Raw genomic sequence first — 72,089 nt, forward strand, 5'->3', positions numbered from 1 at the left:
ATAGAATGGCACTTAATTGTAGTAAACAATAGTTTATTGACGTTAACCTAATGCTGCATTCCAGACAGACAACTTGGATATAATAACTATAATACAATACAATATTATATTATAGTGTATAATATTATACTTTACATAATAAATATACTTTAAATATTTATATATTATGTTAGGTAGAAAAATTTTAGCCTGAATGCACTGTAAGTCGCTTTGGATAAAAGCGTCTGCTAAATGCATACTTTTATTAAAATGTATTTATTTATATACAGTAGGATATTGAGAAAGAGAGAGAGAGAGAGAGAGACATTATTTACTGGTTCAATACTTAGCTGGTTTTCTTGCACTTCAGCAAGTCATTGACATATTTTTCCCCCAGTCTTTGAAACATTTCCTACATTAGCTACTTCTTTTATCCTTTGTTTTCAGTCATTTAATTTGAATGTGTATTTCTATTCTTTCTGCCCTTTTTAATTATTTAATTTATCAATTAATAAAAAAAATAAAGAAAATGAGTCATAAAGTGTACAATAAAGCACAATCAAATCCTTATATTATAATCACATTTCACTTGAATCAAGTTAAAGGTGTAATCTGCCGATTGTCCTGCAGGTGATCACATAAATCTGTTTTACGATGCACTTAGGGCTTTGATTACTCCAGAGCACTCATAGATCTCTGATGATTTTCAAGTGCCACTTAAGTTATGATGCTTTTTGGAAACAAACCGTAATATTAAGATTAGTCGTACAATCGTTTTTAGTTCTTAGGCTAATGGAACTTTTGGGAAACTGATTGTTTTCTTTATTTTACAAAAGCATAAGGTTTAGTTGATATTGTGAGTGCACACAAATACAAGTAGATCATTTGCAGTTCCGAATGATGCATAGGCTTCTCTTATATTTATGAGCAAATATGACTTCGTAATTTTTTTATTTTTTCTGTTGTTAAAAAATAAATGCAAGCTGACGCCTCCATGTCCTGCAAAGCACTCACTCTCCGCACAAACAATTGGATATGTGCCTAACATCATTCATTTATCTAGGTTAAATGTTTAAATTAATGCTGTGGAATGCATGAACTGTGTATTATGTCTGTTTATTTTAGGCAAGTCATGTTGGTTTGAGAAGAATACAATTTATCAAACATAATGCTCAACTCACTGTCGGTCGTTTGCTCGTTCCTTCAATAAACAAAAACTTAAAACACAAAATGTTCCAAATATATTTCTAACTGAGCTTAATAAAGAAACAAAAATAAATATTATATTAGATTAAATTAGATTAAACTTATTTTCATTGCACATGTAAGGTACAAGGCAAAGAAATGCAGTTAGCATCTAACCAGAAGTGCAATAAACAGAATATACAGTGTCTACAATATGTTACAAATGTACAATAAATATACAAATAAGGTAGTATTATGGAGATAATTTACAGATTTTAAATACTATCAGCAGGGCAGAGTTCAGCAAGGAGACAGCTGTAGTGAAAAAGCTGTTCCTTAATCTGTTGGTCCTTGTCTGGAGGCTCCTGAAGCGCCTCCCGGAGAGCAGGAGCTTAAACAGTCTGTGGTCAGGGTGAAAGGAGTCCTTGACAATGCTGCGAGCTTGACGTAGACAATGTTTTCTCTGGATGTCCTCAATAGCAGGAAATGTTGTCCCTGTGATGCATTGGGTTTTCATCACCCTCTGCAGTGCCTTGTGGTCAGCCACTGAGCAGTTCCCATACCAGACTGTGATGCAATTGGTCAGGAGGCCCTCGATCTCACACCGGTAGAAGTTCACCTGGATGGCTGAAGACAGTTTGTTCTTCATCAGTGTCCTGAGGAAGAAGAGGCGCTGGTGAGCCTTCTTGACCAGGCTGGAGGTGTTTGTGGTCCTTCCGTGCTTCCATTCTTCTTCCTGAAGTCCACAATAAGCTCCTTTGTCTTGCTGGTGTTGAGGAGCAGGTTGTTGTCAGCACAGCATGTGGCCAGGTGCTGTACCTCCTCCCTGTAGGCGTCTAATCATTGTCACTGATGAGGCCAATCACCGTGGTGTCATCTGCAAACGTGATGATGGAGTTGGATCCATGCACAGGTTGCAGTCGTGGGTGTAAATGGAGTAGAGGAATGGGCTCAGCACACAGCCCTGTGGTACTCCAGTGTTAAGTGTGATCATAAGATATTGAACATGGGCCCGGCTCATGCAGGGCTCTATTGGTTACCTTGTTTTAATTAGAAGATCCCCCCTGCTCGGCAAGCTTCTAAACTGCCCGGGCCCATATGTACCTGCATATCCTGCACACTCAGACTATGCCACTGGGGAGACAGATGTGTACTTTAGGTACTGTTATCATGATCATTACCACCTTAAAGCCTTCCTTGGGGAATATTAGGAAAAAAAACTAATTATTATGAATGTACTTATTCACAAGTACGCTTATCCACGCGTACGTTATCCACACGTACATTATCCAGACGCAAAGTAAAAAAAATGCACAAATTACACCTCATATAAATCACACCTCATAAGTGCATGTTACAACGTCACATTAATGAGCTCATCTGAACGCCATATGGTGGCATCTGGCATAACTTGTCGCCTAAAAGTGCTTATTTGAAATATTTATACGGTGGTGAAAATCATGGAATTCTGACCCATTTGGCTTTCCATAGAATACACCCTGAGCAGCTCTGACATCACTGTAGTTCAGTGAGAAACTCAGAGAAAGTGAAACTTACTTGATCAACAACATGGACGCCAGAAACCATCAAACTCTTTAAACAACTGAATATTGAGTCGTTCAGAGACCCTTGTGAACACATCTGATACTCACAGGTAAGTGATAGAAATATAAGAGAGATTGTCCTGAACAGGTTTCTAATGACAGTGGTCTGGTTTAGTAGGGCTTATGTCAGACTGGAATGAGTTGAACATAAGCAGGTTTAAATTGTATCAAATACTCATATACTTTAGTTGTTTACTGCACTGAAATGATTTCAGAATTGTATTAACAGTATGTCATTAGATTGAACAAAGTATGGTATTTCTGTCATTTTGTCACGCGACATAAAGACAAACAGATAAAACAGGAAGTAAATTACCTGCAGACAAACTGAACACAACCTGCTTCACTGCAGCTGAAAATCACTTTTACATTACACAATAACTTATGATCATTTAATATATTTTGTGGAAAGATTAATCTAATTTTGGATAAGGAGATATATATGTTTGTTGGAAAATATAAAGCATGTACTTTGTACTTTCTTTAAACAGCAGGTCATAGTTCAGATTGCTCAGTAAGTTTACGAGTGTCACGGGGGACTGGCACGAGGTGTCTGAGGTGGGTCTCGAACCCGGGTCTCCCAGTCAGGGTAAGTTAGTTCTCTACCTCTGGTCTACTGGAAAAACAGTTGCTTAGAAGACCCATGTGCAGAAGGAAGGGCAAACTCAGAGGCTCAGGTAACCTAAAGGCAGGCAGTCTTTACTTGATCTCAGTAGTTAAATATAAACAGAATATCAGTTACAGCTTTACAGCACAAAACAGAAGGTAATCCAATAAGCAACTGGAAAATGAAACTTAACAGGTCTACAACACAGGTAATACATACTGGGTAGGCTCAAGACTGAACACAGCACAATGAAACTGCCAAACTTAAATAGGTCAAAGAACAGGTGGAACACATTAACTTAATGAGCAGTCTTAATTAAAGAGTTCACGGCCGTTAGTGCCACCTAGTGGCCTGGAAAGTTCTCTCATTAAGGTGCAGGGGGGTGCCCACCAATGGTTGGGAGAGTAATTACACATGGTAGCAGACAGCGCTCCCTAGTGGCTTGGAGAGTCATTACAAGAGGAGTCTTACAGGAGCCCCTCTCTCAGGAACGGCTCCTGACGTTCCGTTGGCTTTGGTTGGAGTCATGGTGGTGGAACTCTCTGATCAGGTTTGGATCTAGGATGTCTTTAGCTGGCACCCAGGACCGCTCTTCTGGGCCATAACCCTCCCAGTCCACTAGGTATTGCACTTCCACGGACTCGACGTGAATCTAGCAGTCGACGGACCGTATACACTGGCTGCCCACCCACGACTTGGGGTAATGGAGGGGGCTTCTTGGCTGTGGACAGAGGAGAACAGACAACCGGTTTCAAACGTGAAATGTGAAAAGTGGGGTGGATGCGCATAGACCTTGGTAAGAGTAGCTGGTAGGACACAGGGTTGATCTTCCTAAGGATCTTAAAAGGACCAATGAATCGGGGTGCCAGTTTCCGAGACTCTAGATGAAGTGGAAGATCCTTAGTTGACAACCACACCCTCTGACCTTGACGTAGTGATGGCCCAATTCTACGGTGCTTGTTGGCCTGTTTCTGCTGCTGTTGTGATGCTCTCAGTAAGGCTGTACGTGCTTTCCGCCAGGCCTGACGACACCGCTTGACTAGTTGAGTTGCAGCAGGTACCTGGACCTCCAGTTCCTGCTCAGAAAACAAAACTGGGGGAAACCCAAATTGACATTCGAATGGAGTCATGCCCAAGGATGAATGGTGTAGGGTGTTATGAGCAAATTCGGCCCAGATCAGATGGGAGCTCCAGGTGCTTTGATTATTGGACACCAGGCACCTGAGGGTCTTCTCAATCTCTTGGTTGACCCGTTCTGTCTGACCATTAGACTGAGGGTGGAATCCAGAAGACAGACTGATGGATGCTCCAATCAGACGGCCAAAAGCTTTCCAAAATCGAGAAGTAAATTGTGACCCCCGATCAGAGACCATGTCTTGAGGAAACCCGTGGATCCTGAAGACGTGCTGCATCATGAGGTCTGCGGTCTGACAAGCTGTGGGGATCTTAGGCAGAGGTATCAGATGACATGCTTTTGAGAATCTGTCTACTACCACCAAGATGACTGTGTTACCTCGTGATTTAGGAAGTCCAGTAACAAAGTCCAGGGAGATATGGGACCATGGACGTCTTGGGATGGGTAAAGGATGGAGTAGCCCTTGAGGGTGGGTTTTAGATTCTTTATTCTGGGCACATACAGAACAGCCAGACACAAATTTTCGGACATCCACCTGCATACTGGGCCACCAAAACCGTGTCTGGATGCGCTTCAAAGTTCTTGCAACTCCAGGGTGACCCGAAAGAAGAGATGCATGTCCCCACTGCAACACATCAGAGCGTACAAAATTAGGAACAAAAAGGCGGCCTGGGGGGCCATTACCTGGGTCAGGCTGTTGTCGTTGAGCCTTCCTTACTGCCACTTCTATTCCCCACTGAACCCCTGCCACCACCTTGGAGCTGGGAATGATGGGCTCAGGTCTGTCCTCCACATCTGGCATGTCAAACTGTCTCGAAAGGGCATCAGGTTTTGAGTTCTTTGAGCCAGGTCGATAAGAGAGGATGAACTCAAAGCGGTTAAAAAAGAGAGCCCATCGGGCCTGGCGTGGATTCAGCCTCTTAGCCTCCCGGATGTATGTGAGGTTCCGGTGATCTGTCCAAATAACAAATGGGTGTTTGGCCCCCTCTAGCCAGTGTCTCCATTCCTGCAGTGCCAGCTTCACCGCCAGCAACTCTCGGTTACCTATATCATAGTTCTTTTCTGCTTGGGTGAGTCGACGTGAAAAAAAGGCACAAGGATGAAGCTTATTGTCCCTCTTGGCCTTTTGAGACAAAACAGCTCCCACGCCGACATCTGATGCATCCACTTCTACTACAAAAGGCAAATCTGGATCAGGGAGGGTCAGGATGGGTGCAGAGGTGAAGCGGTGCTTGAGAAGCTCAAATGCCTGATTAGCCCCTTCAGTCCACTGAAATGGCTTTGAGGTCTTTTTGGTAAGGGCTGTAAGGGGTTCTGCAATAGAGCTGAAATTTCTTATAAACCTCCTATAAAAATTTGCAAAACCAAGGAAGCGCTGTACCTGTTTGACAGAGCAAGGCTGAGGCCAGTTCAGAACTGCTAGGCTCTTGCTAGGATCCATCTGAATGCTGCCGTTGGAGACAATGAACCCCAGGAAGGAGACAGTTGATACATGGAACTCACTTTTCTCAATCTTCACAAAGAGCTTGTTTCTTAATAGTTGAAACAAAACCTGCCGGACATGCTGGACATGATCTTGGTAACAGCGGGAGAAGATTAAGATGTCATCCAGATAAACAAATGCAAATTTGTTTAGCATCTCTCGTAGAACATCATTAATGAATGCCTGGAAGATGGCTGGGGCATTGACTAGACCAAAGGGCATTACCTGATACTCATAATGGCCAGTTGGGGTGTTGAACGCCGTCTTCCACTCATCCCCGGCACGGATCCTGACCAGGTGGTAGGCATTCCTAAGATCCAGTTTGGTGAATATTGTGGCACCTTGTAGAAGTTCAAAGGCGGAGGTCATCAATGGCAGTGGGTAACGATTCTTTACAGTGATACGATTTAAACCCCCGGTAGTCAATACATGGACGGAGACTGCCATCCTTTTTTCCCACAAAGAAAAACCCAGCACCTGCCGGTGAGGTTGAAGGGCGGATGAATCCACTGTCAACAGCCTTGTTGATATATTCCTCCATAGCAGCTCTTTCTGGGGCAGACAGAGAGAATAGCCTCCCTCGAGGTGGACAAGTGCCAGGGAGCAGTTCAAGTAATTACTCTCGTCCCAGGCCCCCTCTTCTTGGGCGAGAGCTGCCTTTTCCCGCCAGTTCAGGACAATTGGACCGGAAGTGACCGGACTCACCACAGTACAGGCAACACTTATCTCTCATTCGTCTCTCCCTCTCAGCCTGTGATAACCGGGTTCTTCCCAGTTGCATTGGCTACTCAGGACACCCAATCAGTGAGGAAGGTTCCACAAAACCGGAGGGGGTGTGGATCGCGGGTAGTCGAGTCTCATGACAACGTTCACTTTGACGATCTCGAATGCGGTTGTCCAGTCTGATGGCAACATCAATTAGAGACTCCAAATCAGGGGCTGGGTCTCTGTAGGCCAGCTCATCCTTTAACTCACGTGATAGAGCACGATGGAATGCAGCTTTCAGGGCCCGCTGATCCCACTCACTTTCGGCAGCCAGGGTGCGGAACTCGATAGCAAACTCTGCAACACTGCGGGTTCCTTGTGCAAGTTGAAGTCGATGATCAACCTCTGCTCCACTAACAGGGTGGTGGAAGACCTTCCTCATCTCAGCTATGAAGAGATCACTGTTGGACGTGAGAGGAGACCTCCTCTCCCAGAGAGCTGTAGCCCAATCCAGTGCCTTTCCCACAAGAAGGGTTGTCATATAAGCCACTCTGCTGCTCTCTGTAGGGAAACTGTTAGGCTGCAGTTGGAAAGCAAGGGTACACTGGGTAATGAATCCTCGACACCTCTCTGGGTTCCCATCATACCTCTCAGGGGCTGGAAGTCTAGGCTCAAGCAGGGGACCAGGTGGTGGAGCAGTACCTTGGGACAGGACTGGCAGAACTGGAGTAATTTGAGGTATGGACTGGTTTTGTTGGTCTGTAGAGGCTTGAGATACAGATTGAAGTCTCAGACTTTGCAGAATCTCAGTCAGGATTTGTTCATGCTTATGAATGGCCGCAGCTTGACTAGAGAGCTCAGATAGTATCCGTTCCACATTGGAGGGAGGAGTCGGTTCCTCTGCTGGGTCTACTTCCATGGTTCAGTCTTGCTGTCACGGGGGACTGGCACGAGGTGTCTGAGGTGGGTCTCGAACCCGTGTCTCCCAGTCAGGGTAAGTTAGTTCTCTACCTCTGGTCTACTGTGAAAAACAGTTGCTTAGAAGACCCATGTGCAGAAGGAAGGGCAAACTCAGAGGCTCAGGTAACCCAAAGGCAGGCAGTCTTTACTTGATCTCAGTAGTTAAATATAAACAGAATATCAGTTACAGCTTTACAGCACAAAACAGAAGGTAATCCAATAAGCAACTGGAAAATGAAACTTAACAGGTCTACAACACAGGTAATACATACTGGGTAGGCTCAAGACTGAACACAGCACAATGAAACTGCCAAACTTAAATAGGTCAAAGAACAGGTGGAACACATTAACTTAATGAGCAGTCTTAATTAAAGAGTTCACGGCCGTTAGTGCCACCTAGTGGCCTGGAAAGTTCTAACATTAAGGTGCAGGGGGGTGCCCACCAATGGTTGGGAGAGTAATTACACATGGTAGCAGACAGCGCTCCCTAGTGGCTTGGAGAGTCATTACAAGAGGAGTCTTACAACGAGTCTCTCACTTTGTTTCAAACGAATGATTGTGTTTCCATCACTATCAGTTCTCACATTTTAACCAGTTAAACTATCATTTTTCTTTAAAAGGCTTTAAGAGGGAAAGAACAATGGCAGAATCTTCACTAACAGCAAGAAAAACCAGGAGATGGAGTATTGACAATTTACCTCCATGTAAGTCAATAACCCAGAAAAACACTTTGACTTTGACTTTTCTTTTATAATATTGAATATGTACAGTTCAGGAATGTAAAGTAGATCAAATAATTTCATCTTAACAAGAATTATTAATTATTTATTTGGGTAAGTGGTTATGTAATGAGCTTCACATTTAGGTTCTGATCAGCTTGTCTGGGTTCATTTTACAATAATATCCAGCTGAGTACATGATCTCTTTATATTTGAGTTTCTTCAGCACTCTTTGTCTCTAAACACTCTTTACATTCAACCAGCTTCATGAGGTGCATCATGGGATTGTTCATAAACAGTATTGAAGGAGTTCACACTAATCCTAAATAATGTCTCTTTCCAGCAATGTCATCCTCCATGAGTTCACTGTCTGAGGAGATTCAGTGCTCTGTATGTCTGGATGTGTTCACTGATCCAGTCTCGACTCCATGTGGACACAACTTCTGCAAGATCTGTCTGAATAAGTGCTGGGACAACAGCCAGACCTGCAGCTGTCCATACTGTAAAGAAACATTCAAGCAAAGACCTGATCTCAAGATTAATACCACACTCCGAGAGCTCGTAGATCACTGTAAGAAGAAAAGTCCTGAGAAAACAACTGAAGTTCTGTGTGACATCTGTGAGGAAAGAAAGCTGAAAGCGCTGAAGTCGTGTCTGGTGTGTCAGAGCTCTTACTGTGAAACTCACCTGGAGCCTCATTTGAGAGTGACACGTTTGAAGAAACACAAACTGATGGATCCTGTGAGTAATCTGGAGGACTATATATGTCAGAAACACGAGAGACCTCTGGATCTGTTCTGTAGAGATGATCAGACATGTGTGTGTTCAATCTGCTCTGTGAAAGACCACAAGAACCACAACACTGTTCCTATAGAAGAGGAGAGTCAAGAGAAGAAGGTAGACGTTATTATTCTTTTAAAGGACTGATATCATGAGGAATCAGATTTTATTTCATATTGTGAGTTTAATCTGTGTTATGATAAATGTGTCTGTGTTGTTCTCTCTATAGACTGAACTGATGAAGACACAGAAAGACGTGCAGCTGATGATCCAGAACAGAATCAAGAAGATTCAAGACATCAAACACTCAGCAGAAGTCAGAAAAGTGAGTTTAAAATAATTTGAACTTCAATGAACTTCAGTGTTTAGAAACATTGAGAAGACATAACAATAACAAAATAAACAAACAATCAAAGGAATGACAGATGACTATCAGACTAAAATATACAGCAACAGCCAATAAAACAAGAACTAAAATGTCCAGGGCTTGTTCTGCTCTCGTCCAGGGTGCAGAGTGAAGTTTAATTCTTCATTTGAGGGATTCTGAAAACACATGTAGCCTATGTATGTGAACAAAAATGTATGAGCAATAGTTACACAGATTCTTCTGTTAGCAAACACTGCTAATAATGTGTTGCCTGTCCTGGTTGAGCAGAGAAACACAGAGAAGGAGAAAGCAGTCCGTGTGGAGCTCTTCACTGATCTCATCCGCTCCATTGAGAGACATCAGACTGAACTGCTGGAGATGATGGAGGAGCAGCAGAAAGCAGCAGAGAAACAGGAGCAAGAGCTGATTGAAGAGCTGGAGCAGGAGATCACTGAGCTAAAGATGAGAAACACTGAGCTGGAGCAGCTCTCACACACTGAAGATCACCTCCACCTCCTACAGGTCAGTCAACATCATCTCTCTGATCAATCATAATGCAGGATATGACATGCTGAAGGATTTCTCCTCTCTCCTGCTGTAGATTCACTCATCCCTGTGCAGCTCTACAAACACCAGGAACTGGTCTGAGATCAGTATGAAGACTCATGAGAGTCTGGAGACTCTGAGGAGAGATCTGACTCAACTGAAGGACACTATAGATGAGAAACTCACACTAACTGGTACATCAATACACACTGATCAGATAGAAACATGATAGTGTACTCTGTTCTTTAAATATAAGCTTCAGATCTGATTGTTTTCTTGTCATTAGTCTCTACAGAGCTGAAGTGGATGCAGCAGTATGCAGGTACAGTGTGCTGTCTGCACTACACTAGTTTACATTCATACACTCACTGCTTCATTACTGCACTACAATCTGATTAAACACTGGGTTAACTAAAAACATCAGCATCACAGAATATCTGTATTCTCTGTTTTCTCAGTGGATGTGACTCTGGATCCTGATACAGCTCAACCTGAACTCATTCTGTCTGATGATGGAAAACAAGTGAGACATGGAGACATTAGACAGAAACTCCCAGACAAACCAGAGAGATTTGATCCATGTCCCTGTGTCTTGGGAAAGGAGGGATTCTCCTCAGGGAGATTTTATTTTGAGGTGCAGGTGAAGGGAAAGACTGAATGGGTTTTAGGAGTGGTCAGAGAATCCATTAACAGGAAGGGACCGATCACACCAAGACCCAGTGATGGATACTGGACTGTGGCTCTGTGGAATGGAGATGAATATGAAGCCTGTGCTGGTCCTTCTGTCTCTCTGTCTCTGAGAGTGAAGCCGCAGCGGGTCGGTGTGTTTGTGGATTATGAGGAGGGTCTGGTCTCCTTTTATGATGTGGAGTCCAGCTCTCATATCTACTCTTTCACTGCTCAGTCTTTCACTGAAAAACTCTATCCATTTTTTGGACCATCCTTAAACTATGGAGGTAAAAACTCAAGCCCACTGATCATCACACCTGTCAGTTATAATAAATGAATTTACACAGTTATCAAATGAAAGATTAAAATAATGAATTTATAATAAAAAATCTGGAAACATTATGTGCTGCTATTTTTTTTATCATTTGCTTTAGTTTTTTTTAATCCAAAAGATTGTATCACATATTTTTAATGTAAATATATAATGCTTGTTCAGTTAATTATTATTTGTTCAACTTTTCATAAATATTCCTGAAATTTTTCTCCCTGACAAAGTGAAATTGCCAAAACAACTAAACTCTGATAATGTCTGTAGAACTGAGATGGCTGTGATCTTTCTGTTATAAGGAGTGAGACAGCAGAACACAATACACAATAAATATCGCATAACATCACAAACGAAGGTCATAAAACATTTATTTCATAATATTATACACAATATTTTCATATTATTCTATAGCTTTTGTTTACCACATGTAAATCTGAAAATAATTAGGACAAATCCATTGTCAATGTTTACCACATGTTTTACACTAATTTGGGCTTCTTTTTTTGTTAAGTCGTGTTAAAAAAGTCATTGGTTATGGTTTTGGGATTATTTAAAAAAAACATGGAAAACCTGAGAATCAACTTCGTTTTTATTTACATTTCTGGTCACTGTTTTTGGAGGTATTTAGAGGACACAAATGTCAGTGTCAAAAAAAAACTTTCATTAAAAATTGGAAGTTTTGAAGCACAGAAATAAGTTCGGCCTCATTTAAAGGACAAACTTTGGCAGTTCATTGTTGAGCTGAAAAAAAAAAAAAGTTAAAGTGAAACAGAAATGTTATAGAGTTTTTAGTTCATGACAACATTTTTATACTAGAAAATATTTTATAAAACATGTTAAACTTATCTTAAACTGATATCTTCAAAAGCTTTTAGGATTTGTTTAGGTGCAGTACCTAATATTTTCCATCAGATGTCAGCAAAGCTCAAGACTATTTTTTGTCATATTAATGAATTGATTAATGGTTGTGGAGTAATTAAATGCACAATGTCTATTACAATAACACACACAGTGTATGTAATGTGTGTGTGTACACTCAGACTTCCCTCATTTATCATATAAAGTCCTAAAACTATTCACCTTCAAATGATTTAACATTTCAATAAAACTATTTTTAGTTATTGCGGTATTTAAGTTATACAACAAAATATATGTAAAATCCAACAAAGGCAGATAAAAGCACAATCTGGAGAAAAAAGAATAACTTTTACAATAACCCTTTTTTATAATTTGAGTTCCTCCAGGAACCTCTGGAGCTCTTTGAGTTCTCGTGTAATGAAGGAGTGACTCCAGAAGCTCAGAACTGGAAACAAAGTGCTTCAAACATCCAAAGAGTTCTTACATGAACTGCAAAGACTAGAATGGTTCCTCCAGGAACAATATGATGAGAAAAAGAGCTTCGAGGCACTTAAAATAAATGATGAAGTTCCTCCAGCACTCAAAAGGATTTCTGAGGCACCTTCAGTTTTTAGAGTATTGTTCTTTTCATCTTTTCAGCGAACTATGGTCATTTCCAAGTTAATGATCATTTTTACGTAATAAAAAATCATTAGATTATTAAGTAAAGATCATTTTCCATGAAGATATTTAGTAAATTTCCTACTGTAAATATAACAAAGCTTATTTTTTGATTAGTAATATGCATCGCTAAGAATTCATTTGGACAACTTTAGAGATGATTTTCTCAATATTTAGATTTTTTGCTCCCTTGGATTCCAGATTTTCAAAGAGTTGTATCTCAACCTAATATTGTCATATCATAACAAACCACACATCAATGGAAATATGATTTATTCAGCTTTGAGATGATGTAAAGATCTCAATTTGGACTGGTTTTGTGCTCCAGGGTCACTTTTTTTTCAGTCTGAAAAATAGTCCAACAGTGAACTGACTGATGGAATTAAAGTACAGAATCATATTTCACTTCACTGTTCATAATAAAGGCAATCAAAGTTATTTTAACTAAACATTGCAGAAATAGTAGGCTACTTGTTTGCACAGTGTGTTTCTGACTCTTAACCAATCATCTTCCTTTGCAGGTTTGGTCATATCTTCCTTTCTATAACCTTCAATGCATCAGAACAAGGCACACTGACATGTTTCTAGCACTGACTAACAATAATGGAGATTAAAAAGTGTTCCTGATTTCTTTTTTTCTTTTTTCTTTTTTGCATGTTTGCCACACTTTAATGTTTCAGATCATCAAACAAATTTAAATATAAGTCAAAGACAACACGAGTAAACACACCATGCAGTTTTTTAAATGAAGGTTTTTATTATTAAGCGGAATAAATCCAAAACTACATGGTCCTGTGTGAAGAAGTGTTTGCTCCTCTGTTAAAACTGTGGTTTATCACACCTGAGTTCAGTTTCTCTGGCCACACTCAGACCTGATTACTGTCACACCTGTTCACAATCAACAAATCTCTGAAATAGGACCTGCCTGACAAAGTGAAGTACACCAAAAGATGCTCAAAAGCTAGAAATCATGCCTAGAGCCAAAGATATTCTGAAACAAATGAGCAAGAAAGTAATTGAGATCTATCAGTCTGTAAAAGGATATAAAGCCATTTCTAAAGATTTGGGACTCCAGCGAACCACAGTGAGAGCAGTTATCCACAAATGGAGCTGCTCCACTGCAGCGACTTAAACTGTAATGATGCGCTTTGCTGTAATAATGCAATGCCACTCAAATAATGCAGAAACACTCAAGCAAGAAAACATGTGCAAAGAGTGCGTGTGTTTGTACTGTTGCAGAATGAGAGGAACAGTAGTAATGTACTGCTAGATTCACTTTCGCCAGAGAGTCATGTATGCTTAAGGCTGAAAATATATGATGCTTATAATGAATGACCCATAATTTGTCTTTTTTTTTTTACGATTTAGTTTTAATCCAAATGCGTGTGTTAACTGAGTGAACATCAAAGATCACACAACAGAAGTGCACGAGCGTTTGTTGGTGGCGGTAGGACAAAAGATTGGGTTTGATAACATCATCTCTGGCTCGCGAATGAACAAAGCGGTCGTAGTATTTTTGAAAGCTGAAGCGTTAGTCAATATTTTGACTGTGGATGGGTTGTAGGTGAAGGAAGCTTTTGTTCCGGTTTCACCGCTGTCTGGCCCAGCTACTAAAATAAATCACAATTTCAAATGTCCCGCCGTTTGTTTCAAACGATGTAATAATAAAATAAGTTATGCGATTTGGGAAAATTGCAAGCCCCATGAGATCGATTCCATTGGGGTGCAAAAATTCGGCGCTAAAGCATGTATTGTCTTTTCGACGTAAATTTTTATGTTCTTAAGCGCCCAAGATCGAACCTTAGAAGTTTCTTTTCGAGTCAAACACGAAGATAATTCGTACATGGTGTACGCGAGCACAGAGAGCTTGAAATGTTACGATTGTGGAGTTGTCGGACATAAACGCGACTCGTGTCCGCATAAAGTGCGCGATGAACATCTGCCTTTAACTATTGCATCTAGAGCTGAAGAATCAAATGGAGAACTTCAAGCGACTGAAAGGAATAAAGACACTGCGCAGATTGATAGAGTGACGGAGGAGGTGAAGGAACAAGATGAGGTGAGTGGATTTGTTTCTAAAACTGTGAGTGATGACCAGCCTGGATGCAGTTATACTGTTGGAAAGCCTGCTAGTGCTCGTGGTGCTACGGATAAGATGGTGAATGAATGCAGTGTAGAGGATGTGATACACAGGGGCGGACTTTACCATTAGGCAAAGGTCGGCAATTGCCTTGGGCCCCGAGCTACCTAGGGGCCCCCAAAATGCCCCATTAACTTGCTTAAAGATTTTTATTTTTTTTTTACTTCGTGCAAAATATATATTTCTAAAACTCCATTTGCGAAAAATGGCATCAAATCATTAGTGTCGCAGACAGGAGGGCCCCCCCACCTCACTACATTGGACTATTCCATTATTTCACTTACTGCGCATCTGCGAAAGTGACAAGGCTGTAATGCGCCAAAAAACTGACGAAGAAGAAGTGATTGACAGTGATAGACATTGTGTACAGAGAGAGAGTGTTGACAGTAAAAATGAAGCGAAGCTACCCAAGCGGTGCTGAAAAAAGGAAAAACAGGAGGAAAGCAAAAAGTTTTTAGCAAAATTGATGAGTAATGAGTACTAGCAGTCATTAGCCGCATTTCCACTGTCGGCCCAGTGCGAGCCAGGGCTTAAAAGAGGCCGTTTGTTTGCATGCTTTTTTATATATTCAAATTCAAAATCATCGATGTTTTAATTATAGAATTGATTTAATTTATCAGGACTCAAAATTAATCACACATAAATACACTTATTTCTATTTTATTTATTTATTTTTAACGCTTATGAAAATAGCCTGCTTATTCAGTCGAGTCTGTCTCTGTTTATTAGCCACAGTATAGCCGTCACATTTAGAATGAATGATAATATCTCTATTTTTATAAAAGCTCCCGAACAAAAAAACATTATTAGGCTATATTCTTTTATGATAGGCAACGTGAGATAAACTCGAGACGAGGCTTGTGAAAGATAATATAAGTTACTTAATACACGATTGTGATAGAGAATAAGAAGCTGACGTCTGATTTCTTCAAGCGGTCATATTTTACCATGTTTACTATGGTAACATGTTTAGCGTGCATATCTTTTTCATCGCTTATAAATATTTCTGCATTGTATGGTGATTATCCACATTGGATCAAGTTATTTCAAACACTCGCTGCTGACTGAAAGAGAGTTTTGAGCTCAACTTATTTTTTAAAAAAAAGTGTTTAATGCTGGTGTTAAAGCTGTTATCTTTCTGAAATGATCCTCGGCGCAGACTCGCTATTTTTATAAAAGCTCCCGAACAAAAATCATTATTATATTTTGATGATATGCAACGTGGAGCTAAACTCTTGAAACGAGACGACAGATAAAATGTTACTTAATAAATACACAATTGTGATAGAGAATAAGAAGCTGACGTCTGATTTCTCCAAGCGGTCATATTTAACATGTTTACTGTGTAACGTTAATGTTTAGCGTGCATAGTCTTTTACATCACTTATAAATATTTCTGCCTTGTTTAGTGATTATAATCCACATCGGATCAAGTTATTTCAAACACTTGCTGCTAACTAAGAGTGAGTTTTGAGCTCAACTTATTTTAAAACGTCTTTAATGCTGGTGTTTAAGCTGTTATCTTTCTGAAATGATCCGCGCTGACGCTCTCTAGACACGGAGAAACTCCGCCTTTGTTCCTAACCCCTCCTCTAGCCCCAGCTGGCCCGCTTTGGCCCAAGGTTTTCGTCGGGCCCAAAAACCCTGGCCGTTGGCCCCGAGGAAGCCCCGGCGAGGCACGATCAAGCCCTGGAAGTGACAGTGGAAACGCGACTGGCCCTGGCACGCACTAGCACGCCGGTCTTAGCTCGGTAGTGGAAACACGGCTATTCTGACCAATTTGTTACACTTGAACTTGAAGATGACCAAGCACTCTGGCCAAAACATCTCACTGACAAAGAACGCTGCTTAATAGTGCAGAGAGGCCCTGTTCAGAGCAAGGATAGAATTTATCCTTTTTATTTTTCTTCTTTTTTTCTTACAGATACAACTCCAGATGTCTATACATCATTGCTGTGTGAAGACTGCTGAAGAGAAGTAACAAGTAGGGCTTTTTTTTTTTAAATAAGGATTGACAAAAGGAGGGAAACAAGAGATGTAGAGGGCCCCATGTCTGTGTTTGCCTTGGGCCCCAAAATGTCTAAATCCGCCCCTGGTGATACAACACTCTCTAGTGACTCAAAATATTCAGAGGAGGATGTAGGAGATGAAATGGATGATTTATCTCAGAGTACTGAAGATAGTGAGAGAGAGGAACAGTGGTCTGAGATGGAAAGAGAAAGTGATTTGTACACTGTTGAACAAATTTATAGTTTTCTTGATGAAACAAAAGGGAAAGCAGGAGTAGAAATTGGTGACTTTTTTCCTGATCTTGAGAAAAATGAGTAATTGTACTGAGCTCTCTGAACAGAAAAGGTTTCGGATTAAGAAACACATCACATCTGCTAGACAAAAAATTTAAACGTTTGGAAAGGAGCAATTAACGAAGGGGAAAGTTAAAGACTCATGATGGGTTTTAATTTTTCTTTATTGCTTTCTTTCCTCTCTCTTTCTGATGGAGATCTTACGAGTAGGATCACTAAATGTGGGATATGAAAAAACGTGTATTTCTTTCTGAGATTATTAATTTGAACGAGTTAAATGTTATCTTCTTGCAAGAAACTCCCAGTAACTTAGACAATGAAGTTGAAGGGAGAACACTTTCTTAGTCATGGGAATAATCTAAGTACAGGGCTGGGAATTTATTTTGCTCCTTCTCTCAATTTCAATATTTTGTGGAAAAATGAATTGGGACCTGGAAGACTCTTGATTGTTAGAGCTGAAATACATAATATGAATTTTTGTCACGGTTTTACGCTGCCTGAAGGAATACGGAGTCGAGGATAAACGGAATAAGGTTTTTAATATAAACAACACAGGGGATATCCAACATGGAGCACAGAGGTAGACACACGTAAGTAGCAAGTGATGAATGAGCACAAGTGAGGACAAGTGAGCACAAGTGAGCAGACCCGACAACACAGAACTGAAGGGACACGGCTTATGAACAACAGATAATTGGGGAAACACAGGTGGATGGAATCATTAAATTAACAGGGACATGGAACACATGAGGAAGATAATGGACACACCTGGGAACTAATCAAACACGGAAAGACAGAAACTGGGTCACGGGCAAAAACACACTAAATGAGTCCAGGTGTGTGACAGTACTCCCCCCTCCCGGTAGGTGCGTCCTCGCACCGTAGAAACAACAGGGGGAGGCGTGGGTGGGAACTTGGGAGGAGGTTCCGGTGGAGGACGGACTCCCAGGAGGGGGCCAGCAGACAGGGACCACAGAAGGAGGAGCCAGGGAGGAGACGGAGGAAGGAGCCAGGGAGGAGACAGGAGCAGGAGGAGCCAGATGGTCCACCAGAGACCAGCCAGGACTGAGATCCAAGGTGGAGTCGACGGCGGGAGGAGCCATGGTGAAGGAAGGGTCGACGACACCAGGGGGCCGACAGGCGGAGACTGCACCGGTGGGTGAGGAGCCCAAGATGGAGCAGCACAGCCGCAGAGCCAGGGTGACGACGAGGATCCGGAGGGCCTAGGTGGAGCTGAAGGCTCAGGCGACCAAGGCGGAGGCAGGGTCCTGGCAGACCGATGTGGAGCCGGAGCGACCGAGGATGGAGGTGGAACCGGAGGGAAGGAGGAGCCTGACAGAGCCGGAGGGATGGAGTGACGAGGTGGAACCAGAGGAGTGGAGTCCCGAGGCGGCGGATGGTCGACGACTGACCAAGGTGGAGCCGGAGGGACGAGGGAGCCCGGTGGAGCAGGTGGGATGACAGGCCACGGTGGAGACGAGGGAGCTAAGAGCCAAGGCGGAGCCGCTGGGTCGAAGGACCGAGGAGGAGTCCAGGGCTCGGAGGCTGGAGGCGGAGACAGGGCCTTAACACGCCAAGGCGGAGCTGGAGACTGGCAGTCCAGCGGCGAACCACCGCGCCCCGATGGCGCGGACTGAGGGTGAGCTGCGGGACTGGCTGGCACCAGCAGGGATGACGAGGAACTGGCTGGTCTAGGAGGAGGAGAGAGGAGAAGGATGGGAGGAAGGACAGGAGGATCAGGACTGGACGGAACCAGCGAAAGAGGAGTAGAGGGACCAGCAGGTTTGGGAGGAGGCGGGAGAGGGAGGCTGGGAGGGAATACAGGAAACACAGAAGATTCAGAGCTGGGCGGAACCAGCGGAGACACAGAAAATTCAGAGCTGGGCGGAACCAGCGGAGACACAGAAGATTCAGAGCTGGGCGGAACCAGCGGAGACACAGAAGATTCAGAGCTGGGCGGAACCAGCGGAGACACAGAAGATTCAGAGCTGGGCGGAACCAGCGGAGACACAGAAGATTCAGAGCTGGGTGGAACCAGCGGAGACACAGAAGATTCAGAGCTGGGCGGAACCAGCGGGGAGACAGAAGATTCAGAGCTGGGCGGAACCAGCGGAGACACAGAAGATTCAGAGCTGGGCGGAACCAGCGGAGACACAGAAAATTCAGGGCTGGGCGGAACCAGCGGAGACACAGAAGATTCAGAGCTGGGCGGAACCAGCGGAGACACAGAAGATTCAGAGCTGGGTGGAACCAGCGGAGACACAGAAGATTCAGAGCTGGGCGGAACCAGCGGAGACACAGAAGATTCAGAGCTGGGCGGAACCAGCGGAGACACAGAAGATTCAGAGCTGGGCGGAACCAGCGGAGACACAGAAAATTCAGAGCTGGGCGGAACCAGCGGAGAAACAGAAAACTCAGGGCTGGGCGGAACCAGCGGAGAAACAGAAGATTCAGAGCTGGGCGGAGCCAGCGGAGATACAGGAAACTCAGGGCTGGGCGGAACCAGCGGAGAAACAGAAAACTCAGGGCTGGGCGTAACCAGCGGAGAAACAGAAAACTCAGGGCTGGGCGTAACCAGCGGAGAAACAGAAAACTCAGGGCTGGGCGGAACCAGCGGGGAAACAGGAAAATTAGGGATTACCTCCGTAGACCAGTCCATCAGATCCAGAACTTGCTCCATATGACTTTCAGAGACTGCATATAGCTCACCCTCAGTCGCAGGAGTGTGGGCAGGGCTTTCCTCCACGCCCTCGATCTCCACGAGGACTCCCACGATGCACAGTGTTGCCGGCTCACACACCTGGTCAGTCGCGCTCTCGAGATCCGGCTCCCTGTCAGTGGATGGCTCGGACTCTGCGGCTGCGGTGGGCTCTGGCTCCGTGCGGCGTGATGGTGGCTGGCTGGTCTCTGGGTCGGGAGTGGGGCTGGCGAGGTCCTCTATGGGGCAGACGGTGAGAGGTGACCCATTTCTCGCCAGAGTCCACTCCACGAATGCGGCGAAATCCTCTCGAGGACCATCTTCGGACGACAACGCTCTGCATTTGGAGTTCAGGCTGGTGTTGTAGAAGGTGCAGAGCGCGCCGTCCGGGTAGCTGGTGGCATTAGCTAATAGGAAAAACTGTCTGGTATGGTCCTCGAGAGAACGTCCTTCCTGCTTCAGCAGGAGGATGAGGAATTCGGGACGATAGAGGGGATCCATAGACACTAAGAAAAGAAAAGACTGTGAAAAAACAAAAGCAAAACGGAGGGAAGAACACGCAGTTTTCTATATTCTCTTTTGGGGTCGGGTCTTCTGTCACGGTTTTACGCTGCCTGAAGGAATACGGAGTCGAGGATAAACGGAATAAGGTTTTTAATATAAACAACACAGGGGATATCCAACATGGAGCACAGAGGTAGACACACGTAAGTAGCAAGTGATGAATGAGCACAAGTGAGCACAAGTGAGCAGACCCGACAACACAGAACTGAAGGGACACGGCTTATGAACAACAGATAATTGGGGAAACACAGGTGGATGGAATCATTAAATTAACAGGGACATGGAACACATGAGGAAGATAATGGACACACCTGGGAACTAATCAAACACGGAAAGACAGAAACTGGGTCACGGGCAAAAAACACACTAAATGAGTCCAGGTGTGTGACAATTTTACTTTTGTGAACATTTATGCTCCAAATTTAGTCATTGAGAGAATAAGGCTCTTTTCTAAGTTAGAACAGTTTTTAAAACGACAACATGATGGAGATTTTGTTGTTTTCGGTGGAGACTGGAACTGCACTTTAGATTTCGTTTTCGATAGGAATGGGGAAGAACCACATCAAATGTCAGACACTTGTCTTGCTAGATTGGTAAATAATTTTCACTTATCACATGTATGGAGAGAAAACAATCCTTTAGTTAAACAGTACTCTTGGGTGAGTTTTAGTAATGACACACTTTCTGCTCGTTTAGACAGGTTTTATCTATCTCATAATATGAGGAACAGGAGCCTGAATTCAACGATTACTCCTGTCTCTTCTTCAGAACACAAACTAATCACAGTTGAATGTAGTCTCATAACAAAAACCTATAAGAGTTCTTATTGGCATTTTAATGTTAAATTGTTGGAAGACACATTCTTTTGTGAAAATTTTCAGAATTGTTGGGAAGTTTGGAAGACCGAGAAAGGAAGATATGATAATATTATTCAGTGGTGGGAGATTGGGGAAGTGTTTATTAAGGAGTATTGCCAACAATATTCTTCTCACTCTACCCTGTTTTTGAAGAAAACATTAGAGAGTTTGGAGAAAGAACTTAAGATTATTGAAGGGAATATGATTGTAAACACTTCTCCTAAATTGAAGGATATGTGGACTGAAAAGAAAAACTGTTTGAAATCAATCCTTGATGAAAAAGTCAAAGGAGAACTTATAAAAAATAGTTTTTTAACAAAAAGAGACATAGATGCTCCTACATCCTTCTTTTTTGATTTAGAACGGAAGACTAAACATGGAAAAAAGAAGTTGTTTTTAAAAGATAAGGATGGACACCTTGTTTCAGACACGGAAAGGATGCGTAGGCACCAGGCATGCAGTGGATTTTTATACTGAATTATATTCTGCTGAGTCCTTAAAGGAACAATGTAGACATCAACTTTTACAAGATCTTCCTGAGCTATCTATAGAAAAAAAAAACAACTTTTGGAAGCACAACTTACTTTTAATGAACTGACCTCAGCAGTAATGGATCTCTCATCAGGACGGGCACCAGGGATTGATGGACTTCCTGCCGAATTTTATGAATGTTTTTGGATTATTATTGGTCCTGATTTTTTTGAAGTTGCTCAGAAATGTCTAAGTGAAGGATGTTTAACAAGAAGTTGTCAGCGTGCTATTTTAACATTGCTTCCAAAGAAGGGAGATTTGACGCTACTAAAAAATTGGAGACCTGTAGCTATCCTATGTTCAGAATATAAAATTCTCTCTAAGTGTGTTGCTAAAAGGTTAAATGATGTACTGCATGAAATGATTCACAAGGATCAGTCATATTGTGTAAGGGGCAGATCTATTGCAGATCATTTACATTTGATGCGGCATCTGTCAATCAATCAATCACCTTTATTTATATAGTGCTTTAAACAAAATACATTGCGTCAAAGCACTGAACAACATTCATTTGGAAAACAGTGTCTCAATAATGCAAAATGATAGTTAAAGGCAGTTCATCATTGAATTCAGTGATGTCATCTCTGTTCAGTTAAATAGTGTCTGTGCATTTATTTGCAATCAAGTCAACGATATCGCTGTAGATGAAGTGACCCCAACTAAGCAAGCCAGAGGCGACAGCGGCAAGGAACCGAAACTCCATCGGTGACAGAATGGAGAAAAAAACCTTGGGAGAAACCAGGCTCAGTTGGGGGGCCAGTTCTCCTCTGACCAGACGAAACCAGTAGTTCAATTCCAGGCTGCAGCAAAGTCAGATTGTGCAGAAGAATCATCTGTTTCCTGTGGTCTTGTCCTGGTGGTCCTCTGAGACAAGGTCTTTACAGGGGATCTGTATCTGGGGCTCTAGTTGTCCTGGTCTCCGCTGTCTTTCAGGGCAGTAGAGGTCCTTTCTAGGTGCTGATCCACCATCTGGTCTGGATACGTACTGGATCCGGGTGACTGCAGTGACCCTCTGATCTGGACACAGACTGGTGGCCACGGTGACCTCGGAATAAGAGAGAAACAGACAAATATTAGCGTAGATGCCATTCTTCTAATGATGTAGAAAGTACAGTGTTATGCGAAGTGTTTCCGGTTCCGGTTTACCTAATTAATGCAGCCTAAAAATCCTTTAACGGATTTTGATATTAAAAGCATATTAGTATGTTATGTGTATGCCAGGTTAAAGAGATGGGTCTTTAATCTAGATTTAAACTGCAAGAGTGTGTCTGCCTCCCGAACAATGTTAGGTAGGTTATTCCAGAGTTTAGGCGCCAAATAGGAAAAGGATCTGCCGCCCGCAGTTGATTTTGATATTCTAGGTTTTATCAAATTGCCTGAGTTTTGAGAACGTAGCGGACGTAGAGGAGTATAATGTAAAAGGAGATTATTCAAATACTGAGGTGCTAAACCATTCAGGGCTTTATAAGTAATAAGCAATATTTTAAAATCTATACGATGTTTGATAGGGAGCCAGTGCAGTGTGGACAGGACCGGGCTAATATGGTCATACTTCCTGGTTCTAGTAAGAACTCTTGCTGCTGCATTTTGGACTAGCTGTAGTTTGTTTACCAAGCGTGCAGAACAACCACCCAATAAAGCATTACAATAGTCTAACCTTGAAGTCATAAATGCATGGATTAACATTTCTGCATTTGACATTGAGAGCATAGGCCGTAATTTAGATATATTTTTGAGATGGAAAAATGCAGTTTTACAAATGCTAGAAACGTGGCTTTCTAAGGAAAGATTGTGATCAAGTAGCACACCTAGGTTCCTAACTGATGACGAAGAATTGACAGAGCAACCATCAAGTCTTAGACAGTGTTCTAGGTTATTACAAGCAGAGTTTTTAGGCCCTATGATTAACACCTCTGTTTTTTTCTGAATTTAGCAGTAAGAAATTACTTGTCATCCAATTTTTTATATCGACTATGCATTCCATTAGTTTTTCAAATTGGTGTGTTTCACCGGGCTGCGAGGAAATATAGAGCTGCGTATCATCAGCATAACAGTGAAAGCTAACACCATGTTTCCTGATGATATCTCCCAAGGGTAACATATAAAGCGTGAAGATTAGCAGCCCTAGTACTGAGCCTTGAGGTACTCCATACTGCACTTGTGATCGATATGATACATCTTCATTCACTGCTACGAACTGATGGCGGTCATATAAGTACGATTTAAACCATGCTAATGCACTTCCACTGATGCCAACAAAGTGTTCAAGTCTATGCAAAAGAATGCTGTGGTCAATTGTGTCAAACGCAGCACTAAGATCCAATAAAACTAATAGAGAGATACACCCACGATCAGATGATAAGAGCAGATCATTTGTAACTCTAAGGAGAGCAGTCTCAGTACTATGATACGGTCTAAATCCTGACTGGAAATCCTCACATATACCATTTTTCTCTAAGAAGGAATATAATTGTGAGGATACCACCTTTTCTAGTATCTTGGACAGAAAAGGGAGATTCGAGATTGGTCTATAATTAACAAGTTCTCTGGGGTCAAGTTGTGGTTTTTTTTATGAGAGGCTTAATAACAGCCAGTTTGAAGGTTTTGGGGACATATCCTAATGACAATGAGGAATTAATAATAGTCAGAAGAGGACCTATGACTTCTGGAAGCACCTCTTTTAGGAGCTTAGATGGTATAGGGTCTAACATACATCTTGTTGGTTTAGATGATTTAACAAGTTTATACAATTCTTCCTCTCCTATAGTAGAGAATGAGTGGAGCTGTTCCTCAGGGGGTCTATAGTGCACTGTCTGATGTGATACTGTAGCTGACGGCTGAATGGTTGCAATTTTATCTCTAATAGTATCGATTTTAGAAGTAAAGTAGTTCATAAAGTCATTACTGTTGTGGTGTTGGGAAATGTCAACACTTGTTGAGGCTTTATTTTTCGTTAATTTAGCCACTGTATTGAATAAATACCTGGGGTTATGTTTGTTTTCTTCTAAAAGAGAAGAAATGTAATCAGATCTAGCAGTTTTTAATGCTTTTCAATAGGATATGCTACTTTCCCGCCAAGCAATACGAAATACCTCTAGTTTTGTTTTCCTCCAGCTGCGCTCCATTTTTCGGGCTGCTCTCTTTAGGGTGCGAGTATGCTCATTATACCATGGTGTCAAACTGTTTTCCTTAACCTTCCTTAAGCGTAAAGGAGCAACTGTATTTAACGTGCTAGAAAAGAGAGAGTCAATAGTTTCTGTTACATCATCAAGTTGTTCTGAGGTTTTGGATATGCTAAGGAATTCGGATACATCAGGAAGATAACTTAAAAAGCTGTCTTTTGTGGTAGAAGTGATGGTTCTTCGATACTTGTAACAAGAAGTAGAATTTACAATTTTGGCTATATGAAGTTTACACAGAACTAAATAATGATCTGAGATATCATCACTTGGCTGAATAATTTCAACACTATCAACATCAATTCCATGTGACAGTATTAAATCTAGAGTATGATTTCGACAATGAGTAGGTCCTGAAACATGCTGTCTAACACCAATAGAGTTCAGAATGCCTATAAATGCTGATCCCAATGCATCTTTTTCATTATCGACATGGATATTAAAATCACCAACTATTAAAACTTTATCTGCAGCCAGAACTAACTCGGATGTAAAATCACCAAACTCTTTAATAAAGTCTGTATGGTGCCCTGGTGGCCTGTATACAGTAGCCAGTACAAACATAACAGGGGATTTATCATTAACATTGGTTTCTCTGGATAATGTTATATGAAGCGCCATTACTTCAAACGAGTTATACTTGAAGCCTGCCCTCTGAGAAATCCTGTAAACGTTGTCATAAATTGAAGCAACTCCTCCCCCTTTGCCTTTTAGACGCGGCTCGTGTTTATAACAGTAATCTTGGGGGGTGGACTCATTTAAAATAATGTAATCATCAGGTTTTAGCCAGGTTTCTGTCAAACAGAGCACATCTATATTATGATCAGTTATCATATTATTTACAAAAAGTGTTTTCGTAGAAATGGATCTGATATTCAATAAGCCAATCTTTATCATTTGTTTATCCATATTGCATTTGTTTTTTATTTGTTGAACCTCAATTAAATTGTTAACCTTAACTTGGTTTGGACGTTTTTTTGTATTTTCTAGTTCGGGGAACAGACACAGTCTCTATAGTGTGATATCTAGGTGAAAGAGTCTCTATGTGCTGAGAATTAACTGACCTCTGTGACGGGAGGCAGCTAGCAGACGGTCGGTTTAGCCAGTCTGTCTGCTTCCTGACCTGGGCCCCAGTTAGTCAAGTATAAACACTAAGACTATGTGCCATATTTCTAGACAGAAGAGTGGCGCCACCCCAGGAGGGATGAAGACCATCTCTTTTAAACAGGTCACGTCTGCCCCAAAAGCTCGTCCAATTGTCTATATAACCTATGTTATTCTGTGGGCACCACTTAGACATCCAGCCATTGAGTGATGACAATCTGCTATGCATCTCATCACCACGGTAAGCAGGGAGGGGACCAGAGCATATTACAGTGTCTGACATCGTGCTTGCAAGTTCACACACCTCTTTAAAGTTATTTTTAGTGATCTCCGACTGGCGAAGTCGAACATCATTAGCGCCGGCATGAATAACAATCTTACTGTATTTACGTTTAGCATTAGCCAGCACTTTTAAATTTGCCAAGATGTCAGGCGCTCTGGCTCCCGGTAAACATTTGACTATGGTGGCTGGTGTCTCTATATTCACGTTCCGTACAATAGAATCGCCAATAACTAGAGCACTTTCATCAGGTTTCTCAGTGGGTGCATCACTGAGTGGGGAGAACCTGTTTAATGTTTTGATCGGAACAGAAGAGCGGTGTTTGGACCCACGACTACGCTGCCTCACCGTCACCCAGTTGCCCTGCTGCAGGGGCTCTGCTGGAACCGGACAATGTACAGGAATCCCTGAGCTAGACGCATCCAAAGCCGTATCTAGAGCCCTAACATTCTTACTGTCCTCAATTAAAGTTTGGATGCGTGTCTCTAATTCTGAAATCTTCTCTGTCAGCCTAACTGTTTCCCTGCATTTATCACATGTGAATCTCTCATCAGCGACAGAGATAGATAAACTGTACATGTGGCAAGAAGTGCAAATAACAATTGTAGGAGAAGCCATTAGTCACCGTGCTTGATGAAATATTCTTACTGCGGTTGTTTGATGAACTTGTGGAAAACATCCACCCTCCTTATCCCGTTGTGCCACTTGTGCCGCTTTTTGACATGGGTTTAACGACTTATAAAATTATATAATACACTTTTATATTAATGTATTGATTGCAATTTGTTTATGTTTTTAATAAAAAACAAACTATCTACAATGAACAGAGAGAGAGCGAATTAGATACAAAATATGCTGGGGAGGCAACGTAAAAAAGGGCACCAAGCTTCTCGTCAGAGAACTTGAAGTTTTGCTGGACCTTGCCACCGGGTCAGATATCACACCCCTGTGGTCCACTATAACCTGCACGTTATTGCCGCGTATCCCTTTCGTGATATGTACGCCTGATCAATCACTGATGGATTGGCGATAGGGATGAGTGTGCCATCCACGAGGATGTAATCCCCGGCATGGCGCAGAAGGGACTTGGTGACAGTGTGGACGCACCTCCACACCTAGGTCTTGATTAGGCCGTATCCCTCTCCCACGACCTTGATGAATCTCTCTGTAGCAAAAAAAATAAATAAATAAAAATAAAAATAAAAGTAGCGCTGGGCTTCAGGGCTTAAAGCAGAATTCCGCCGCGTTATCCTGACAAGCGCAGGTCTGGGAAGGTCCAGCAGCTACATAATGAGTTGTCTTGGGAGGCGATTTTTTTTTTAATATAGCCACGTCAGGCAAAATGTGAAAAGGGCTTAAGTTTTGCCGAATAAAAATATTGACATGGACTCTGTCCGGCTCCGTCTTTGATTCAATACAAGGACACGTTGGATCGCTGCTATGGTCGCTTACTGGACACCACCATGCTTACCCATTTATAGATCTTAGCCATTTAGAGCCAAATTGTTTGCCAGATTTTAATTATCAAAAAATTGATTGCCAATTCGCTTTAATTACATTACGAAAAAGCCTAATTACCATATTAGTTCTGATCACACAGATCTAGTCAACTTCATAAATATGCCTGTATCCATTGCGAACATAATTTATTATGAATCTTAAAAATAACAGAAAATCATTGTTGAGCCACAACATTGACAACATACCATAGTTTGACTTGTACTGCGCTGCGCTGGTTTCTAAAGACTGCTGTACAGAGTCTTGAGCTCAAACAACCTTACGAAAGTGTGACTTACAGAAGATATACTTACGAACGTGTCGGGAATCGTGCCATAAGGTAGAGTTGGGTCCGAGTCCACCTTTGTCGAGTACGAGTCAAGACCAAGTCCACAAACATCGAGTCCAAGTCCGAGTCCGAGTCCAAAAGGGGCCGAGTTGGACTCAAGTCCGAGTTCTTAAAGGCCGAGTCCGAGTCGAGTCCGCCCGAGTCCAGAAAGTAATTAAATTAAAAAAGATTATAAATTGGTATTGTACATTTTTACATTCTATTAATATTTTAACCTTTCAACCCATTAAACCAATGGCAATATAAAAATGTAATAAAAAAAATACCACTGTTACATCTAGTCATTGCCATTTAACATTTTTATTTTATGTCAACAGAGTTTCCTATCAAAAAAGGTTTCAAAGGTTTTATTGTATTACAAGTGCATGAAAATACAAATGAACCTATTTTATTATTGTATCACACTATATTGTCCTCCAGTTAAAGATGACATTTCAGTTATTTAATGCCTCTCCCCCACATTTGACAGAGGTAAAGTGCAGCCAAAGAGGAGATCCTTAATGATGACATTATGAATTTCTTGTTGTCTTGGAGAACTTGCATCATAAAGTTGCATTGCTTGTTTGGTCAGTTCTGGTCTTGCAAATCCTGCAATGCTGAGCTGTGCAGCATCTGTTGGTTGCTGCTGATGTCTCTGGTAGTCGGTTGCATCGGTTTTCGGATCACCAGTACACTGAACCGAAAACCGTTTCTTTCGGAGGCGTCCGATTTGAGAACCGATGAACTGATGATACTGCGCATGCGTGTAATTTTTCAAGTATTTTGTTAAACATCGGAAAGTGTGATAAAACTATTAAAAAAAAATGTGTATATATATATATATATATATATATATATATATATATATATACGTTTTTTTTTTTTTTTTTTTTTTTTAAGATAGGGGCTACATGTTTCTAATCTGTATATTGTAGATTATGTATGGGCCAAAGGGGTTTTTTAGGGAAGTTGGACAATAATTAAGACTCTAAAGACTCCATGTTTAATATGGATAAGGGATGATTTATGAAATATCTGTACTGTATTTATAGTTAATGATGACAGATTCACAAACTGAGTTTGTAGTAAACAGAACATGAACACGAGTAGCCTAGAGCAGGGGTTCCCAAACTTTTTAGCCCGCGACCCCATGATAAATGCGCTGCTGCCCCGCGACCCCCCCCCCCCCAAAAAAACACCTCTTGTCGCGTGAAATGTACAGCAAATCGATTTTATGACCAGTCTCAAAGCACACGAAGTTATATTTTATTGTTCTGCGTGCAAAATCAGTGTTACAAGTCTGCATGAGCTGCTCGATATCCACCTGTTCTCTCTCGGAAAGTAACTGTGCAGCTATGTTGGGTTGAACTCGTTTATTATTCTGCCATCAGGAACCAGTCGAGTAAGTCTGAGCTGCTCACACGCGTGCTCACACCCGCACGCACGCACGCACGCACGCACACACACACACACACACACACACACACACACACACACACACACACACACACACACACACACACTCATGTTAATCCGCTAGATGTGTCACTTTATGCTTTCCATGGTGACGCGTCATTGCTTGTCACGTGACATACCGCAGCAACAACAGAGCTGAATGAATGATCTGCTTTTGTCATTTTTCCTTTTTTATTCAAAATATTAACAAATTTGTTAGATATGGCATGAAATAGCTGATATTCCGATTGTCAAATATATGCAAGTGGAAGTGTTTTGTTGTTTAAACACCTTTATAACGATCGCGTTAGTTGAGCTGTATGCGCGATGGGCGCCGCCATCTTAGTTTGTGCCGCAGACGCAGTTCAGAGAATCAGATCTGTTGGATTTACAACACGTGAATTCATCCACTTCTCCCGAAATACATAAAAGTAAGTGGCTGGTGGACTGGGAGAATAATGGAGTAAACTTTAAAGTTACTTACACAATGTGTATCTGATATGAATAAAATGTGTCTAATTATAATGAAAAAGATTATTATTGCCTCTTCCTTTGACATCAGTGTGTATTTTACAAACTCTAAATGTAATGTTTTTTCTAGTACTTATATGTCTGAAACCTAAAATAAACATTATGTGGTTGAAAACACTGAAAAGTTGTGATGACAGCTCTGAGCGCACTTGTCTCTGGCTCAGCGCCAGCCAACTTGCGAGAGCACATTTGAATTTCACGTCATGCACTGACTGGTGTGGTCGTAACAGTTACACTCCAGGGACTATCCTAGACTGACCACACCGGTGTGATCGTACGTGCGATGCGAAAGAGTTAAATTAATTGAAACAAAAATATATAAAGCCTATATCGAAATCATCTCGCGACCCCTGCGCCGGGGGTGGGTCGCGACCCCTACTTTGGGAACCACTGGCCTAGAGCAGCTGATGATACTGAACTGCGCAGCATGTGCCGGTGTCCTGACATTTTATCCTACCCTGTCAGATTTTCCTACCCGGGTTTTGAGCGATTCTCGTTCTCGAGTCAAGAACCGGTTGTATCAGTTTTCAGATCATCGGTAAACTGAACCGAAAACCGTTTCTTTCGGACGCGTCCGATTCGAGAACCGAGGAGCTGATGATACTGCGCATTCGTGATTCAGCATGAAGCCGACTGACTCACAGTGCGTCTGAACCGAACTGATTCTTTTGGTGATTGATTCTGAACTGATTTTGTGCTAATGTAATGAGTGCGGGTTAAACCGAGGGCTTGAATGAAGAGCAATCTGACGAAACCTAAGTTCATTTAATAACAAATACATCGCAATGGATTATGTATCCGGTGAACTGTTTTTTTTTCAACCGGTTTATTGAATCAAACCGTCCGAAAGAAACGGTTCGCGGAAAAGAATCGAACTTCCCATCACTAATCCACATTGATATCCAGTGAGTGGTGCGTGTGTTTCGTCTGCAAGCAGGAGACTTCTGCCTGCCGGTGTGGTGCAGTAAAATGACAGAAGGGGAGACATTCATTAATTTATCACTTCAATTTTATGCTGGTTTTATTGTTACACATGACGTGGACTCGACTGTACTCTGAATATTTTCCGAGTCCAAAATGTTCAAGTCCGGGTCAAGTCCGAGTACAAATTCACCCGAGTGCGTGACAAGTCCGAGTTCATTCAAAATTGGACTCGAGTCCGGACTCGAGTCCGAGTCCAAGTTCGAGTACCCCAACTCTACCATAAGGTTAAGAGAGAAGTTAAGGAATAGGTTAAGAACTGCTTAGCGATAAGAACGTTTTGGGGAACCGGGCCCTGACTTTTGAACGAATTGCATGAATGAACGCTAGAAGTGTCTAACTCATTAAAACAGTGAAACGCTGCCACCTACTGGCGGTTTCAATACTTCATTTCTTTCTTTTGATAATCTCTACTATGTTAGAATTTTATGAATGATGATTATACACAAATGTCATAATGTTATGAGGTGTATAATCTCTTAACATGTTTTTATAACAGATTCGAGGTAAATGTAGCAGCAGGGTAGAAAAGTCAGCAGAGAGAGAGGATGAGCAGGTGATCAGGTAAAGAAGATGCCATTAATCAATAAAATACAATAGGAAACAGTATAGAAAAACAGCAGCTTTGTAAAGTTAGGTTTTACATTCCTGCCTTTCTCCATCACAGTGAGGAACAGGGAGAAGACAACAGACAGCAGCTCTTTCAGACAAACGGGTAAGAAAACAGAGACATGTTCAAAAATGTTTGATCATCAGATTATTATACATCTTTAAAAGTATGCTGTAATTTTTATGAGTTTTGTTTAATGAGGATTACTTGGTCAATTAAAATAGAATTTTAAATAGAGAATTTTAAATAGATATTAAGAACAGATTGTATACAGCGCGGTTTAATAATATGTTCGTTTTTGGTGTTTTAGTTGTATGTCTTAGTGGTTTTGTTCTTATATCAGATGATTCAGATCCAATGTGAAAGTAGCAGCAGATGAAACCAATCAAAAGAAGGACAGGAAGAACATCTGATCAGGTAATGACACACAAACACTAATGAAAAGTTCATTCAGTCAATAAAACTGGCTAAAACTGTAATATGTGTACATCACAGTGAGGGACAGGGTGAGGACAATAGTCAAACAGCAGTTTCAGATGAGCAGGTAAGAATAAAACATTTCTGATAGGGAACAGTTTTTGATATGACAAACTAAATGTACAATTTTCTTTACTGTACACAATATACTAGGGAGCTATTTGGTGTGTAACAGTGTTGTAATGTCCGTTTCAGAATGAACCTAATGTTAGAGACAAACTGAGCACAGAAAACAGAGACAGAGAAGATTCAGAAATCATCACTTGCTTAAATCCTGCACATCCTGATCCCAAGTTTATAAAAGTACAGACGAGAGCAAACTATGTGCTACACTTTCAGCAAAAATGGTTTCAGATGTTCCCATGAATGCATTACAGTACCACATTAAAAGGGGTTTTATGCTTTTATTGTGCAAAAATCCTCTCAAAGAAGACAATGCTTGTCTCTAAGATGGACCCTGTCTTTGTGAGTACTGGTTTTAGAAACTGGAAAAAGGCAGTTGAAAAGTTTACAGCCCATGCTAAAAGCCAATCCCACTGCCATGCGACAACTGTGTATGCTCAGGAAACTGCCATTCCTTGTGTTCAGTCTGTCTTGAAAGACAAAAGAGATGAAGATGCCTTTCAAAGTCTTTTTGAGCAAGCAAATGTGATTGTGGATTCTCTAAATCTAGAGTCTATCAAAGTTCCAGAACCAAGGCGACTTCCTAAGCGTTTTAGCACAGATGCAAGCACATACAAGCCAAAAACTGCAACAGAGTATTACAGAGTTGAGTTTTATCAGGTGCTTGATGTGGTTTTCATCAGGAAGATCTGCTGACCTTACAGAAACTAGAGGACACTCTGCTCACTGGACAAACTGATTCAGTGTGTTGTGAGTATCCTGAGATCAGTTCAGTTACCAATGTTTAGGCATAACTACCAATTTGGATCCAGTTTGGAGGCAGCAAACATTCTTAAAGGTTTGTCAGTGGAAGTCCGTGGCCTTTTCAGTGAAGTGGAAACTCTGGTCAGGTTGCTTCTGGTTGTGTGTCAGGAATCAGGACAGCATTTAGTAAAATTGAAAATCAATTGGGAAATCTTTAGGATAAGCAATGCACATGGATTATATAAAACTATACTGTCAGTACATCATAGTGAAATGAAATTGTTAATGAAAAGTCTATTCAGTGACTAACATGGAGTGTCCAAATATATTCACAGTTACAATTTAAATAAAATAATAGTGATAATATATACTGATTTTAATGTGAGCACATATGAATTTACTGGTAATAGTTAATCAGCACATCTCTAAAGAAAGAAATCACTAGATTAGATCTCATTTCTGAAAACTAGATAATTGTATGATCAGCAGATGTCTATTATTTCAGAGTTCTTTTGTTTTGTTCATGTCATACAGCTGCTTATTACAAGAGCAGTTTCTTGTAGGCTACGCTACATGTTCAGATTAATAGTCTATATATTGTTAATATGTTTATACATTTGCCTATTTGAAAATGTTTTGAATCTGGTCTACCCAGACACATTTTAATGTTCAAGTGTTATGTCTATTAAAATAAGTCTGTCACTATATAGTAGTCTACTTTTCATGTGTTGATATCTACAGAACTGAAGCCTTATGATCACAGTCGTAAAAGCTAATGCTTCGAAATTATGTTTAAAGTTTTCAAGTCCATCATTATTAATTTTCATAGTCATCATAGTCAATTTTATGATAAAATACAAACAATAAACGTCTTTTTTTACACTTTAATTTGTAGTGAGATAATTTGTTCAGTAGCTGCATATGAATCAGTGATATTTTCCTCTTTAATATTTGCAGTACGAAATAAACATGAATATTTTAATGCATGTTGAAAATAAAAAGTTCGTTCAAAAAAGTTAAAAGAATTATGGATGCCACATACTTTTTTTAACACTTCACAATATAACATAATTTTATTATCGTAATTTTTACTTTATTCTTAAAACATTATGACATTAATCTTATTTATTAGGTTATTTTTCAGCGTGGCACAAAAATGCTGCTTTATATGCTATTGAATGCAAACACAGTTTAAGCATAGTGGTACAAAAACAAACAAACAATAAATAAATAAAAATTAGAGGCGGGATGTTTGTCTTCGGAGTCAATGTTGCAAAAATCTCCTCATTGTACGTGCCTTTAGAGATAAATGCATCTTTCGGATTACATAATGAAAGAGTTTTTGTTTGTTGAGTTATTTCGTTTTAAAATAGTAATTTAAAATGCAAAAAGCATTCTCTAGATATATTTATCATGTCGGTGAAGCGCTCCTGCTCAAGACCAAGAGGACAGAAAGTGCATCCTGGGCCGGGTTTCTCAATAACGATTAATCTTAGACCTTAAGAGCGTTTTCTACGAGTAATTTCACGATCGTTCGTTATTTTCACGTGCGTTTCCTAACAATGCACTTAACACAGTCGCATGTAGCTGTGCTTTAAGTGCTGCTTAGGAGTCGCTGTCTGTTTGTCAAGTGCTGAAATGTCACATTATAGAAAGACTCTTCATTGTAGTACACGATCGTTTATTGACGTTAACCTAATGCTGTGTTCCAGACAGACAACTTGGATATAATAACTATAATACAATACAATATTATATTATAGTGTATAATATTATACTTTACATAATAAATATACTTTAAATATATATTATGTTAGGTAAAAATGTTAGCCTGAATGCACTGTAAATCGCTTTGGATAAAAGCTTCTTCTAAATGCATACTTTTATTAAAATGTATTTATTTATATACAGTAGGCTATAAAGAAAGAGAGAGATGTTATTTCCAGGTCCAATAGGCTACTTAGTTGGTATTCGTGCACTTCAGCAAGTCATTGACATATTTTCCCCCCAGACTTTGAAGCATTTCCTACATTAGCTACTTCTTTTATTCTTTTTTTTCAGTCATTTAATTTAAATGTGTATTTCTGTTCTTTTTAATTATTTAACTGATCAATTAATAAAAAAATAAAGAAAACGAGTCATAAAGTTTACAATAAAGCACAATCAAATCCTTATATTATGATCACACTGCACTTGAATCAAGCTAAAGGTGTAATCTGCCGAGTGTCCTGCAGGTGATCAAATAAATCTGTCTTCTTACGATGCACTTAAGTGTTTTATGATTACTCCAGAGCACTCGTAGATCTACAATGATTTTCAAGTGCTAAGTTACGATGCTTTTGTGAAACAGACCGTAATATTAAGATCAGTCGTACGATCGTTTTTGCGAACTTCTTAGGCTTGCGAAACTTTTGGGAAATTCAGCCCTGATTGTTTTCCTTATTTTACAAAAGCATAAGGTTAAGTTAATATTGTGAGTGCACACAGATACAAGTAGACCATTTGCAGTTCCGAATGATTCATAGGCTACTCTTACATTTATGAGCAAATATGTCGGCGTATTTTTTTTATTTTTACTCTCATAAAAAAAATACAAAATAAATGCAAGCTGACGCCTCCATGAACTGCAAAGCTCTCACTCTCCTCTGTCTGTTTATTTTAGGCAAGTCGGGTTGGTTTGAGAAAAATACAATTGATCAAACATAATGCTCAACTCACTGTCTGCCGTTTGCTCGTTCCTTTAAAAAAAACTAAAACTTCAATTTACCAAACACAAAATGTTACAAACATTTTTCTAATTTAACTTAATCAACAAACAAAAATAAATACTAGATTAGATTCGATTAAACTTTATTGTCAGTGCACATAAGGTACAAGGCAAATAAATGCAGTTAGCATCTAACCAGAAGTGCAATAAACAGAATATACAGTGTCTACAATATGTTACAAATGTACAATAAATATACAAATAAGGCAGTATTATGGACATAATTTACAGATTTGACATACTATCAGCATGATATACAGATAGTTGTACTATGAGCATACTATACAGATGGATTATATAAAAGTGTATGTACACTATAGGCAGAAACTATGAATATATGAACATCATTTACTATAGTGCAGTGGACAGTAAAGTGCTTAGAAAATATTTCATTGTGCAAATAGATTACTCAGTGATCTGGATGAACAGGCGGTAGTGCAAGTAATAACAATTTTACTGTTTTTTGTTTGTTTGTTTGTTTGTTTGTAAATCAGATGTAGGGTGAGGAGTCTGTGTGTGTGTGTGTGGGGGGGGGGGGTGTTGAGGGGTGTCAGAGGGCAGAGTTCAGCAAGGAGACAGCTGTAGGGAAAAAGCTGTTCCTGTGTTAGAGCAGGAAGTGTTGTCCCTGTGATGCGTTGGGCAGTTTTCACCACCCTCTGCAGTGCCTTGCGGTCAGCCACTGAGCAGTTCCCATACCAGACTGTGATGTAACTGGTCAGGATGCTCTCGATCGCACACCAGTAGAAGTTCACCAGGATGGTTGAAGACAGCTGGTTCTTCTTCAGTGTCCTGAGGAAGAAGAGGCGCTGGTGAGCCTTCTTGACCAGACTGGAGGTGTTTGTAGTCCAGGACAGGTCCTCAGAGATGGTGGTTCCCAGGAACTTGAAGCTGGAGACACATTCAACAACCGTCCCGCTAATGTGGATGGGGTCGTGCGTACCTCCTTTCTTCTTCCTGAAGTCCATAATGAGCTCCTTTGTCTTGCTGGTGTTGAGGAGCAGGTTATTGTCAGCGCACCATGTAGGCGTCACATCGTTGTCTCTGATGAGGCTAATCACCGTGGTGTCTACTGCAAACTTGATGATGGAGTTGGATCCATGCACAGGCTTGCAGTCGTGGGTGTAAAGGGAGTAGAGGAATGGGCTCAGCACACAGCCCTGTGGTACTCCGGTGTTAAGTGTGATCATAAGATGTTGGACAAGGGACGGGCCCATGCAGGGGAGACAAATGTGTACTTTAGGTACTGTTATCATGATCATTACAACCTTAAAGCCTTCCTTGGGGAAGAATTGGACAATCCAAATGATTATTAATGTACCTATCATACGTACGCTTATCCATGCATACGTTATCCAGACATTTATCCACACGTATGTTATCAAGACACAAAGTTAAAAAAAATGCAAAAAGTTCACCTCTTCTGGCATAACTTACTGCCTAACAGTGCTCATTTAAATGCTGTTTAAATATTGAATGTGGAAAGCATGCGAATTCTGACCCATTTGGCTTTCCATAGAACACACCCTGAGCAGCTCTGACATCACTGTAGTTCAGTGAGAGACTCAGAGAAAGTGAAACTAACTTGATCAACAACATGGACGCCTGAAACCATCGAACTCTTTAAACAACAGAATATTGAGTCGTTCAGAGACCCTTGTGAACACATCTGATACTCACAGGTAAGTAATAGAAATATAAGAGAGATTGTCCTGAACAGTTTTCTAATGACAGTGGTCTGGTTTAGTAGGGTTTATGTCAGACTGGAATGAGTTGAACAGAAGTAGGTTTAAGCGTGTCAAATACTCAGATACTTTAGATGTTTACTGCACTGAAATGATATCAGAATTGTATTAACAGTATGTCATTAGATTAGACAAAGTTTGGTGTTTCTGTCATTTTGTCACGCGACATAAAGACAAACAGGTAAAACAGGAAGTAAATGACCAGCAGACAAACTGAACACAAACCTGTTTCACTGCAGCTGAAAATCACTTTTACATTACACAATAACTTATGATCATTTAATATATTTTGTGGAAAGATTCATCTAATTTTGGATAAGGAGATATATATGTTTGTTGGGAAATATAAAGCATGTACTTTGTACTTTCTTTAAACAGCAGGTCATAGTTCAGATTGCTCAGTAAGTTTACGAGTCTCTCACTTTGTTTCAAACAAATGATTGTGTTTCCATCACTATCAGTTCTCACATTTTAACCAGTTAAACTATCATTTTTCTTTAAAAGGCTTTAAGAGGGAAAGAACAATGGCAGAATCTTCACTAACAGCAAGAAAAACCAGGAGACGGAGTATTGAAAGTGTCCCTCCATGTAAGTCAATAACCCAGAAAAACACTTTGACTTTGACTTTTCTTTTATAATTTTGAATATGTACAGTTCAGGAATGTAAAGTAGATCAAATAATTTCATCTTAACAAGAATTATTAATTATTTATTTAGGTAAGTGGTTATGTAATGAGCTTCACATTTAATAATTTTACAATAATAACCAGCTGACTGTAAATGATCTCTTTATATTTGTCTCTAAACACTCTTTACATTCAACCAGCTTCATGAGGTGCATCATGGGATTCTTCATAAACAGTATTGAAGGAGTTCACACTAATCCTAAATAATGTCTCTTTCCAGTCATGTCATCCTCCATGAGTTCACTGTCTGAGGAGATTCAGTGCTCTGTATGTCTGGATGTGTTCACTGATCCAGTCACGACTCCATGTGGACACAACTTCTGCAAGATCTGTCTGAATAAGTGCTGGGACAACAGCCAGACCTGCAGCTGTCCAAACTGTAACGAAACATTCAAGCAAAGACCTGATCTCAAGATTAATACCACACTCCGAGAGCTCGTAGATCACTGTAAGAAGAAAAGTCCTGAGGAAACAACTGAAGTTCTGTGTGACATCTGTGAGGAAAGAAAGCTGAAAGCGCTGAAGTCGTGTCTGGTGTGTCAGAGCTCTTACTGTGAAACTCACCTGGAGCCTCATTTGAGAGTGACACGTTTGAAGAAACACAAACTGATGGATCCTGTGAGTAATCTGGAGGACTATATATGTCAGAAACACGAGAGACCTCTGGATCTGTTCTGTAGAGATGATCAGACATGTGTGTGTTCAATCTGCACTGTGAAAGACCACAAGAACCACAACACTGTTCCTATAGAAGAGGAGAGTCAAGAGAAGAAGGTAGACGTTATTATTCTTTTAAAGGACTGATATCATGAGGAATCAGATTTTATTTCATATTGTGAGTTTAATCTGTGTTATGATAAATGTGTCTGTGTTGTTCTCTCTATAGACTGAACTGATGAAGACACAGAAAGACGTGCAGCTGATGATCCAGAACAGAATCAAGAAGATTCAAGACATCAAACACTCAGCAGAAGTCAGAAAAGTGAGTTTAAAATAATAGAATAAAAGTAGATAGTTAAGTTTGTGGAAAGACTTTTAGGTTTGAAAAGGCCTAGCCAGAATGTTTAAGTAGTTTTAAGAAACTTAAAATTTGAGATCTTTCAGTTTAAAGTAGTTTGAAAGGGAAGTCGTAGCCTAATGGTTAGAGAGTCAGACTCCCAATCGAATGGTTGTGAGTTCGAGTCCCGGGCCGGCAGGAATTGTGGGTGGGGGGAGTGCATGTACAGTTCTCTCTCCACCTTCAATACCACGACTTAGGTGCCCTTGAGCAAGGCATCGAACCCTGAACTGCTCCCCGGGCGCCGCAGCACACACACTTCGGATGGGTTAAATGCAGAGCAAAAATTCTGAGTATGGGTCACCATACTTGGCTGAATGTCACAAGTTTTGAAGGCAATAAAACCTATCAAAAAAATAAATAGATAATAGACATATAAATAATGATTACTAATGAAGTTACTATCATTTCATTAACATGTTTCCAGCATTATTATCATGTCATTAGCATGATTAGCACGTTGTTAGCATGTCACTAGCATGTTTCAAGCATGATAAGAAAGTGACTAGCATGTCATTAGCAAATTTCCAGCATGATTAGCAAGCAACTAGCATGTTGTTAGCATGTCATTAGCATGATTAGCAAGTGATTAAGGTGTATGTAGCATGTTGTTAGCATGTTTAATAAGTGACTAGAATGTTATTAGCATGATTAGCAAAGTTACTAACATATTTTTAGTATGATTAGCAAGTGACTAGCTTGTCATTAGCATTATTAACAAGTGATTAGCATGTTATAAACATGTTGTTAACATGATAAGCAAGTGGCTAGCATGTTGTTAGCATGTTTAGCAAGGAACTAGCATGCTGCTAGCATGACTAGCATGTTGCTAGCATGATCAGCAAAGTGACTAGCATGTTGTTAGCATGACTAACAAGTGGCTAGCTTGTTGTTAGCATGATTAGCAAGTGACTAGCATTTCATTGGCATGATTAACAAGTGACTAGAATGCAATTAGCATGATAAGTAAGTGAATAGCATGTTGTTAGCATGATTGTCAAGTGACTAGCATGTTGTTAGCATGACTAGCAAAGTGATTAGCATAATGTTAACATGACTAACAAGTGACTAGCATGTCATTAACATGATTAACAAGTGACTAGCATGCATTCTCAGTAGAGTTTTTAAGCTTTGCTATGGCAGTAGACAGCTAAAATACACCTTAAGTTTTATTGTATAAAATTTTCACCCCCTCAATGAAAGTCTATGGGATTTTAGGTAGTTTTAATAGTCTGGTTTATGAAATCTATAAACCATCCATAAGAACAGTCTGACGCTCTGACCCGAGTTTACCGGTTTTAGCTTGAAAGCTCTAGGAGGAGATACATTTTAAAATTTAGTCTCAGAAGAAGAAGAGGATTTCAGTAAGATCAACTTACTTTTTCAATAAATAATAAATGTAAATGTTTTTATTACAACAAACTTCAATTTTGAGAAAATAAAGAGGCAAGAACTGACAGACATAACAATAACAAAATAAACAAACAATCAAACGAATGACAGATGACTATCAGACTAAAATATACAGCAACAGCCAATAAAACAAGAACTAAAATGTCCAGGGCTTGTTCTGCTCTCGTCCAGGGTGCAGAGTGAAGTTTAATTACTCATTTGAGGGATTCTGAAAACACATGTAGCCTATGTATGTGAACAAAAATGTATGAGCAATAGTTACACAGATTCTTCTGTTAGCAAGCACTGCTAATAATGTGTTGTCTGTCCTGGTTGAGCAGATAAACACAGAGAAGGAGAAAGCAGTCCGTGTGGAGCTCTTCACTGATCTCATCCGCTCCATTGAGAGACATCAGACTGAACTGCTGGAGATGATGGAGGAGCAGCAGAAAGCAGCAGAGAAACAGGAGCAAGAGCTGATTGAAGAGCTGGAGCAGGAGATCACTGAGCTAAAGATGAGAAACACTGAGCTGGAGCAGCTCTCACACACTGAAGATCACCTCCACCTCCTACAGGTCAGTCAACATGATCTCTCTGATCAATCATAATGCAGGATATGACATGCTGAAGGATTTCTCCTCTCTCCTGCTGTAGATTCACTCATCCCTGTGCAGCTCTACAAACACCAGGAACTGGTCTGAGATCAGTATGAAGACTCATGAGAGTCTGGAGACTCTGAGGAGAGCTCTGACTCAACTGAAGGACACTATAGATGAGAAACTCACACTAACTGGTACATCAATACACACTGATCAGATAGAAACATGATAGTGTACTCTGTTCTTTAAATATAAGCTTCAGATCTGATTGTTTTCTTGTCATTAGTCTCTACAGAGCTGAAGTGGATGCAGCAGTATGCAGGTACAGTGTGCTGTCTGCACTACACTAGTTTACATTCATACACTCACTGCTTCATTACTGCACTACAATCTGATTCAACACGGGGTTAACTAAAAACATCAGCATCACAGAATATCTGTATTCTCTGTTTTCTCAGTGGACGTGACTCTGGATCCTGATACAGCTCATCCTAAACTCATTCTGTCTGATGATGGAAAACAAGTGAGACATGGAGACATTGATCAGAAACTCACAGACAAACCAGAGAGATTTGATCCATGTGTAAATGTCTTGGGAAAGGAGGGATTCTCCTCAGGGAGATTTTATTTTGAGGTGCAGGTGAAGGGAAAGACTAAATGGGATTTAGGAGTGGCCAGAGAATCCATTAACAGGAAGGGACGGATCACAGTGAGACCCAGTGATGGATACTGGACTGTGATTCTGAGGAATGGAGATGAATATACAGCCGGTGCTATTCCTTCTGTCTCTCTGTCTCTGAGAGTGAAGCCGCAGCGGGTCGGTGTGTTTGTGGATTATGAGGAGGGTCTGGTCTCCTTTTATGATGTGGAGTCCAGCTCTCATATCTACTCTTTCACTGCTCAGTCTTTCACTGAAAAACTCTATCCATTATTTAGCCCAGGTCTTAATGATGGAGGTAAAAACTCAAAACCACTGATCATCACACCTGTCAGTTATAATAAATGAATTTACTCAGTTATCAAATGAAAGATTAAAATAATGAATTTATAATAAAAAATCTGGAAACATTATGTGCTGCTATTTTTTTTATCATTTGCTTTAGTTTTTTTAAATCCAAAAGTTTGTATCACATATTTTTAATGTTAATATAATGCTTGTTCAGTAAATTATTATTTGTTCAACTTTTCATAAATATTCCTGAAATTTTTCTCCCTGACAAAGTGAAATTGCCAAAACAACAAAACTCTGATAATGTCTGTAGAACTGAGATGGCTGTGATCTTTCTGTTATAAGGAGTGAGACAGCAGAACACAATACACAATAAATATCACATAACATCACACGAAGGTCATAAAACATTTATTTCATATTATTATACACAATATTTTCATATTATTCTATAGCTTTTGTTTACCACATGTAAATCTGAAAATAATTAGGACAAATCCATTGTCAATGTTTACCACGTGTTTTACACTAATTTGGGCTTCTTATTTTGTTAAGTCGTGTTAAAAAAATCATTGGTTATGGTTTTGGGATTATTTAAAAAAACATTGTTGCTTGTTAGGAAAACCTGAGAATCAACTTCGTTTTTATTTACATTTCTGGTCACTGTTTTTGGAGGTATTTAGTGGACACAAATGTCAGTCAAAAAAAACTTTCATTAAAAATTGGAATTTTTGAAGCACAGAAATAAGTTCGGCCTCATTTAAAGGACAAACTTTGGCAGTTCATTGTTGAGCTGAAAAAAAAAAGTTAAAGTGAAACAGAAATGTTATAGAGGTTTTAGTTCATGACAACATTTTTATACTAGAAAATATTTTATAAAACATGTTAAACTTATCTTAAACTGATATCTTCAAAAGCTTTTAGGATTTGTTTAGGTGCAGTACTTAACATTTTCCATTAGATGTCAGCAAAGCTCAAGACTATTTTTTGTCATATTAATGAATTGATTAATGGTTGTGGAGTAATTAAATGCACAATGTCTATTACAATAACACACACAGTGTATGTAATGTGTGTGTGTACACTCAGACTTCCCTCATTTATCATATAAAGTCCTAAAACTATTCACCTTCAAATGATTTAACATTTCAATAAAACTATTTTTAGTTATTGCGGTATTTAAGTTATACAACAAAATATATGTAAAATCCAACCAAGGCAGATAAAAGCACAATCTGGAGAAAAAAGAATAACTTTTACAATAACCCTTTTTAATAATTTGAGTTCCTCCAGGAACCTCTGGAGCACTTTGAGTTCTCGTGTAATGAAGGAGTGACTCCAGAAGCTCAGAACTGGAAACAAAGTGCTTCAAACATCCAAAGAGTTCTTACATGAACTGCAAAGACTAGAATGGTTCCTCCAGGAACAATATGATGAGAAAAAGAGCTTCGAGGCACTTAAAATAAATGATGAAGTTCCTCCAACACTCAAAAGGATTTCTGAGGCACCTTCAGTTTTTAGAGTATTGTTCTTTTCATCTTTTCAGCGAACTATGGTCATTTCCAAGTTAATGATCATTTTTACGTAATAAAAAATCATTCGATTATTAAGTAAAGATCATTTTCCATGAAGATATTTAGTAAATTTTCTACTGTAAATATAACAAAACTTATTTTTTGATTAGTAATATGCATCGCTAAGAATTCAATTGGACAACTTTAGAGATGATTTTCTCAATATTTAGATTTTTTGCTCCCTTGGATTCCAGATTTTCAAAGAGTTGTATCTCAACCTAATATTGTCATATCATAAAAAACCATACATCAATGGAAAGATGATTTATTCAGCTTTGAGATGATGTAAAGATCTCAATTTGGACTGGTTTTGTGCTCCAGGGTCACTTTTTTTTCAGTCTGAAAAATAGTCCAACAGTGAACTGACTGATGGAATTAAAGTATAGAATCATATTTCACTTCACTGTTCATAATAAAGGCAATCAAAGTTATTTTAACTAAACATTGCAGAAATAGTAGGCTACTTGTTTGCACAGTGTGTATCTGACTCTTAACCAATCATCTTCCTTTGCAGGTTTGGTCATATCTTCCTTTCTATAACCTTAGAATGCATCAGAACAAGCCACACTGACATGTTTCTAGCACTGACTAACAATAATGAAGATTAAAAAGTGTTCCTGATTTCTTTTTTTCTTTTTTCTTTTTTGCATGTTTGCCACACTTTAATGTTTCAGATCATCAAACAAATTTAAATAAAAGTCAAAGACAACACGAGTAAAAACACCATGAAGCTTTTAATTGAAGGTTTTTATTATTAAGCGGAAAAAAATCCAAAACTACATGGTCCTGTGTGAAGAAGTGTTTGCTCCTCTGTTAAAACTGTGGTTTATCACACCTGAGTTCAGTTTCTCTGGCCACACTCAGACCTGATTACTGTCACACCTGTTCACAATCAACAAATCTCTGTTTCAAGCGATGTAATAATAAAAGAAGTTTCTTTTCGAGTCAAACACGAAGATAATTTGTACATGGTGTACGCGAGCACAGAGAGCTTGAAATGTTACGATTGTGGAGTTGTCGGACATAAACGCGACTCGTGTCCGCATAAAGTGCACGATGAACATTTGCCTTTAACTATTGCATCTAGAGCTGAAGAATCAAATGGAGAACTTCAAGCGACTGAAAGGAATAAAGACACTGCGCAGATTGATAGAGTGACGGAGGAGGTGAAGGAACAAGATGAGGTGAGTGGATTTGTTTCTAAAACTGTGAGTGATGACCAGCCTGGATGCAGTTATACTGTTGGAAAGCGCTAGTGCTCGTGGTGCTACGGATAAGATGGTGAATGAATGCAGTGTAGAGGATGTGATACAACACTCTCTAGTGACTCAAAATGTTCAGAGGAGGATGTAGGAGATGAAATGGATGATTTATCTCAGAGCACTGAAGATAGTGAGAGAGAGGAACAGTGGTCTGAGATGGAAAGAGAAAGTGATTTGTACACTGTTGAACAAATTTATAGTTTTCTCGATGAAACAAAAGGGAAAGCAGGAGTAGAAATTGGTGACTTTTTTCCTGATCTTGAGAAAAATGAGTAATTGTACTGAGCTCTCTCAACAGAAAAGGTTTCGGCTTAAGAAACACATCACATCTGCTAGACAGAAAATTAAAACGTTTGGAAAGGAGCAATTAACGAAGGGGAAAGTTAAAGACTCATGATGGGTTTCACTTTTTCTTTAATTTTTCTTTATTGCTTTCTTTCCTCTCTCTTTCTGATGGAGATCTTACGAGTAGGATCACTAAATGTGGGATATGAAAAAACGTGTATTTCTTTCTGAGATTATTAATTTGAACGAGTTAAATGTTATCTTCTTGCAAGAAACTCCCAGTAACTTAGACAATGAAGTTGAAGTGAGAACACTTTCTTAGTCATGGGAATAATCTAAGTGCAGGGCTGGGAATTTATTTTGCTCCTTCTCTCAATTTCAATATTTTGGGGAAAAATGAATTGGAACCTGGAAGACTCTTGATTGTTAGAGCTGAAATACATAATATGAATTTTACTTTTGTGAACATTTATGCTTCAAATTTAGTCATTGAGAGAATAAGGCTCTTTTCTAAATTAGAAAAGTTTTTAAGACAACAACATGATGAAGATTTTGTTGTTTTCGGTGGAGACTGGAACTGCACTTTAGATTTCGTTTTCGATAGGAATGGGGAAGAACCACATCAAGTGTCAGACACTTGTCTTGCTAGATTGGTAAATAATTTTCACTTATCAGATGTATGGAGAGAAAACAATCCTTTAGTTAAACAGTACTCTTGGGTGAGTTTTAGTAATGACACACTTTCTGCTCGTTTAGACAGGTTTTATCTATCTCATAATATGAGGAACAGGAGCCTGAATTCAACGATTACTCCTGTCTCTTCTTCAGAACACAAACTAAACACAGGTGAATGTAGTCTCATAACAAAAACCTATAAGAGTTCTTATTGGCATTTTAATGTTAAATTGGTGGAAGACACATTCTTTTGTGAAAATTGTAAGAATTGTTGGGAAGTTTGGAAGACTGAGAAAGGAAGATATGATAATATTATTCAGTGGTGGGAGATTGGGGAAGTGTTTATTAAGGAGTATTGCCAACAATATTCTTCTCACTCTACCCTGTGTTTGAAGAAAACATTAGAGAGTTTGGAGAAAGAACTTAAGATTATTGAAGGGAATATGATTGTAAACGCTTCTCCTAAATTGACTGAAAAGAAAAACTGTTTGAATTCAATCCTTGATGAAAAAGTCAAAGGAGAACTTATAAAAAATAGTTTTTTAACAAAAAGAGACATAGATGCTCCTACATCCTCCTTTTTTGATTTAGAACGGAAGACTAAACATGGAAAAAAGATGTTGTTTTTAAAAGATAAGGATGGACACCTTGTTTCAGACACGGAAAGGATGCGTAGGCACTAGGCATGCAGTGGATTTTTATACTGAATTATATTCTGCTGAGTCCTTAAATGAACAATGTAGACATCAACTTTTACAAGATCTTCCTGAGCTATCTATAGAAAAAAAAAACAACTTTTGGAAGCACAACTTACTTTTAATGAACTGACCTCAGCAGTAATGGATCTCTCATCAGGACGGGCACCAGGGATTGATGGACTTCCTGCCGAATTTTATCAATGTTTTTGGACTATTATTGGTCCTGATTTTTTTGAAGTTGCTCAGAAATGTATAAGTGAAGGATGTTTAACAAGAAGTTGTCAGCGTGCTATTTTAACATTGCTTCCAAAGAAGGGAGATTTGACGCTACTAAAAAATTGGAGACCTGTAGCTATCCTATGTTCAGAATATAAAAATCTCTCTAAGTGTGTTGCTAAAAGGTTAAATGATGTACTGCATGAAATGATTCACAAGGATCAGTCATATTGTGTAAGGGGCAGATCTATTGCAGATCATTTACATTTGATGCGGCATCTGTATGACTATGCTTTTTACAACAATGTTGATGTTGGGTTTTTGTCAATGGACCAAGAAAAAGCCTTTGACAGAGTTGATCATATTTTTCTTTTTGAGACTCTGAAGGCTTTTGGATTTGGAGAAAAAATTATTTCATGTATAAAATTGCTTTATAATGAGGCAACTTGCTTGATAAAAATCGGTGGTGGTCTCAGTGTCCCCATAAAGGTTCAGAGGGGTATTAGACAAGGTTGCCCTATCTCAGGGCAGCTTTATAGCATTGCTTTTGAACCGTTACTCTGTAAATTAAGAAGAGAATTAAAGGGACTGCAAATCAGAGAAATAGATTTTTCCCAGTGTATTAAAATGTCTGCATATGCGGATGATCTTACAGTCTTAATAAGAGGCAATCAAGATGTTGATGTTGTCAAAAATCGTTTAAAAACATATGAAAAAGCGTCCTCTGCAAAAGTCAATTGGGGCAAAAGTGTGGCAGTATGGTGTGGACAATAATGGTCCCATCCTTCCTGGAGAGCTGAAATGGGGAAGAGAAGGTTTTTAATATTTAGGGGTGTTTTTAGGATCTGAAGATTATAGAAAACAGAATTGGGAGGGACTAGTGGAGAAAACATGTGCTCGGTTGTCTCGATGGAAATGGTTGCTCCTTCAGTTATCCTATAGGGGTAGAGTTTTGGTCTGTAATAATCTCATTGCTGCTACTTTATGGCATAAAATGATGATTTTAGAACCTCCAGAAGAAGAACTGATAATGGACATTCAGAAAAAACGAGTTGATTTTGTTTGGTCTGGGTATCACTGGCTAAAAGCACCAGTACTTTATCTCCCCAGGACGGAGGGAGGTCAAGGACTCATTGACATCAGATCTAGAATCAAAGCTTTCAGACTTCAGACAGCACAAAGACTCTTGTATGGTGAAGAAGTGAGCTGGCGTGTGGTAGCCCATGGCCTCCTGAGAAGAGCAGGTAAAATGGGTTCTGATCATCAACTGTTCTTAATGGACATCAATAAGCTGGATTTAACTGGTTTGTCTTCATTCTACAAGTCAATGTTGAGAAGGTGGACTCTTTTAAACGTTTGCAGAGATCTAAACGGTGAACAGAGTCAGTGGTTATTGGAAGAACCCTTGATCTTGAACCCAAAAATCAATGTGGATGTTCTAAAATCAACGTCTGTAAGGAATGCTTTACGGTCTGCAAATATTGTAAAAAATTAGAGACTTAATGTCTGATGATGGATGGATCTCGGCAGATACTCTGGCTACCAAGCTTGGAATAAGATCAGTCCGAGTTGTGCAAAGGCTATTGAACTGGATATTACAGCTGTGACTGGTTTGTGGCAAGAAAGTGAAGGTGGTATTCTATCCTTTAAGACACCTCAACTCGGACGTTTCAGAGACATTGGGAAAAAAGCTACTTATATTTGTTATGCGTAAAAGTTCTTCATTGTTGTGCACTTGAGACTGTAAAAGAGACTAAATGGACAGAATTTTTTTGGATCAGACTCTTCCCCGAAAGATAGCAGTGGCGTGTTGTACATGGTATTATAGCTACAAACAGACACGGAGCACATTTTGATCCACTAGCGGGGATAGGGTGTCCTTTCTGTGAACAGCAGGAGACAGTTTTTCATTTGTTTGCTGACTGTAGCAGGTTATTGCCTCTCTTTCAAATTCCTGGAGGTGGTGTCAGACATTAGGAGAAGTTTTCACACTTGAGTTTTATATCTATGGACCTAAATACAAACGTAGCAAGAGAGAGATTTATCATTTACTCAATTTTATTTTCGGACAAGCAAAGTTAGCTGTTTGGCTCTCTCGTGAAAGTAAAAAAGTTGGTGTGGGACAAACTGATGTGGTACTGATTTATGAGGGTTTGATGAAGTCAAGGTTAAGAATAGAATCTGAATATTATTATCGACTGAATGAGAATATTGAAGATTTTAAGTTTAAGTGGGCTATAAATAACTGTATTTGTGATGTTGACTGCAATGGCAATTTACAAATCCGTGTATAATTATATATGATGATAATGGTTGTAAAAAGGGTTATGGGTATTTGATATTTGTTTTTCTTTGTTGGTTAAAAAATTGATTGAAGATTGTTTTAAAATTTGTGTAATAAAAGCTGTTCATAGGTCTCTCTCTCTCTTTCTCTCTCTCTCTCTTTCTCTCTCTCTCTCTCTCTCTCTCTCTCTCTCTCTCTCTCTCTCTCTTTCTCTCTCTCTCTCTCTCTCTCTCTCTCCCTCCCTACCGTTTTGTGCATGGTTTTATTTACTTGTTTTTGACATACCCAACCGAGCTACAATCTTTCCAGTGATTAACTGTATATTCACTCGTGCTTTATCAGCTCGCGCACCTCAGCTGTACATTGTCCGTGTACCTTCATATAATTCGTTTTTTTAATTTAATATTAAAATCTGAAAAATGAAAAACAGTAACGCCCCTCTCCGCTGATTGGTCAACCGAACATTACAACGTAATAATAGTCCTAAAAACATAATGAGAGTCCTACCTTCTACGGATTCTTAACGTGTTTATTTCTTTACATTTTCTCTTTCTCTTCACTGAACAGCCAGGCCCGGGTTTCCCAAAAGCTTCGTAAGTCTAAGAAGTTCGTAAAAACGATCGTACGACTGATCTTAATATTACGGTATTTTTCCCAAAAGCTTCTTAACTTAAGTAGCACTTGAAAATCATCGTAGATCTACGAGTGCTCTGGAGTAATCTTGAAGCCCTAAGTGCATCGAAGACAGATTTCTGTGATCACAGGACAATCTGCAGATTACACCTTTGACTTGATTCAAGTGCAATGTGATTATAATCAGGGCTTGAAAACGAAAAAAAAATTAAATTGGTTCACTCCGAGCAGAATCGATATTTTAACGTTTCTGTTCTGCGTTCCTCTGATATTATTACCGTTCCGAAACTGGTTCGGGAGGAAGAAATTCCCGGCTAATAACCTTATTTTTAAAAAACAATATTATTTGCCTAATAATAATTGAATAATAATAATAAAGTATATAGTTTTCCTTACTCAAAAAAAGCAAAAAAATAGAGATCTAACGCTTACAGTTTACAGCTTGCATCAGATTTGGTCCAAATGTAAGCTAGGCCTAGCTACTTAAAAAAAAAAAAAATCTATCAACACTTTCTATCAAGTATTTTAAGACATTCAGCATCAAATGTTTCCATGTTCCCGATGTATCTGGATGCTAAAATGTTATTTAATATAAAGAATATAGAATAATAGTAAATAATAAGTAACGCTGTATATGCGTCTGACAGTTGGACTCCAAATTTCATTCAATAATTATTTTGAGGTTAATAGCAAATGAAAACTGTTCAGCTTCTGGGAAATTTGTGAAGCTTCGCTAGGCTAATTTTAGTTATTTTAGAAAAGAACAAGAATTACAAATATAAGAAGCTATAGCAATATTAACGACAAACCAAAACTGATTAATTTAGACTAAAACGAAACTGAAACCAACGTTGGGTTTCTCATTCGACACCAAATCAAAGTTTCCGTATTCCCGATGTATTTGAATAACAAATGATTATTTAAAAAAAAAAAATAGCCTAATGTTTGTAAACCTTTTGTGTCTGCATTAGGCCTATGTCTATTTTCTCTAAAAAACTTATATAGGGACTACTACAAATTTCTCTTTCTCTCTAGGCTATATATATATATATATATATATATATATATATATATATATATATAAACCACGCAGGAAAACCTTTTAAAATATTTTATACATATTTTAAATACAGAAAATAGTAAGAAATATATATATATATATATATATATATATATATATATATATATATATATATATATATATATATATATATATATATATATATATATATATATATATATATATATATATATATTAGTGCTGTCAAAATTAGCGCGTTAACGCATTCGATTAATTTGAAATATTTAACGCGTTAAAAAAAAAAACGCAATTAACGGGGTTGCAGTTTTTTTTTATTTCCAGTTGTGGCCTATGTGTGTTCAACGTGCAAAGAAATATGAATAAGACCAAGGAAGGACTTTTAGACGGAAAGTTTCAGTATAAAACTCTGCCGGATTACTCTTCAGTCTGCCACAAGAAACAGCAACATTAAAATCATGAACTCAAATGTCATTGTTTAAAAAAAAAAAAAAAAAAACAATGACTGTAACAGTGCGTAAATCAGACCTTTCTGTAATGCTAACGTTAATAAGCTTAAACGAAAATAACAAAATAATTGTGTAGCGGAGTATTTTTTGTACACAGTGCCGCAAACTGTCAATCACTCCTGTACGCGTGCATCACTGTCCTCCTCAGCTGCAGCAACTTGCGCTCTCTCTCTTCATCAAGCTTAAAACAAAAAGGGGACAAAAAGATCATATTGTCTTTGTGCATAGGCTATAGATTAATTAGATAAATGAATATCTAAATTTGTGCCTTGCCGTCTACGGTATTTTTTTAGAACTTAGAAAAAAGATGCTGCAGCCAATGAACAGCCAGCGGGGGCTGCAGGACGACTCAACCTCCGCAGACAGTTTTTAATGTTTATCAGACAATAAATACTCAAGATTTTGCTTTAGTATAACTCACAACGAGTTTCACACACCTTCTCCGGGCACGTTGAGTTGTTGACACTTAACAGTGGGAAAAGCGACACATGCGCTATTCACTTGTATAACTTAAGGGTGAATGGGTAATGTAGTTTCTGCTCTGGGTGGGATGAATTAGGAAGCTTGCATTGTGAAGGGCGCTCTGAAAATCGGCAGTGCAGGTAAAAGATTAAAACCTCTATTAAAACAGATGTCCAAATGAGCGTACCGGTACGGCTACAAACACGTTCTGGGCGCATGGAGAGGTGGCGGTACGCTCAAGAGCTATATTTGGAAGTGGCGGTACTGAGTACGGGTGCATACCGGCCCACTTAAAGCACTGGCAATGACTATACTTTGGAATTTTTTTGCAGTCCACTTAGAATTCAACATGGAAATCATTTTTGTTTTTGGCATTGATTGTTTTGAAATTCAAATGGTACTTACATGCCTGTGTTTTTATTTCTGTAATAAATATGGCTTTCAAGCCAACAGTTAATTTGGAGGATATTGATGGTTTATTGCAGGTATGTTGTTTACATGAGAAAATCTGTGTTACAAGTTAAACAAAAATTCCAATAAACAATCATATTTTGAATTTAAATAGTTTCTTTGTCTTGAGTTTACATTAATTATTTACATTTTACATTTACATATCCAAAAAGTTTCAGTCTTTTAATCGCGATTAATCGTAAATAATAAATATAATAAATATGCACCTGTATATCCTGCACACCCAGACTATGCCACTGAGGAGACAGATGTGTACTTTAGATACTGTTATCATGATCATTACCACCTTAAAGCTTTCCTTGCAGAAGAATAGCATAATCCTAATGATTATTAATGTACTTATTCATACGTACGCTTATCCATGCATACGTTATCCAGCCATTTATCCACATGTATGTTATCCAGACACAAAGTAAAAAAATGCAAAAAGTTCACCTCTTCTGGCATAACTTATTGCCTAACAGTGCTTATTTAAATGCTGTTTAAATATTGAATGTGGAAAGCATGCGAATTCTGACCCATTTGGCTTTCCATAGAACACACCCTGAGCAGCTCTGACATCACTGTAGTTCAGTGAGAGACTCCGAGAAAGTGAAACTAACTTGATCAACAACATGGACGCCTGAAACCATCGAACTCTTTAAACAACTGAATATTGAGTCTTTCAGAGACCCTTGTGAACACATCTGATACTCACAGGTAAGTGATAGAAATATAAGAGAGATTGTCCTGAACAGGTTTCTAATGGCAGTGGTCTGGTTTAGTAGGGTTTATGTCAGACTGGAATGAGTTGAACAGAAGCAGGGTTAAGCGTGTCAAATACTCAGATACTTTAGATGTTTACTGCGCTGAAATGATATCAGAATTATATTAACAGTATGTCATTAGATTGAACAAAGTTTGGTGTTTCTGTCGTTTTGTCACGCGACATAAAGACAAACAGGTAAAACAGGAAGTAAATGACCTGCAGACAAACTGAACACAAACCTGCTTCACTGCAGCTGAAAATCACTTTTACATTACACAATAACTTATGATCATTTAATATATTTTGTGGAAAGATTCATCTAATTTTGGATAAGGAGATATATATGTTTGTTGGAAAATATAAAGCTTGTACTTTGTACTTTCTTTAAACAGCAGGTCATAGTTCAGATTGCTCAGTAAGTTTACGAGTCTCTCACTTTGTTTCAAACGAATGATTGTGTTTCCATCACTATCAGTTCTCACATTTTAACCAGTTAAACTATCATTTTACTTTAAAAGGCTTTAAGAGGAAAAGAACAATGGCAGAATCTTCACTAACAGCAAGAAAAACCAGGAGACGGAGTAAAGACCAGGATCCTCCATGTAAGTCAAAAACCCAGAAAAACACTTTGACTTTTCTTTTATAATATTGAATATGTACAGTTCAGGAATGTAAAGCAGATCAAATAATTTCAGCTTAACAAGAATAAATCTTGTACATATATTTATTTATTTAGGTAAGTGGTTATGTAATGAGCTTCACATTTAGGTTCTGATCAGCTTGTCTGGGTTCATTTTACAATAATAACCAGCTGACTGTACATGATCTCTTTATATTTGAGTTTCTTCAGCACTCTTTGTCTCTAAACACTCTTTACATTCAACCAGCTTCATGAGGTGCATCATGGGATTCTTCATAAACAGTATTGAAGGAGTTCACACTAATCCTAAATAATGTCTCTTTCCAGTCATGTCATCCTCCATGAGTTCACTGTCTGAGGAGATTCAGTGCTCTGTATGTCTGGATGTGTTCACTGATCCAGTCTCGACTCCATGTGGACACAACTTCTGCAAGATCTGTCTGAATAAGTGCTGGGACAACAGCCAGACCTGCAGCTGTCCAAACTGTAACGAAACATTCAAGCAAAGACCTGATCTCAAGATTAATACCACACTCCGAGAGCTCGTAGATCACTGTAAGAAGAAAAGTCCTGAGAAAACAACTGAAGTTCTGTGTGACTTCTGTGAGGAAAGAAAGCTGAAAGCGCTGAAGTCGTGTCTGGTGTGTCAGAGCTCTTACTGTGAAACTCACCTGGAGCCTCATTTGAGAGTGACACGTTTGAAGAAACACAAACTGATGGATCCTGTGAGTAATCTGGAGGACTATATATGTCAGAAACACGAGAGACCTCTGGATCTGTTCTGTAGAGATGATCAGACATGTGTGTGTTCATTCTGCACCGAGACAGACCACAAGAACCACAACACTGTTCCTATAGAAGAGGAGAGTCAAGAGAAGAAGGTAGACGTTATTATTCTTTTAAAGGACTGATATCATGAGGAATCAGATTTTATTTCATATTGTGTGTTTAATCTGTGTTATGATAAATGTGTCTGTTGTTCTCTCTATAGACTGAACTGATGAAGACACAGAAAGACGTGCAGCTGATGATCCAGAACAGAATCAAGAAGATTCAAGACATCAAACACTCAGCAGAAGTCAGAAAAGTGAGTTTAAAATAATAGGATAAAATAAACTTAAATATTTTATATTGCAACAAAGTTCAATGTTTATAGACATTGAGAAGATATAACAATAACAAAAAAAAGAAACAATCAAACGAATGACAGATGACTATCAGACTAAAATATACAGCAACAGCCAATAAAACAAGAAGTAAAATGTCCAGGGCTTGTTCTGCTCTCGTCCAGGGTGCAGAGTGAAGTTTAATTCTTCATTTGAGGGATTCTGAAAACACATGTAGCCTATGTATGTGAACAAAAATGTGTGAGCAATAGTTACACAGATTCTTCTGTTAGCAAACACTGCTAATAATGTGTTGCCTGTCCTGGTTGAGCAGATAAACACAGAGAGGGAGAAAGCAGTCCGTGTGGAGCTCTTCACTGATCTCATCCGCTCCATTGAGAGACATCAGACTGAACTGCTGGAGATGATGGAGGAGCAGCAGAAAGCAGCAGAGAAACAGGAGCAAGAGCTGATTGAAGAGCTGGAGCAGGAGATCACTGAGCTAAAGATGAGAAACACTGAGCTGGAGCAGCTCTCACACACTGAAGATCACCTCCACCTCCTACAGGTCAGTCAACATGATCTCTCTGATCAATCATAATGCAGGATATGACATGCTGAAGGATTTCTCCTCTCTCCTGCTGTAGATTCACTCATCCCTGTGCAGCTCTAGAAACACCAGGAACTGGCCTGAGATCAGTATGAAGACTCATGAGAGTCTGGAGACTCTGAGGAGAGCTCTGACTCAACTGAAGGACACTATAGATGAGAAACTCACACTAACTGGTACATCAATACACACTGATCAGATAGAAACATGATAGTGTACTCTGTTCTTTAAATATAAGATTCAGATCTGATTGTTTTCTTGTCATTAGTCTCTACAGAGCTGAAGTGGATGCAGCAGTATGCAGGTACAGTGTGCTGTCTGCACTACACTAGTTTACATTCATACACTCACTGCTTCATTACTGCACTACAATCTGATTCAACACTGGGTTAACTAAAATCATCAGCATCACAGAATATCTGTATTCTCTGTTTTCTCAGTGGATGTGACTCTGGATCCTGATACAGCTCATCCTGATCTCATTCTGTCTGATGATGGAAAACAAGTGAGACATGGAGACATTAGACAGAAACTCCCAGACAAACCAGAGAGATTTGATAGATATCTAAATGTCTTGGGAAAGGAGGGATTCTCCTCAGGGAGATTTTATTTTGAGGTGCAGGTGAAGGGAAAGACTGAATGGACTTTAGGAGTGGTCAGAGAATCCATTAACAGGAAGGGACCGATCAAACTGAGACCCAGAGATGAATACTGGACTGTGATTCTGAGGAATGGAGATGAATATAAAGCCTGTGAGGATCGTCTCGTCTCTCTGTCTCTGAGAGTGAAGCCGCAGCGGGTCGGTGTGTTTGTGGATTATGACGAGGGTCTGGTCTCCTTTTATGATGTGGAGTCCAGCTCTCATATCTACTCTTTCACTGCTCAGTCTTTCACTGAAAAACTCTATCCATATTTTGGACCATCCTTAAACTATGGAGGTAAAAACTCAAGTCCACTGATCATCACACCTGTCAGTTATAATAAATGAATTTACTCAATTATCAAATGCAAGATTAGAATAATTAATTGTATAATTAAAAATCTGGAAACATTATGTGCTGCTATTTTTTATAATTTTCTTTTTTTTTATCATGACAAAGGTCTTAAAACATTGTGACAGTGACGGTGTGTGTTATCTCAGTGAGGGTTGTGTGTAGTGTTTGGCCGCACTGAGTCTGTTTTGAGCCGTGTGTTAAGAGTTGTGTTGACTGGAATGAGTTTTGCAGCTGATGTGAACTGTTCAGCTCAGGTGACTGTTGCTAGTGCAGACTGTAGTTAGAGTTTTGCACATGTAGCTCCAGTTGTGCTCACTGTCGTTTAGCAATCGAAAAAACTGTAATGGTTGTGGAGTAATTAAATGCACAATGTCTATTACAATAACACACACAGTGTATGTACTGTGTGTGTGTGTGTGTGTGTGTATGTGTGTGTGTGTGTGTGTGTGTGTGTGTGTGTATGTGTGTGTGTGTAAACACATCTCAAACATTTTTGTTAAATCATTTTTATTTTGCTTTTTTAACACTTTATTTAAATGTACTTTTTATGATTTTTTTTCTTTTTCCAGATTTTTTCATTCGTTCTTTTCCTCGTGTGTAAGAAGCACATTAGTCTTATTTGAACAGCAGATGATTTATTTTTGTGGAAGGTGATGAACATCATCCTCATCACAAATCAACAAATGAGAACCACATGATCAGTGTATTTACAGTGTTATTCATCATAAATATAAAGATATTGTGTCATTTCAACCTTAGTGGACCACTTACAACAGCTAAAGAGAAACACATGAAATAACAGAAATGCATGCCTTACACATTATTTCATAATTCTGATTGGAACTACTGGAATCACAATGTAGATGTGATCATGTTGTGAATCTAAACAGACGCTCAGCACAAGTCTGTGTTCAGAAGGTGATCTAACAAACTCTGCTGCACTTTTTAGTTTAGATCAAACTCCAGGATTTGCAAGAGTGTGTTTGCTCTGTTGTGCAGCGTGCAGTGGAACACAAATTAAAACGTAAAGTAGAAATATTGTGAAATATCTCGTGTGTCATTCTGAACACAGCCTCGTTTAGAAGCTTCATCACTCTGACCGCGGTCGCCATGACGATGAGCACTGCTCTGGACTCAGTTGCCATGGCGACTCACACTTACAGAGCATCGTGTCCATTAGTGTGTGTGTGTGTGTGTGTGTGTGTGTGTGTGTGTGTGTGTGTGTGTGTGTGTGTGTGTGTGTGTGTGTGTGTTTAAAGTGCAGAGCTGTATCGCTGTAGCATCGTTAGCGGTTGAGTCCCACGGTTGCCGATGACGACCGCGGCTCGTCTCCTCCCAGATGGACCAGGAAGCTGCTGCTGCTCCAGTCGAAGCCATCCGTCGACAAACTGAACACAAACATCTGAATCAGCTCATATTACAATAATCTCTAAGACTCAGACAATAACACACATTTACTTTTTAATTATTTTTTTATATTTCTATCTCTTTGGTTAATTTTTATTTCAGTTTTGGTCATTTTATTCTATTTATTAACATTAATTTACTTTCTTAATTCGTTTTTCACATATACATCTCTTTAGTCGAGTTTTAGTTCTAATTTTTTTATTTTTGTAAATTTTAGTTTATTTATAAGTTTAATTTACTTTTCAATTTGTTATTTTATTTCTATCTTTTTCATTCATTTTATTTCAGTTTAAGTCATTTTAGTACTTGTACTTGATTTGATTTAGTTTGTGAGGCAATATTTCTATTGTAAGTTTTTCCTCTTGTACTGATGTTTTGTGTTCTCAGTGTTTGTAGTCATACACTAACACACTCACACACACGCACACACACACACACACTAGGGATGGGTATCGTTAAGGTTTTAACGGTATTACTACTCTTACCGATACTGCTTAACGGTCCGGTACTTTAACAGTATTCTTATCGGTACTTGTGTTGTGTTACTTTGTGTTGTGTTAGGCAGTCGAAAGCTTTGCATTTCTCTGTCTGCACATAATGCACTTTTGAAAGATGCTTTGACAGATTGCTTGTGTTTCCGCCCTTACATGAATTTTTTTTTGCACTTATTACGACCAGCATTATCTGCATCAACTCTAGTGAAGTATAACCACACTTTGGAACGTTTTGCTGTCTCCGCCATCGTCACTCTTTGTATTAAGCAGGAGTTTTCATACTGTAAGGGCCCGTTCACATATCGCGTCTAAAAACACGTGGGAAACGCTTTCTGATTTTTTTCCGCGAAAGCCTTCGGCACTTACGCTCCTGAGGAGTCTGCCATTGCTAAGCAACCATGACCTGCTCTCTCCATGAAGACGCGGAAATTTCAGCAATGGATAAATGGATTTGCAGCACTAAAAACTGCTTGCAGTAGCTCTGCTACTAAATTACTTTAAAAATCCACATACAGCTATCAGCTGTTCCTTCATCTTGGCTGAGCTTTCAACGTTGTTGCGGAAAAGGTGAGGAAGTTACATGACCTGCGGTGCGCTTGGGGCATTCTGAAAGTTGAGATGTTTTTAACTCGATGCTGTGCGGACGCGCCTGGAAAAAACGAGCTCGTCGCACCACGCGCATACCGCGCGCCTACATTTGAAATAACAAACTTGAGAGCGCAAAAGCGATATGTCGCGATATGTGAACCGCTCCTTATGTGTGTGTGTGCGGTGCGCTCGTTCTTGTTGTGTGTGTGTGTGTGTGTGTGTGTGTGTAACTGACAGACAGCCTCTGCGCCGCGCATGAGAGATCTCGCAGATTTCACAGACAAACGTCTTAATATGATCGCACATTAGAAATGTTTGGTGAGGTAAAATGTGCACGATAACATTATTAAGCAAAAATACATAGTACATTAATTTTTTCCCCTCCAGTACTCTCTCACACTCACACTCACACACACTCTCACACACACACACACACACACACTCACACACACACACACACACTCACTCACACTCTCTCTCACACACAAACACACACACACACACTCGCTCTCACACACACACACAGACACACACACACAGCAGCCGCGGGGTCTATCTGGTCGAGGCGGTCACCGGATGGGAAGTCCAGGCTAAATCATCGTCGCTATCGTAGCGTCTGGGATTGTCGAAGAAGTACGGCCGGTTGGAGAAGACATGGCTGGGAATCACAGAACCGCTCTAAAAAACAGCAAACACACATCTCCAGTGAGCTGAGCTGAGGAACACGTGCTCTTCATACAGTAAACCCACATCTCCAGTGAGGAACACGTGCTCTTCATACAGCAAACACACATCTCCAGTGAGGAACACAAGCTCTTCATACAGCAAACAGACATCTCCAGTGAGCCGAGCTCAGGAACACATGCTCTTCATAGAGCAAACACACATCTCCAGTGAGGAACACATGCTCTTCATTCAGCAAACACACATCTCCAGTGAGGAACACAAGCTCTTCAAACAGCAAACACACATCTCCAGTGAGCTGAGCTGAGAGACACAAGCTGTTCGTACAGTAAACACACATCTCCAGTGAGCTGAGCTGAGGAGCACGTGCTCTTCATACAGTAAACACACATCTCCAGTGAGCTGAGCTGAGGAACACAAGCTCTTCATACAGCAAACACACATCTCCAGTGAGCTGAGCTGAGGAGCACGTGCTCTTCATACAGTAAACACACATCTCCAGTGATGAACACGTGCTCTTCATACAGCAAACACACATCTCCAGAGAGGAACACGTGCTCTTCATACAGCAAACACACATCTCCAGTGAGGAACACGTGCTCTTCATACAGCAAACACACATCTCCAGTGAGGAACACGTGCTCTTCATACAGCAAACACACATCTCCAGTGAGGAACACGTGCTCTTCATACAGCAAACACACATCTCCAGTGAGGAACATGGGCTCTTCATACAGCAAACAGACATCTCCAGTGAGCCGAGCTCAGGAACACATGCTCTTCATACAGCAAACACACATCTCCAGTGAGGAACACGTGCTCTTCAAACAGCAAACACACATCTCCAGTGAGCCGAGCTGAGGAACACGTGCTCTTCATACAGTAAACACACATCTCCAGTGAGCTGAGCTGAGGAACATGTGCTCTTCATACAGCAAACACACATCTCCAGTGAGGAACACGTGCTCTTCATACAGCAAACACACATCTCCAGTGAGGAACACAAGCTCTTCAAACAGCAAACACACATCTCCAGTGAGCCGAGCTGAGGAACACATGCTCTTCATACAGTAAACACACATCTCCAGTGAGCTGAGCTGAGGAACAGGTGCTCTTCATACAGCAAACACACATCTCCAGTGAGGAACACATGCTCTTCATACAGTAAACACACATCTCCAGTGAGCTGAGCTGAGGAACACGTGCTCTTCATACAGCAAACACACATCTCCAGTGAGGAACACGTGCTCTTCATACAGTAAACACACATCTCCAGTGAGCTGAGCTGAGGAACACGTGCTCTTCATACAGCAAACACACATCTCCAGTGAGGAACACGTGCTCTTCATACAGTAAACACACATCTCCAGTGAGGAACATGTGCTCTTCATACAGCAAACACATGTGACTGTATTACAGTCAACTCATCCTAATAAGGCCCGTACTCCAGGCTTTCAACCAAATGAAAAGGACGAGCAGAGACAAAAATCACAGATAACAAAATTTATTAATCAATTAAATTACTACAACCACATTAACTCGACAGTAATAATTAAATGGAAACAGGTCAACGAAATGGGCTTTGTTGTGGTTGGCTTACATGGGCCGCCCACCATACACTGACCAACACAAAAAAAATTCTAAAAATACAAGAAAAGAGGAAAATAAAAAAAATAAACTAATCAAGTTAGTTTATTTTCTCTGATTGCAATAACCAATTTACTGCTCAAATAATAAACAAACACTTCAAACCAAATAAAGAACACAATTATGTAAATCCACCCAACACAAACCAAATAATCCAAAATAAGACAAATTAAATAAATAAAAAAAACAATCACCCACAATAACTACACTACATTCTTGAGCAGTTCTAATGTAAAGCAGATCAAAGAAATAATACAACTCGAATAACAAAATAATCAAAATACTAAATCAATTCAAAAACAACCTAAATGACAATAGCTAATAATTACAACAAAACCGAAAATAAAATAAAGAAACAAACAAACACACAATTTCAGTTAAACTCACACACACACACACAACAACTACAATCAGCAAAAAAATAAAAATCAAAAGGATTGCGTCACCGTTAATCTGCTCCGTAAGTGAGCGATGTCAATATGCAGGAAGCAACCCAAATACAATAACCCCAGATTACTAAATAACTAAAGTTAAACCATACATAAAATTGCGCCAGCGAGGTGGCGAACACCATGCAATCCCGAAATCAAGTTACGGGTTTAGAGCGGCTTCACCATGGGGATCGTACAGGCATTAACAATGTTCAATGAACTTGCGGGCGCTCGATACAACCACGAGCGTGCACTGCAAACCCGCTTCTCAAACGGGAACGATGATTTAACCGCAGCAAAGCAGCAACTGGCACTCTGAAAAAAACATTAGACATAAATTCGTTTGCTTTTCTTCTTCCTCCCCACTCCTCTCCTATTTATAATCACACCAGAAGGGTAGGGAAAAATAAAATTACCTTTTGCGTGTATAACACTCACATACTCACAGCGGATGCCTGGATATACCCAACTAATCTAAAATAACACCAAACAAACACATTAAACACCTGTGAATTAAATAAACTTCCCCACAAACACCCGTATTCTAAATTTATAATTCCCTCCCGTCAATACCCTCCAATTTAACCAAACCTACCTTTACCAAGGAGTGAAGGAGATACAAGTCCTACAGCAACAGGTCGCATCAGTACAATGGCACAAAGAAAGCGAACTCACCTGAGCCTATATAGCTACGTGATTACCTGACGTAATCAACCACGCACCTGATGCAATCTGTCTGCTCTTTTAAAGGGCTACGCCAGCTATTATTAAAGGGGCAATCCCACTACACACACATCTCCAGTGAGCTGAGCTGAGGAACATGTGCTCTTCATACAGCAAACACACATCTCCAGTGAGGAACACGTGCTCTTCATACAGTAAACACACATCTCCAGTGAGGAACACGTGCTCTTCATACAGTAAACACACATCTCCAGTGAGGAACATGTGCTCTTCATACAGCAAACACACATCTCCAGTGAGCTGAGCTGAGGAACACGTGCTCTTCATACAGCAAACACACATCTCCAGTGAGGAACACGTGCTCTTCAAACAGTAAACACACATCTCCAGTGAGGAACATGTGCTCTTCATACAGCAAACACACATCTCCAGTGCGCTGAGCTGAGGAACACGTGCTCTTCATACAGCAAACACACATCTCCAGTGAGGAACACGTGCTCTTCAAACAGTAAACACACATCTCCAGTGAGGAACATGTGCTCTTCATACAGCAAACACACATCTCCAGTGAGCTGAGCTGAGGAACACGTGCTCTTCATACAGCAAACACACATCTCCAGTGAGCTGAGCTGAGGAACACATGCTCTTCATACAGTAAACACACATCTCCAGTGAGGAACACGTGCTCTTCATACAGTAAACACACATCTCCAGTGAGCTGAGCTGAGGAACACGTGCTCTTCATACAGTAAACACACATCTCCTGTGAGCTGAGCTGAGGAACACGTGCTCTTCATACAGCAAACACACATCTCCAGTGAGGAACACGTGCTCTTCATACAGCAAACACACATCTCCAGTGAGGAACACATGCTCTTCATACAGCAAACACACATCTCCAGTGAGGAACACGTGCTCTTCATACAGTAAACACACATCTCCAGTGAGGAACATGTGCTCTTCATACAGCAAACACACATCTCCAGTGAGCTGAGCTGAGGAACACGTGCTCTTCATACAGTAAACACACATCTCCAGTGAGGAACACGTGCTCTTCATACAGTAAACACACATCTCCAGTGAGCTGAGCTGAGGAACACGTGCTCTTCATACAGTAAACACACATCTCCAGTGAGCTGAGCTGAGGAACACGTGCTCTTCATACAGTGAACACACATCTCCAGTGAGGAACATGTGCTCTTCATACAGCAAACACACATCTCCAGTGCGCTGAGCTGAGGAACACGTGCTCTTCATACAGCAAACACACATCTCCAGTGAGCTGAGCTGAGGAACATGTGCTCTTCATACAGCAAACACACCTCTCCAGTGAGCTGAGCTGAGGAACACGTGCTCTTCATACAGTAAACACACATCTCCAGTGAGCTGAGCTGAGGAACACGTGCTCTTCATACAGCAAACACACATCTCCAGTGAGGAACACGTGCTCTTCATACAGCAAACACACATCTCCAGTGAGGAACACGTGCTCTTCATACAGCAAACACACATCTCCAGTGCGCTGAGCTGAGGAACACGTGCTCTTCATACAGCAAACACACATCTCCAGTGAGCTGAGCTGAGGAACATGTGCTCTTCATACAGTAAACACACATCTCCAGTGAGCTGAGCTGAGGAACACGTGCTCTTCATACAGCAAACACACCTCTCCAGTGAGCTGAGCTGAGGAACACGTGCTCTTCATACAGCAAACACACATCTCCAGTGAGCTGAGCTGAGGAACACGTGCTCTTCATACAGTAAACACACATCTCCAGTGAGGAACACGTGCTCTTCATACAGCAAACACACCTCTCCAGTGAGCTGAGCTGAGGAACACGTGCTCTTCATACAGTAAACACACATCTCCAGTGAGGAACACGTGGGCTAGGGCTGTGAATCTTTGGCAAGGCAGCGATTCGATTACGATTCATAGGTTTTCGATTCGATTCAAGAAAGATTTTTGCTAATTTAGAACGATTCAATTCGATTGGATTCACAATTAAATTTGATTCGATTCGATTATAACGATTCGATTCTGCAATCTTTAAGTGTATTCACAGGATTATTTAAATAATATTTTTTTATGTGTATATAATTATTGTTCAGTAAATAACATTTTGTTCAACTTTTCATAAATATTCCTGCTATTTTTCTACCTGATAATGTGAAATTGGCATCTATGCAAAGTTGATGCAATAAAATAATATCATAGTTAACAATTACTTGTTTACATAGATAGATAGATAGATAGATAGATCTCCTGTGTATTTTATATTATTTAGTCACTTATAGGCTGTAGTTTGACAGAATTGTTCTAATTCAACATCGCGGAAGTCAATCTAACTTAAAAATTGTTTTATTGATATTGTTTATTTCTTACTTCTAAAATTAATCAGGCTCTTGATGATTTAATCTGTGTCATCTTTTGGAATATCTGAAGCATGTACAATAAATTCTTAACTGTAGCATTTGTTATAATAAGACTAGTCTCTTAATCATTACCACAGTAATATATATATATATATATATATATATATATATATATATATATATATATATATATATATATATATATGTATATATATATATATATATATATATATATATATATATATATATATATTAGCTACACATAATATACAAATAAAACAAGCACTGCTTTATTTTCAGGTAGAATAGCTGTATTTAGGAGAGCATTCAAAAAAAGTAAAGGTGGTCATGAGTAGTTTAAAAAGATTTTAATAAATGTGCTGTTCAAGACTGTTTTCTCCTCTTTTCATCAGTTTATTTGCCTTTTTAGATACTGTTCGACTTTCTCCATCACATTTTAAAGTGTCTGTCACATATTTGACCATCAGCTTCACGATAGGAATGGCTCTGGTAATCTTATCACACTTCTGGAGGGTTGAACTTGCTAGTTTTGGTTATTGGGGGTTATATCCCCGACAGGGCAGGACTTTCAGTCCCCTAAATGACTTTAACCCTGAGCACCAGTTAAAAATATTACTCTGAGGTATTTAATGGACACAATTGTCCGTGTCAAAAAGAGCTTTCATTAAAAATTTGAAGTTTTGAAGAATATAAATAAGTTTGGCCACAATTTAAGGAAGAACCTTGGCAGTTCATTGTTGAACTGAAAAAAAAAAAAAAAAAAAAACAGTTAAAGTGAAACACAAATGTTATAGAAGTTTCAGTTTATGACAACATTTTTATACTAGAAAATATTTTATAAAACACGTTAAAATTATATCTTAAACTGATATCTTCAAAATGAGCTTTCAGGATTTGTTTAGGTGCAGTACCTAACTTTGTCCATCAGATGTCAGCAAAGCTCAAGACTATTTTTTGTCATATTAGTGAATTGATTAATGGTTGTGGAGTAATTAAATGCACAATGTCTATTACAATAACACACACAGTGTATGTAATGTGTGTGTGTACACTATATATATGTATACACCCGTGCACAAACTCAGACTTACCTCATTTATCATATAAAGTCCAGCACAGCAGGATCATCATGTAACAGGTTCGGCAAGACTAGGATTTCTCAGAAGATAATAAAAGAAAATAAGAACAGAAAAACATTTCAGTTATTTCAATGTCAAATAAATAAATACTTACATCATGCTGCTCTGTGAACCCTTCGAGATTTTAAGAGAACTTGTGTAAGTTATACTGGATGCTCTGAGAGAAAATTATATATTTATAAAAAAATGGTTTAATGTAATAATAAACTTTATTTCCAGACCCAGAGGGATCCATAGTACAATACAAAAACACATACATAGAGAATAAATAAAATAATAATAATAATAATAATAAATATACAAGAAGTAAAAATAGACCCTCCACAGTGTTCAGTGTCTAACATACAGACATGCACACCAATGGTTCCACAGTCTGGATGAAAATCTTACAGAACTTCGTCTAGGGTTAGCCAACACAGCAATTAGGTCATTTTTTGACTCAGACACCCTACCCATAAATCTAAACATTAAGTTACGCAAGACTGCAGCACAGGTAGGTACCCCAGCACTAACAAACATATGGCTTGCACTGGAGTCTCTTGGGACTCTTAGCAGCAGCCTCATGCTGTCATTATAAGCCACTGTAAGCTTTCTAATGCTATCTTGCTTATAACGGCACCAAAGATAGGAAGTATACAACGGTGTACAGTATGTTCTAAAGAGTGAAATCTTCACAGGGACAGAGCACATACTAAACTTACGACACAACATGTTCGCTTGCACATACAGCTTACGACGCTGCCTATAAATATCCTTGTCACCAGACAGGTCATTTGCAATAATATGGCCAAGATATGTAATATCTGTGCATACATCAAGTACAGTACCAGATAGATAAAAATCAGGAAAATGAGAATGTTTATCATCTCTACTTCTTATAGTCATAATTTTACTCTTTTTTGGATTATACTTTATATCAAAATCTACCCCATACTGTGTGCATAGTCTCAAAAGCTGTTGTATACCAGCACTATATGGGCTAAAAATGACCAAGTCATCAGCGTACATAAGGTGATTAATTAGTGAGTCACCAACCCTACAACCTGTACCACAAGCATTTAAAATCATAGACAAATCATTCAAATACACATTAAAAAGAAAAGGAGACAGAATTCCACCCTGTCGGACCCCATTGGTCACTTTAAAGGGAGCCGTTGTTACACTCCCCCATTTAACTCTCATTGTCTGATGAGTAAGTTTTGTGTAAATTACACATGGATGTGTAACTATTTAAACAAACAAAAAAGAATAGTTCAGAAAAGTAAAAGAAGGGAGTCACAATCACTAAAAGTGACCATAAAAAAATAAATGACTAAAAATGATTGTTTGTGACCTTGTGATTGTATAATTAGCGTATTTTTTATACAATGCACAATTAAATGCAAATGTATAATTTGTGTCCTTACTTTTTTGTGTGTTCATTCATTTTATACGTTCATTTCGACTGGTGTTATTTATTTGGTGCTCATAACACTAAACATTTCTTAATGAAGAAAAAAATAAAAGTTTTCTGTGAATTCACCTAAAACACTTAACATTATTCAAAACCTATACTTTTATTTTTCTGAAAAACTAAATTTCATTATTAATTTGTAATAATTTAAGCAAAGTTTTATAGGCTACTCATAAACAAAAATAACTCAAAATAAACCATCATATATTCACTTTTGTAACACTAATCCTATTTTAAAACCCTTTCTAATATGAGATCACAAAACGTCTCAGGTTACTAACTGTATGTGAACAATCGATGGGAAAAAACAGTTATTGTGCGCGAGAAAGTTTGTATTGCTGATATAGATCTACTGACTGTATCTATCTGGCCTTTTTATTTGCCAAGAGAAGTTCAGCAACTTTTATCTCATTGGTTTACATTCACCTGAAGTCTGATGTTCAGAAGGAAGTGGACATCATCAAAGATGGACTGTTGATAACATTTACACTTTCAAGACTGCTTTGATCGCAGTGAATGGGACATTTTTTTTAATTCTTGTGTAAACCATGAGTTGTCTACCTCTTCCTCGAGGGGCAGGTCTGTTGGGATGAGTGGTGTGGAAGGTTTCCAGTAGGTAAGGGTTGGTAAGAGTATTTCCAGTAGGTAAGAGTATGTCGTTGCGTGGGACCCATGAACGCTCCTCAGGGCCATACCCTTCCTTATCCACAAGGTATTCGAGTTGCCCGCCACGACGCCGGGAATCCAGGATTCTGTGAACCTCGTAAGCAGTGCCGTCGTCCAGGATGAGTGGAAGGGGGGTCTCAGCTGCGGCTACACCAGGCTCTGTGGAGAGAGGAACAGAAGGATGGTGATGTTTCAGGAGGGAGACGTGGAAAGTGGGGTACTCAGGTGGGAGTTGAAGTTTATATGTGATGGGGTTAATCTGCTCCGTGATGGTGAACGGACCAATGAACATGGGACTCAGCTTACAGCGCGGTATACGCAGGCGAATGTCCCTAGTTGACAGCCAGACCTTCTGTCCTGGTTGATAGGTTGGGGCTTCGGAATGGTGGAGGTCTCCTCCTGACGTCAGATGCCATGTTGGGCCACCAGAAGTGCTCTTTTAGCAGCGAGAGGGTTTCATTGACCCCAAGGGTGGCCAATGTCTAGTGAGGTGTGACCAGAGTGGATGAGTGGAGTGCGCCGAGTCCTGTTGATGTATTGTAAGTCTGGAGGGCAACCCGGTGGAGCATTGGTGGGAGTCTCGGAGGAGGGAACGGTTTCTGGGGACCAGAAGATCGGACTGACAATGAGATTTTCGGGAAGTATTACGTTGGGTTCTTCGGGGCTTTCTTCGGGTGCGTAGCAACGGGACAGGGCATCTGCCTTGACGTTCCTGGGTCCGGGACGATAGGAGATCGTGAAGTTGAAACGGGTAAAGAACAGCGCCCACCGGGCTTGTCGAGGATTGAGTCTCTTGGCAATCTGAAAATACTCCAAGTTTTTATGGTTGGTAAGTACCAGAAACGGATGTCTTGCTCCCCCCAACCAATGTCTCCAATCCTCGAGCACTAGCTTGATGGCCAGAAGTTCACAGTTGCCGATGTCATAGTTGGCCTCCGCCGGGTTGAGCTTGCGGGAGATGAAGGCACATGGGTGAAGTCTGCTGGGATTCCCCTGCTGCTGGGAGAGTACCGTTCCAACTCCGGTGGTGGATGCATCGACTTCCACAGTGAAGGGCTTGTCGGGGTCAAGATGAACCAGGAGCGGAGCGGCAGTAAAAACTTATTTTAAGTTGTTGAAGGCTTCAGTAGCTGCAGGGGTCCAGGACAGAGACTTGGGCTTATTCCGGAGGAAGCTGGTAAAAGGACAGGCAACAGAACTGTAATTTTGGATGAAACAGTGATAGAAGTTGGACAAACCGAGGAAACGTTGGAGTTCTTTGATGGTTGAGGGAGTTGGCCAGTTTCTGACGGCATCCACCTTCCCCTCATCCATCCGGATGCCACTGTTGTCAATGATGTATCCAAGGACCTGCACTGAGGGCTGATGGAAGGAGCATTTTTCCATTTTCCGGTAGAGTTGGTATTCCCTCAGGCGCTTCAGAACCTCCGCAACGTGGCGACGATGTTCGGTCAAGCTCCGGGAGTAGATTAGGATGTTATCAATGTATACCAGGAGAAACTTGTGGAGGAATTCCCGGAGCACCTCATGGATGAAATCCTGGAATATGGAGGGGGCATTGACTAGGGCCATACGGCATCACCAGGTATTCATACTGCCCTGTAGGTGTGATGAAAGCTGTCTTCCACTCATCCCCCTCACATATCCGGATGAGGTTGTACGCGCTGCGGAGATCCAACTTGGTGAAAGCAGTGATACCACGGAGATGTTTCAACGCTGCTGGGACGAGAGAAGGGGATATCTGAATTTGATGGTGATGTTGTTGAGGGATCGGTAGTCGATGCATGGCCGCAAGCCTCTGTCCTTTTTCTCCACAAAGAAGAAGTTGGAAGCAGCAGGGGATGTGGATGGACGGATGTAATCTTGGGCCAGAGCCTCCTCGATGTATTCCTCCATGGCCTTCTCCTCCGGGATGGAAAGTGGATAGATCCTTCCTTTTGGCACTGGCTCACCTGGAAGCATATCAATGGCGCAGTCCCATGGCCAGTGTGGAGGCAGCTTAGAGGCTCTCTTAGGGCAGAAGATGTCGCTGAAGGGGGCGCAACATGAGGGAATATCCACTGACCGTTTCTCCATCAGGCTCTCAATGGAAGTGGTGCAGAAAGAAAGCTGTTAAAGAGGTGAAGAGGATGGGACAGGAAATCCGGATAGGCATTCCAGGAAACAGTTGTCGCCCCACTTCAGGACTTCACCAGATTTCCAGGAGATGACTGGGTTGTGCTGCTCCAACCACGGATGCCCAAGGATCACGTCAGCGGTGGACTCCTCCAGAACCAGCAGATGAATCTTCTCTTTGTGGAGTATACCGATTTGCAATGTAAGTGGGCCGACCGGACGGCGGACCTGTCTTCTGCTTAGCGTTCGTCCAGTTATGGAGTGGATTTGATAGGCAGACGGCATCGCCATTGTTGTAAGGTTAAGCTGACGGCAGAAGGCACCGGAGATGAAATTGTCTGCTGACCCAGAATTGAGGAATGCCTTAACTGGAATGGAAACTTCAGCAGCAGTAAGTGTTACAATGGTGGTGAGTGGCTTCATTTGATTTGCGGAAGGGATAATGGCACTCACCATGGGATGAGGAGGACGAATGGGGTATGTGGAGAGAATATGCCCCGGAGATCCACAGTACAAACACAGGTTCTGGGTCAGCCGCCTCTGCCGTTCAGTCATTGACAGTCGAGCCATGTCCAGTTGCATGGGTTCGGTGGCTGGTTCTGGAGTGCTGACGGACTCTGGTCGGCAGAGGGCGAAGTTGTGTGGAGGCTGGCCCTGGTTCAAGCCCGATGGTATCCTCGTATGCAGCGAGATGCAACCGCACTTGTGGATCCAAACCCTGAAGGTAGGTGGTGATGAGGGCTTGTTCGTTCCACCCACTTACGGCAGCAAGAGTCCTGAACTTCAGAGCATAATCATTAACAGACATCTTGCCTTGTTTTAAATTATATAGTTTCCCACCAATCAACGAATCCCACACAGGTTTTCCAAAGACTTCTCTGAAGTGGTCTACAAAACTGGGGTAAGACTGAATGACAGGGTTATTTTGAGTCCACATAAAATCCGCCTATTGAAGAGCTTTACCTTGCAGTTGGGAGATGAGAAACACCACTTTGGATCTTTCGGTGGGGTATAAGTGCGGCTGCATCTCCAGGACCAGCGAACATTGGAAAAGCAATCCCCTGCATTCCTCCGCCGAGCCAGAGAAGGTCGCTGGTTTGGCCATGGGACTGGTATGTACTGCCGGTGAAGAAGTGGTGAAGTTGTTACCGGAAGTGTCCGTAGGTAGTGGAGGTGATGGAGTGGCGGTGAGAGTTCACCGTAAGGCATCGACGAGGTCCTGGAAGGGGTCTGGTTGGCTCATGCTTGTGTAAGACGGTCTTGGTCCGGTCTTCTGTTACAGGACAGAAGGGTCGGAGACAAGAGATGGCAGGTAATGGTTTTATTTACACAAGCAGATTTAAGATGAATGGCTACTGGGATACTGGGAAGGCATACTGTCCTTGGAGTTGAACTGAATGGTGATCCGAAAGGCGATGGTGGAGATGGTGATGAAGACAAGGGAAACACACATTCACGGTAGAGACAGGAGGGAACTTGGAGATGTTACCTAGAGACAGGTAAGTACAATGCTAGGAGTCCTTGAAGTAAGCAGGTAGGAGAGTCCTATGTGCAAACGAGACCGGACATTGGTGAAGCGTGAGTGAGTTTTATGAGAACTATTTTTTGGATTGGTGTGAGAGTTCACATTGACAAATTAATGTCTCCAAAACTAAAGATATGATGATAAAATGATACAATTCTGTTGAAACTCCATCTAAAGTAATTATTGTGGGCAAAGAAGTTGAGAAGGTTCGTTCAAGATTCAAGATCTTTATTGTCATATGTACAACAGTACAATGAAATTCTTCCTTTGCTCACTCCTCTCGAGAATGGCAGGGTGTAATGGGAACCTATATGACTTACAAAAGCAAAACAAAGTCTATAAAAAATATAGAAAATACAATAAACGAAGTAAAAATATAAATAATAAGAGCTTAAAAAATAAAGAGATGAAAGAAAGGAAAAGAGAACCCATATGTTAATAAAAGAAAGAAAAGTCAATAAAAAAAATTCTTCACA

At 39.9% G+C, this 72,089-nt stretch overlaps 2 protein-coding genes and 1 long non-coding RNA gene across 13 annotated transcripts; all 3 read left to right on the plus strand.

The window, feature by feature from the left end:
* The first annotated feature begins 2,695 nt into the window (after nucleotides 1-2,695).
* LOC113099677 (E3 ubiquitin-protein ligase TRIM39-like) lies at nucleotides 2,696-11,133 on the plus strand. Of its 2 annotated transcripts, none has more exons than XM_026264578.1 (8): nucleotides 2,696-2,818; nucleotides 8,279-8,362; nucleotides 8,721-9,274; nucleotides 9,387-9,482; nucleotides 9,813-10,046; nucleotides 10,126-10,264; nucleotides 10,366-10,392; nucleotides 10,529-11,133. In XM_026264578.1, exons 2-8 carry the CDS (start codon nucleotides 8,299-8,301, stop codon nucleotides 11,074-11,076), a joined length of 1,662 nt encoding a protein of 553 aa, XP_026120363.1. In that variant the 5' UTR covers nucleotides 2,696-2,818; nucleotides 8,279-8,298; the 3' UTR covers nucleotides 11,077-11,133. The 2 variants fall into 2 exon arrangements, with proteins under 2 accessions (XP_026120363.1, XP_026120362.1); XM_026264577.1 differs by having other exon boundaries at nucleotides 10,357-10,392; nucleotides 10,529-11,132.
* Nucleotides 11,134-16,425: 5,292 nt separating this feature from the next.
* Nucleotides 16,426-33,161, plus strand: LOC113099679 (uncharacterized). Its single transcript, XR_003289498.1, has 6 exons — nucleotides 16,426-16,709; nucleotides 31,533-31,597; nucleotides 31,701-31,748; nucleotides 31,987-32,060; nucleotides 32,139-32,187; nucleotides 32,316-33,161. It is a non-coding gene; the product is annotated as an uncharacterized LOC113099679 (long non-coding RNA).
* Nucleotides 33,162-37,306: 4,145 nt separating this feature from the next.
* On the plus strand, nucleotides 37,307-56,712 carry LOC113099676 (E3 ubiquitin-protein ligase TRIM39-like). Of its 10 annotated transcripts, none has more exons than XM_026264572.1 (9): nucleotides 37,307-37,433; nucleotides 37,875-37,897; nucleotides 38,001-38,084; nucleotides 38,403-38,956; nucleotides 39,069-39,164; nucleotides 40,973-41,206; nucleotides 41,286-41,424; nucleotides 41,517-41,552; nucleotides 41,689-42,570. In XM_026264572.1, exons 3-9 carry the CDS (start codon nucleotides 38,021-38,023, stop codon nucleotides 42,234-42,236), a joined length of 1,671 nt encoding a protein of 556 aa, XP_026120357.1. In that variant the 5' UTR covers nucleotides 37,307-37,433; nucleotides 37,875-37,897; nucleotides 38,001-38,020; the 3' UTR covers nucleotides 42,237-42,570. The 10 variants fall into 10 exon arrangements, with proteins under 10 accessions (XP_026120357.1, XP_026120350.1, XP_026120358.1 ...); XM_026264567.1 differs by lacking the exons at nucleotides 38,403-38,956; nucleotides 39,069-39,164; nucleotides 40,973-41,206; ... (1 more) ...; nucleotides 41,517-41,552; nucleotides 41,689-42,570 and adding exons at nucleotides 54,003-54,556; nucleotides 54,667-54,762; nucleotides 55,116-55,349; ... (1 more) ...; nucleotides 55,660-55,695; nucleotides 55,832-56,712 and having other exon boundaries at nucleotides 37,313-37,433; XM_026264569.1 differs by lacking the exons at nucleotides 37,307-37,433; nucleotides 37,875-37,897; nucleotides 38,001-38,084; ... (4 more) ...; nucleotides 41,517-41,552; nucleotides 41,689-42,570 and adding exons at nucleotides 52,868-52,986; nucleotides 53,428-53,450; nucleotides 53,554-53,637; ... (4 more) ...; nucleotides 55,660-55,695; nucleotides 55,832-56,712.
* Nucleotides 56,713-72,089: the final 15,377 nt, after the last annotated feature.

This window comes from Carassius auratus, unplaced genomic scaffold (assembly GCF_003368295.1).
Source record: "Carassius auratus strain Wakin unplaced genomic scaffold, ASM336829v1 scaf_tig00217011, whole genome shotgun sequence".
NCBI lineage: Eukaryota > Metazoa > Chordata > Actinopteri > Cypriniformes > Cyprinidae > Carassius > Carassius auratus.

What these genes read in the sequence shown, in the direction of transcription:
- LOC113099677 (XM_026264577.1), top strand. Translation starts at nt 8,299, where the DNA reads ATGGCAGAATCTTCACTAACAGCAAGAAAAACCAGGAGATGGAGTATT. An exon ending in TATTGACAATTTACCTCCAT is followed by an intron (nt 8,363 to 8,720) that starts GTAAGTCAATAA and finishes GTCTCTTTCCAG; the next exon opens with CAATGTCATCCTCCATGAGT. An exon ending in ATCACCTCCACCTCCTACAG is followed by an intron (nt 10,047 to 10,125) that starts GTCAGTCAACAT and finishes CTCCTGCTGTAG; the next exon opens with ATTCACTCATCCCTGTGCAG.
- LOC113099676 (XM_026264565.1), top strand. Translation starts at nt 38,021, where the DNA reads ATGGCAGAATCTTCACTAACAGCAAGAAAAACCAGGAGACGGAGTATT. An exon ending in TATTGAAAGTGTCCCTCCAT is followed by an intron (nt 38,085 to 54,002) that starts GTAAGTCAATAA and finishes GTCTCTTTCCAG; the next exon opens with TCATGTCATCCTCCATGAGT. An exon ending in TGAGAAACTCACACTAACTG is followed by an intron (nt 55,568 to 55,659) that starts GTACATCAATAC and finishes TCTTGTCATTAG; the next exon opens with TCTCTACAGAGCTGAAGTGG.